Raw genomic sequence first — 72,089 nt, forward strand, 5'->3', positions numbered from 1 at the left:
TGACCATCAGTACTAGTGAAAGAAAACAACACCAGTCAATAGTAGATATGCATTGCCAGAGCATACTACCTCAACCAACCTCTGAATCTTCATATTCTCACTCCTTGAAAGAACTGCCACTTCTGAGCATGGTGTTTGAATAACAAGATTCATGGTCCCAATCCTCTTAAATGAAATAGCAATTAGGTTACCCCATTATTGACTTCTAACATCCAGGGGACTTGTCTTCCCACATAACATAGTACTTCAGGGAATAACTATCCAACCCTGATCAATCTACAGGAATAAGACAACCAGTAGGAAATTTCACAATGTCACATCTCAACCAGCTCCCCTTCTAGAGATCAGACTTCTAAAAGTGACCTTCTTGAGCACACACACAGTTGACCCTACCCTTGTCAACTTAGCACACACAGATGTCTCCTCTTCCAGGTCAGGAGTAGGTTCCAAACAAAAGTATCCCTTTGTTTGACACCTAAACACATCTGCTCTTCAACCAGTAGCTGCATACTTGTTGAACAACATGTTCTAACATTACATAGAACATTAGTTCCACCTCCTTGGAACAAACCCTCCTTCAAAATCTTCAAGGTCTTCATATACACTACCCAAGAGAGTAAAAGAATCAGTGATCAGGTGATTCTTACCATCCTGAAGTGAGAACGTCATGATGAGTGGACTTGAGGAGACTCAAGTATCTTTGACATCTTCAGTAGATTATGATGAAATCTTGAATACAACAGCCTTTCATCCACATGAGGGGAACCTTCATCAGAGTTTAAGTTTACCCAGGTATTATGCAACGGAAATCATAATACAACTCAACCTATGACCACGCACTTCACCAGATCAGCCTCCAAGAACATACCAAGTTTGAATATGTTTCAATACTAGCACAGCTGTTCCACATAAAGGCCAATTGCCAACCTCCAGAGACAGGCACACACAGTTCCTGTCATGAATAGTCCATCCACCTACTTCAAGGGACCATTCAGGGAAATCACAGAACCTTCCACAGGTTCCAACATCAGTACTGGCATAACTCCTTGCAAGGTGCCAGAAAGTATCACCCATGGATCTCATCCAGAAACAGAACAGGATGCCTGCTCTGATACCAATTGAAATTCTGGTATAGTCAGAGTTCAGATGTTCTACACGAAGTCATGACATCTGATCCAACATTGTTACTTATACATCAAGACAGTTAGAAAAATTAAAACCCAGTACTCATATACACACAGTCCCAGATGTCACGACATCTGCTACTCTACCACCATGGACAGAAGAATATCCAGTTTTGTCCATCTAGAACAAAGACATAGTAGAGATCAAACATGGCCCTTATGTTTATTAATCCTGCCCAGTTATCAGCATGATGTCTCAACATTGATTTGAACATCACCTGTTCCAACATTACAGAAGGATGAACTGTAACAAACCAACTAGTTTATCAGTAACAACAGTCAATAATGAATGTCATAACATTCTGTTTTGCAATTAGACTGCAGGCTATGTGTCAAGTCTGTTATTCTCTTCATAAACAGACTAGAAACAGACTGAGTTATAACAGACAAAATAAAGTGTGCAGAAGGTAAAAACACCAGTAATTGTTAACCCAGTTCGGTACAACATTACCTACTCTGGGGGCATACCAAGCCAGGAAGAAGATCCACTATTAGCAGTATTAATTCAAAGTTAAACTCCCCCGTTTACAACTCCTCACTTAATCCCTACCCAATGCAATCTATACCTAGGCACTCCTAGATAGAAACCTCCAGTTTCCATTCCTATCACTACAATAACAATGTAATGTTTAAACAACTTGAACATGCTTCACAGCTTCATTCAAGAACATAACAACTCTTGCCTACAGGCTTTGAGTTACAAATAATCTCATGCTTTCAAGCACTGAGAAACACCTGGTAACCTTCCCACAGGTTGGGAGGTTTACCTCACACACACCTCTAATTTTTACATTGTTTGAGGCTTACAAAACCTAGGTTACAAACTGCTATTTATAACCTAACTACCCAACTGGATTTGGGCCTTCAGAAATCGCAGCAAATCTTTCCTTTGCTGTTACAGAGCTAGCAGAATTCTTCTGCTACAATCAAGGTCTTCAATCTTTTATTTCTTAAAAGATCTCCATATTTGGGAACTGTATATTCACCAAATATATTCACCAAATCTTCTGATTGAATCTTCAAGATCTCCACACAGGAGTTAGGATATTCACCAGATCTCCTAATTAATCACAAACCAAACCAGAATTGACTGATTCAATTTTATACACATGTGAGATGTCACAGTCCCGATGTCGTGACATCTTACATGACATGTTGGTCCAGATGTTGAACTTCTTCAACCCAACATATTAAAACAACAGAGGTGATTACATTATTTGTTTTACAAAATTAATGCCAATCTTAAGGTACTAACAATAGTGATTGCTGTCAGGTCCACGAAACTAGGCATACTAGGGAACAGAATAACTCCATAAATCATGACAGCCAACTGAGCGTTGAAAGCTACCCAATTTCCTTTCTTTGCTTCTTCCTTAGCCATCTTTACCAAGAACTTCAAGGATAAGCCCACAACATCACCGCTTGGTTTCCAATTATCGCTCACTTCCTTGATGCTCAAGTAAAGAGCCTTAGCGATAACTTTGAAATCCACCTCCTTTGGCACATCCAGGAAAGGTACTCGATTTTTGATTCAGACATTCATAAGGATGGAATACTCTTTAAGAGTGGGCGCTAACTGGTAGTCCTGAAAAGTAAAGCAACGAAGCTCCAGATCATAGAACTGTAAGAGAGTCTGCAGAGGTACCAGATCAACCACCGTCTTCAACAATGCCAAGATATCCCTATACTGATCATCAAAAAATTTCTGATTACGGTCGGTCACGAGATTACCCAATTCTTCCAAAGATGTCAACGGCTCACGGTAAAAGCTGTAGGTGCAAGTCTTCCTCTTCAACTCTGGAATGGCAGCCATCTCTCGGTGTGAACAGACTCCTGATTAAACCGGAAAAATGATATGCATATGCGGGTTAACTTTTTTTTTTATGCATTATTTTTTTTTGAAAATGAACATGCTATGATGCAAAATGATGAAACAATGGATGGTTGGCTGTGTATCACAAGGCACAGGATTGGAACTTCAGCATGAATTCGGAACCGGGAACCATAGAACGCAGTCATCAACTTAGAACCCATATTTCAGAACCAACAGTCACCAACAAGAACCAAACAAAAGTCACCAACAAGACACGGTCACCAACAAAACAAGTCACCATCAGAACAAGTCACCATCAGTACCTGTAAATGATTCATTCCCTCCCCACTCACGGGTGTAATCTAGGCCAGGGTAAGGTCAAGAGAAACGTAGGATAAACAATCCTTTCAAGAATATCATCATATGCACACCAGGTGTATGCAACGATAATACCCCATCAGAATCTGAACTGCTCGTGATACCATGTTCCGCTAAGTGGCACCATACCACCCGCTTCCCATGAATCACCCTATTCCTAGGTGTCCTAAAGTTCACTCATAGCCTGTGTATTGGGCCTTTTACCTCTTGTGACTCCCACCCAAAAGCGAAACAGATACACAGCCAGCACAGTATGCATGAAACAGTAAAGCGCACATAGGATGCAATGTAAGCAGATAAGTATGCAAAGCAATAAATAAATAACACACAATAGACAATAAACAAACAAACGCTAGGAAAGGCCCACTAGGGAAAATAAGTCCCCAACAGAGTCTCCAGCTGTCGCTCCCCAGATTTCCCGAATCCAAGTACAAACGCAAAAAAGAGTGGCGAGGAAAAAGAGTAGAGTCGCCAGCTATGTACTTTTATCCCAAGAGGAGGGAAAGGTAGTACTGCATAACCAATAGGGAATGGATAAAACAAAGTCTCGAACCAAAGAAAATTGAGTAAGGGGGCCGGTTACGTGAAGGGAAGGTTATCGCACCCCTTCACGTCTGTGGTACTCCACAGGATCCACGCTTGTTATTTATGTCTAAAGTGTGTGTATAAAAAGTCCTATATGTGATGCGAAAGAGAGAAAATCAAAGTAGGTAAAGGAAAGAGTTATTGCTCGCACAGGCCCTACCCTGCTGCATACGTATCTCAAGAAGGATTGAGAATCAGAGCACCATAGCTCGACTAACCTATTTTTGTTTGTTTTGTGTTTTTTAGATAAACGACGTTACTATGCAATCTACCGGATGCTCGACCTTTGGATACTTACTCACCTGTAGTAGAAGGAGTTAACGTGTCCTTAAGAAAAGAAAATCAAAGAGTTTGTTTGTGTTTTAGGAATGCTCATGCAAAAAGGAAGTCCTAGACGAAGGAACCGTGCTACCTTAATTGACATGCAAACGAGAGAGACTATACGAAGCCTAGCAGTCTTATGGAGAGAGGATCACACCACAAAAAAAAACATATAGCATAAAGTAAACGCACCAACAAGGGGGGCTCAAACATACATGGGTAGGGCTTTAGTCAAGAGGGGTCATATCAACCTCGACAAACAAGCCATGCAAAGGTAATCAAATGGGCTCTTAACCACTGACATTGAACGTCAGGGTGAGAAGATCAAAAGGGTAATGAGGATAAGATCTCATAGCTCTTAACCCTGGACAGGGTGAGCTCATGACAAAGCGTGGGGGTTCAGAAAGATGGAACCCTCTCCACTGACTGACCGGACAAAAGATCTTGGGCTTTTGTTCTGAAGCATCGACACGTAGTGCGAGCATAAAGAACGACTCACTGAATAACGGGGGATTGACTACTAATCCCTTTTATTCGTCAATTGCCTCTTCATGGAGGTCTTTAGCACTGGTGCCTCCTCTTAGAGGTCTTTGGGCACAAAAGTAAACACACAAAAACATTGCCTCCTATCGAGGTCTTCCAGCTAAGAAAGCGGTAAAATGCTGGAAAGATGTAAAAGGGATCAAGAGATCTACCACACGGATAAAGATCTGAAGTAACAACAACTAAAGAAACAAGAAACCCAGAGATCTCTCAAGCTAGCACCGTAAAAGAAAACAAGTCAGCAAAGCAATCAGAATAAATCTCCAAATGGTATCCCACAAATAAAGTGGAATACCAAGTAAGCTATCTCTTCAAGAGTCATGTGAGCCCTCACAAAAACTCAACAAACAAGTTAGAATAACAAGATGGGGTGCAATCAAGAGTTGCACCAAACAAGAGAATCATAACAACAACAATGTCAGGTAAACAGTGCACGGATGCGATAGATAGCATGTCATAACAAAGCATGAATGATGAAAGGAGGATACAATAGCACCAAGTCATAAGTGACATCAATTCAATAAGTGTCTCAAGAACTCAACTCAACAAGATCAAAACAAAAGCACTAAACATCCAAAGATGCATCAAAGTCAAACAAGTCAACATACAAGTTCAAAGTGCTTCAACTTCAACAATGAGTCTTAAAAGGTAAAGGCATGAGGCAAGGGTCAAGGATTAGACAATCAAGCATACAAACAGAACCAAATGACTCCTAAAATATCAATCAAAGGTCATTTAAATCCAACTTAGCAAAGTGAAAGTCAATCATGTCCAAAGCAACTCAAAGTGCAACAAAAGCATTATAGACAAGTTCATGCAATTATGTGTCAAGATGAAATGAACATGGCAGCAAGGTATGCACATCATAAGCATGTCAAATGAGCTATGTAATCAATATGCAAACCTCCAAGTTCATATCATAGGCATAGAATCACTTTTGGATCAAAATCAAACAAAGTGTATCATGAAACCCCAATGCGTCTTTCATGCTTAAATGAATGCAAAAAGGAGCTCATTATGAACAAATGCACCAAGACTTGATAGAAGCATCATAGAATAGGGGACAACACATGTGCAAAGGCACCAAACCAGAAGCAAAGTGTAACCACATGCATCATGCTATTAAAGTTCGCGAAAGTTCACAAAAACAACCAAGGATAGGAGGCCTAAACCTCTTGTCAAACAAATGCATCAAAAGGGTATCAAAACTCAAAGTCAGGGGGCAAGGCTCCACACATCAAGATATGACATACATACTAAAACATGTGCAAAAGGATTGGTTTCAACACTCAAAGGAAGTGGCACAAGTGCCTCATGCTAAGCAAGCATCAAAATAGGGACTAAAATGCAAACATCAACTTCAAAAATCCAAATCAAACTGAAAATGCATCCTAAATTCATAGGAATTTAACACAAGGTTCCACTAAGCATATATAAACATCATGCAAAAAATCAGGAGCATCCAAATTCATTTGATATGAAAACAAAAATCGAGAACTTGAGAATACAAAAACACGTCCAAAAACGCAACATTTAAATTCATGTGTCAAACCTTAGCAAAATGACATAGAAAATAATCAAACCAGTTACCACATCTTAGTATCATGTATGAGGATGGTGTGTGCAGAAGCTTGGGTCAGAATAATTAAAATATGGGATTTCATGAAGGTTTGAATGCAAATGATCAAAAATGCACATAAATGAATCAGAAATTCATATTAAATTCCACATGTCATGAAATAATTGGGCAATGGTACCAAAAAATCAAGGACTCATCAGAGATCTCTCACAAAAAGTTTCAGATTTTTTAAAGTATTTTTTTCTATTTTTAAAAAATAAAATAAAACGGGGTGAAATATGTAGATTGCATGTGACACATATGCAACAATGTCAATTGGTCACACAAGTCACTTAAGTGACTAATAAAAAATAAATAAAAACAAAAATCAGAAAAAGTGTGAGCCTTTGGATCAAAAGACCAAGTCAAAGCAATCTAACGGTCATGGGATCGTCTTCTTCCTCAAGACAATCTGACCATGAACAGTAACGCCGGTAGGATTCCGGCCACCTCCGGCGGCGGCCTCCTCCACGCGCGGCCCAGAACTTCACGAGAATTTGGCTACCCCCCCCCCCTAAACCATATGCTAGGAACTCAAATATCACATTAGTTTTTCATGAATCCTCACCAATCTCTCAAATCACAACCAACAAGTTTGAACATCAAAACTTTAAATCAAGATTTCTCACTCAATATTGCATCATTTTAAAAAGTAAACACATCTACATCATCACCATAGCATGTAGTTTCATTTAGGCATAAGAAATGAGCGAAATAAGAGAGTCGAAATTTGAGTTACCGGAAATGGCGCCTTCCGAAACTTCAGTATGGTGATGAGATAAGCTCCAGAATACCTCCCTTGAACTTCTATGAATGTTTGCTACCTTTGATTGTGCTTGAAACGGTCCAGATCTTGAGATTCATGAAGCAACCTCCATTAAAGCTCTGTTTAGAAACTTCTTGGAATGACTCAAATGAAGGGTGGTTTGTGATCCTTAGAGTGTGTAGATCAAGAATTTTCTACTGGTTTTCATTTTCCATGGATGTATGGAGAGATTTGATGAGAATAAAGTATGAGATTATTTTTGGAAAGTCAGATTTTCAGTGTGTATGGAGGTTGCACGAATTAGGGTTTTGCTTAATGATATTTTCAGAGTTTATCCCCTGATTTTTGTGGCTTGGTGGGCTCAAATGAAAGAGTTTTAAGTCCATGATCATTTTTGGCTATTTTGGAAACACCCCCCTTATTTGCACATGGACAACCTTGTTTAATGCATTAATCTTCTCTTGAGACTTGATTAATCATGATTATATGAAAGAAATAACACAAAATGATGTTTAATGTCAATTTTGCAAAGGTGTAATTTTTGTGCATGCATGACTTTTCCACACATGTGGGAATGCATGGGCTCAAATTCCAAGGTGGATTTGGCCCAAAAAACAATGCTGAATAAATTCCCAATGATTGGCATGTGAGAATATTCCATGATATGATCTTGTGTCCTTTTGACTTTTCATGAAAGGAAGCTTGAAAAATGACTTGCACCATTGATGAATCATGCAAAATTATAGGTCATTTTGCATGCCATTTTGAAGTATTTCTCAAAACAAAACCATAGCAAAAAGAGTCACACCAATTGGACTTGTCAACCTCAAGTTATGCCTTTTTAAAGCCTTCATGCACACTTCATCATTCAAGAACCATAACTCTTCAACAATTCATCATATGGCCTTGAAATAGGACTTTTTGGAAAGGGGAGACAAAGATCTACAACTGTCATGTCTGAAAAAAATTCATTTGAAGCTTCCTTGGTGATGAAAAATGTTAAATGATCTTGGTACATCAGCAAGCTCGCTAGGCGAGTGAGGTAGCGAAGGGCTCGCTAGGCGAGCACTCAACGAGGTTCCAGCGAACACTCCCAGACTTGGATAAAATTATAGCTAGCAATTATTCGCTAGGCGAGCATCCAGCGAGCAGGTTAGCGAGCAATTCCAGTAGCAACATCATCAAGGCTCGCTGGAGCGAAGGAGGAAGCGTGGGATTCGCCTAGCGAAGGATTGCTCGCCTAGCGAGCATGACAGCTCAGGAAGTTCTTCTGGGCGCAGGTGATTCTGGTGGCTTATTTTAGGGCTCGCTAGGCGAACCATTCTGCTCGCCTAGCGAGCATGACAGCTCAGGTCATCTTTCCAAATTTGGTAACCTGTGCACTGGACCTTTATTCCTTCAAGATTAATGTTTTGAATGATGAATAGACCCCATTTGAACATGTTGGAAGTATCTCAAGTCATTACCTAGCCATTTGACCCTCAGTTGACCAACAGTTGACTTTTGACTTCAAAGTTGAATTTTGAACTGTACTGAGCCCATTAAGCTTGATCCTTTAAAGAAAACCTCTGAAAATGAAACCCTAGCTCCCAAGAGCTATTCACAACATCCATAAGACCTTCAAACCAAGATTGCATCTCAATCCTTGAGGAACCTTACTTTGACCTTGATACCCAGATGAATACAAACTTCCTTGAGTGTTGAGAAAAACCCTAGTTGATGCACAATTTCCCTTGTGTTGACTGATCATTCAGATAGAACCCACAAAGTGATTTGGACGATATCCAAGCTTCTTGGAAGACAAACTCTTGGAGCTAATTCTGATTGACATGATGAAATGCAATATGAAATGTTAAATGACCTCAAATGAATGCATGAATGAGGAGGGCAAATTTGAGGTGCTACACTTACCTAGATAGATCTTTTGGTCCTTCGAGAGTTTATTACCCAGTAACTGGTAATATCCTTATTGATGTTGAGTACTTTACCTGTTCTAATTTACCTAGTAACCAGTAAAAGCTAATTTACTTCTTTGACTTCTCCAGCGGATTCGCTTTCGTTTCCCCAGCGAGTTTATCCTTGATATGTTTACCTTAACCGGTAACAGATATTCTCCATGTTTGGTCTTCTACCCAGTATCCGATAGTTGTAAATTCTATTTATTTTTTTGGTAGTCTATCCTTGATATGTTTACCTTAATCGGTAATGGATATTCTTCCTTTGGTCTTCTACCCAATATCTAGTAGTTGTAAATCCTATTTCTTGTTTTTGGTAGTCTATCATTTATATGTTTACCTTAACCGGTAACAAATATTCTTCCTTTGGTCTTGTCATACCCCAAAATTCACCCTACCCCGATATAACTTTCATCTGATCCATGGCCCTACTGCACATGCATGCATTCATTATTTCATCATCACAATTTCATTGAACTTTCATAACCAAATACATATTACATGGACTCAAGGCATGGTGTTTACACATGGGAAAAACTGGGGTTATCCGGTTAAAGTTCTGGATTAAAAAACCAACAAAATAAGGGAAAATCAATTTTTGTACTGTGTAATCGATTACCCTAATCATGGTAATCGATTACACAGACAAAAAATTGATTTCCAGGCCATTTTAGATGGTGTAATCGATTACCCCAATCATGGTAATCGATTACACCTGCGAATACAACAGTAGTAACTCTGTTTTTTCACCACAAAGTGATTTTCTTTCACCCACTTCAACCCCTTTGCTTCCTCTATAAATAGAGCACTATCCCCCCTCATTTTCAAGCTTGAAAGCCACTAAACCTATGCCAAAATCACATTCAAGCTCCCTCTTTTCAACCTAAACCCTAACTCACCCAAACACTCTTTTCTTCTTTGAACCACCCAACCACCATGTAAAAATCCACCATCTCCACACAACAAAAACAGTAGCAAACTTGTAACCTTCACTTACATAATCATTCACCACCACCATATAAACATACAACTTCCTTCTCTTCCATTTTTCTACCACAACAACCATAGCCACCCTCTTACAAGCTTTTTGCTTCATTCTCAAACCCAAACACAACAACCACCTAGTTTTGACACCACAAACTTGGTAATATTTTGGACTTAAACTCCTTAACATTTTGGTTTTGTTTTGTGTTTGGAAATGGGGTTTTACTCTTGAGTTGTGTTTTGAGAGATATTTGAGTCAACTTTGAGACAAGTGGTTTTTTGTTGGTTTACACACTTTTCCTTGGGATTTTTGCTCTTACTACTTTTTATCCACCATTTTCAATCAAACTTTGTTTATTGTTAACATTTAATATTTATTGTTGACTTATTGTTATATTTGTTTGGTTGATGAAATCTATTAGGTCATGACCATGGTTGTTTAGATTTGATAAAACCTTCAATATTTCAAACATATTAATGATTGATCAATAGATCCTTCATGATACTTTGAGGCATTGATAGGTTGCCTATATTTCAACCATATTTGAGTCATTTGATGCATAGATGAAACCATGTTCTCTATATTAAATTGCTAATCCATTTGCTTATTGTTATTCTACTAACCACTAACCACTAACTACTAACTCCTAACATTTACATTATTGCACTTTACTTCCTTGCAATTTATTTTATTGTTCACTCTATTTCAAGTACTTTATGTTTATGTTTATGTTCATTGTTATCTAACCATATCATTTATATTATGCTAATTTATTTACTCTCTTACTATCTTGATAAATAAAAGAGGAGTAAAAACAAAAGAAAGAGAACAAAACATAATTCTTTAAAATATTGATAGATGGACTTAGGGTTGCATAACTTTATTTGTTACAAATCTATTGTTAGTTTATTTTTTAATCATCTTCAATACTTTGCATCAATGATAAGCTATCCCTTAATGTGTCGTATTTTGAGTCTTTTTGACCTATGAAAAATAGTCCTCAAGATGTTTATTTTGTACATATTACTAACCACTAATTATACTTCACTAACTTTGTTTATCATTAAACTTTGTTATTGTGATTTTGGTACTACTAACTTGTTATTTATTCTAATGTCATTTATATCCACTAACCATTATTATTGTGATATTGTCATTCTTTATCTTGTATTTTACTTTTACGTCATTACCTTGTAATTCACATTCAAGTACTCATCACCATCATCATTGTACAAACCCATCATGCATGTTTATTTACTTGTTATTTATTTTATTGTCATCATACATTAAAAATAAGAAAAACATGATAAAATGATAAGACCAAAAATGTTCACTCCACTCTTAATCAACTTGGACTTAGAGGATCTCATCTTAGGACCTTTGCTTGGAGGTATTCCTTTACTCTTTGTGGTACTCTATAAACATTTGGATTTTCATCCGTAACTTACATGCATGTTGTAAGAATGACATCATGGCACCATCTTAGGAGGACATGTTTGTAAGACCATTATCCTTTGCTTAGCTTAGGTCACTTTTGCACACGCAAGGCTTTGTCTTGGGCTACCTTACAATGAGACCCTTTAGTTTCTTGTTGGTTGCTTTGCATTCGTGTTGCATAAGCCAAATTTCATAATCAAATACACAAACCCTTAATTCAACGTCAAGTGGCATTTTCATAGTCAAATTCAAAACACTTAATAGTTATGATTGTTATTGTGCGCCACGAGCGTTAAGTGGTGGAGAATGAGTAAGAATGGAGCATTCCTACCTTTACTCTGATTGTTTTGGACGCAAGACGCTTGACTTGTTGTCTAGAATAATCACCTCCACTCATAGACTTTAGTATAATATAATCACAAACATTCTTTCATAAAACCCTTATTCGAGGTAAAAATAATACAACTCATCAAACTCATTTTTGTGCCTTAGGGCATCATCCCGAAAACCCTTTTCTCAAAGGTAAAATCAACCAACCCATGATTGTTTTCTACTTCGAACTACGGAGCTCTGATTCCTCATCCCCGAATGAGTGATACGTTGGCACAAGGTCCCTAATCCTTGGCGAGCACTATAATAACAAAAATACCCCTTTTTCACACATATTCTTTTGAAAATAAAACAATGATAGATAAATTACCATGTATGTAAAACAACCCAAATGGTTCCCATGGAGTACCATGGACGTAAGGGGTGCTAATACCTTCCTCTTGCGTAACCGACTTCCGAATCCAAATCTCGGTTGTGAGACCGATTTCTTATTCTCTTTTAGCGCTTCTCGTGCATATCTTTTTTTTGAGGGTTATATCGACTATTTCCCCTCTCCTCTCTGATAGAGGTAAACAAAATAAAATTCGGCGGCGACTCTTCTGATTTTGCCTCTCTTTGGCATCTCTTTAGTCCCGGTTTTGTTATCGTGAAATCCCGGTAGCGACAATTGGTGACTCTGCTGGGGAACACAGATTTCCCTAAGTAAGTCTAGCCTAGTTTGGGTTATTTTTATGTTACGCACGTGATGATTTATTTGTTATTTACTTTTTCTATATATATATTGCTTTTTAATGCTAACTTGTATATATTTTCTTTGTTTGTTTATTGGTCATAAACCTTGGCTCTCTGACGAAGAATTTTGGAAGCAATAATGATTGCAATGAAAAACCTTGTGTGAAAGACTCTCCACCCGAGTCTGAGAGATTGCTTGAGATAAGAGAGGTTGAGTAGTATTGGTTCACGAGGTGCCTTCCTCGTTAGGTTCGTACGAGAACCTCACTTAGTGGTAGGTTCTCTTAAGGGGATAGATGATCGTCGTGCTTTCGGCGTAAGCATATTTTCCTTTACTAGAGTCAATGACCCTAAGACCCCTTTTAGAACCTTTAAACTATGGCTAGCCTAGACCGATGGTCGCGTAGTATAGGCCATTGAGGTGCCTTCCTCATAAGGGTCAATACGAAGATCTCACTTAGAGTAGATGACTTTGATAGAGCAGTCGCCTGGCAAGTAAATTGACATAAGCGGCTGACAGTCAAGGAAATCCATGACTCTAGGGGCAATGTCTTACACCCAATTTTCCAAGAGCCCTAGATCACACAAAGCGAGAATCTTGGTTTACTAAGAAGTCATTATTAACTCCATGCTTTATCACGATGGTTCAAAACCATGAACCCATGCCTAAAAACCTGTGGAAATAATAACTAAATCATTCATTCATAAACAAACATCACATTCATGCATTTGCATATCATAAGAAAAACCTAATACCACCTTTTGTTTCTACCCCACTTGCTGATTTCCCGACGTACGCTCAAAACTAGAAGCATGTCTCAAGCAACTATGGAAGAACTCCAACAAGGCCAAGCTGCATTAAAGGAAGAGATCAGCCAACTGAAGACTCAGATGAGCTTGGTTATGGAAATCTTGCAAACGCTATTGAAAAAGGAAGGAAATCCCACACCAACCTCCATGATGGAAATGGTCTCCCTTGTGCCTCTATCCGGCTCCACCTCACGTCATGAGTTGCCTCAGGGATACTGCCCCCAACCCGAACTTCTGAGGTTTCTTAATCAACAACCATTGTTTATTCCTCAACTAATTCCGAGGAACCAAACGCGGAATCGGAATTGGTGCTCAAACCATAGGAAAAACTCTTATGCTGAGGCCAGAAAAAATCAAAGAGGCAAGAGAAACAGTTTGACCCATTTCCCATGTCATACAGTCGAATTCTACCTTTTTTGCTCACAGATCATTGGTGCATTTAAGGGTACTAGGACTTCCTCCAACACCTCTTCCCTTGAACTACGACATGAATGCTAGGTGTGAGTTTGTTTACTATGGAAATTGGTAAAGAATCGTTGGTCCTCCCTAGGGCTTGAAACTTAAGGGTTACTTGCAGGATCAACCAGTTGATCCTAAGACGTGCTAGTACAAGTGTGGCTTGTTCAATTCGACGGGGCAACTTTGTAAGGAACGGCTCCTGACAAAGTATTGAACAAGTGCAGGTTTTTTCCACACGAAGGGTTTAAACGACGCTATAGCCTATGGGTGACTCGTGACCGACAACACTATAGCATTCAAAAGACGTACACGGCGAATACGCTTTTGGTGAACTCTATTATCGTGACAGAATCACTGTCGACAGCGTAGACGACAACGTAAAGTGATAACTCAAAAGTAAATGAAATTAAAATAAAATGTTCAATGGGAACAATTGAAAAGTAAGGAAGTTGCATTGAAATAAATGTGGTGATTCACGTACATAGCACTCTTAAAAACTCTTGCTTCCTCGCGCTGGGAATGAGAAGTTTCTTACAAGTGATTTTTAGTACAAGGTGAACACCTCGAGCCCCTCGTGGGATATCCTATTTATACTAAACTAAAGAAACTGCCTACAGGCAAAAACTCCTAGAAACTAGCAGACATTGTGCTACACGATCTGCAAACTGCTCTATCCATGTTCTGCAAACTGCTCCATATTCTGGCGCTTTATTCTTCTTGTAATTGCTAGTCATTTTCCAATTTCAAATTTCTCCCGCCCAGGTGTTTAGGGCGACGCTGACTCCTATGTGTTTGGCACGATCCAAAATTCCTGAAGTCCCAAGCTTCATTTCAGTCGACGGAATAGCCTTTCGACCAAAGTGCTTCTTCTGTCGGCTTCATCCCTTGATAACTTACATTTTTCTCAACTTTTGCTTATCTCAGGCACATCTCCACCCTTTGATGGGGTATAAACCCTAAGTTCACAAGACCTTTTCATTAATTACGCCTTTAACATGCCTTAGAGATTTCTCGTGGTAACAAAATGCCCCCCAAAGATGCCATTTTCGAATGTCGACGTTTGTGAGATGATGGCATCTTTGAGATGTCGACTAACTCCTTAATGCTTCCACTTCTACTTAGTGGGACACCTATTTGCCCCACGTTGATGACGTCATATAATCATGACGAACGTTTCCTTTTTTCCTCGAGACGCACAAAATCACGTCTCCATCACTTCACGTCTTTATGACTGAAACGTGCTTACCGTCATAACTGCCCTCTCTCCTCCACGTGTCTGCAGACGTGGGAACATGGGTATACGTGTCGAAAATAGAAGATCAAATGTTCACTCTTCTTCTTTTCTCAGGGTTTAACCCCTATAAAACCCTTGTTCTTTCTTCTTTTTTTTTTGCCCTCTTGCTTTAGCAAACGATAATCTCCTGCATTCTGTTTTAGTAAAAAAAAAACCTTCTTCTCCAAAAAACTTCCACTTCTTCCATGGCTAGCTCAAGCAAAAGTAAAGCATTTCGCTCTGCTGCTAAACTCACACATCCTCTCACCATTGAGGGTAAGGAGTATGTTCCTGAGCCTCCATTTGCAGAAGAGAAGGCAAAAATCTGGCATTCTCAGGTATTAATCCCTTTCTCCTTGGCTGATGAACCTTTAGCGTTTTTAGGTCCTCTCCCAGAAAATCGTCGCCCTGAGATAACGAGAACAAATTCCCTTTTCCCCACCGATCATCTCTCTGAACCATTGGTTCCTGCCCAAAAGCCTTTTTCCCTTCGTTATGTCGACAGGAATTTTAGGACTGCTCCTCCCAAGAACTGTCCTAAGTTTTGCGCCTGGATGGATCGATTAGAAACAGAGAAAATCGACCATTGGAAAAGGACAGGCGTCTACACCCTTCTACAGATTGCCCGTTATGGCCCTCCCCAATCTTGTGGCATGCTACTGGCTGCCCTCCAATTTTGGGATAGTTCGACCAATTCTTTCCATACCAAGTGTGGCATGATTTCGTCGACACTCTTGGATATTGCTGCCATCATTGGCTTAAAACCGACTGGCGAAGTCTTCGACTGTGAAGCCGTAGCACCAATCTCTCTGCGGTTTGACATTGGTGACTCTCGCAAGCCGACGTACAACAATTTCATTGATCACCATGCCACCTCTTCAGGCCCTGTGATCGATGAAGAACATGTGGCTTTCCAGACTCTTTGGCTATCTCGCTTTGTTTTCTGCTCCAGATTTATGCAGATAGCCAAACATTTTGCTCTCCTAGCAACCCAGCTGCACCAAGAACGCGACATCACCCTGGGCCAATTAATTTTAGCTTCTCTTTATGAATCTCTGTCTGAAGTCGTCTGTCAAATCAAACTCTTTGACCCTGAGAATTCAAAGAAGAAAAATGTGTTGGTCCATGGACCTTTTTGGTTCTTACAGCTGTAGCTCAATGCCACTTTCTCTAAAGATATAACCCCCTATGGGATGAGGAGGGTTACGTGTCCCCTAGAAGAACGAAACCTCATTTGGAAGCGATTGATCCCTCTGACGCCCATTGACAAAACCTTCCCTGACCTCAAGGTGTTTCACCTCTTGTTCAACATCCTACTGACCCGTGCTGACTTTCATCCTTTCATGGCCCCTTTGAGCTGTCGAACCGAAGGTCCCGAATGGCTCACCAGGGTTTTTCCTCCAACCGAAGATGAACATAAAAATGAAACCCTCCTTATCTGGAGACGTCTTCTGGTTCCTCGATATCTGTCGGTTGTAACCTCCGACAGCAACCCTGGCTTAGTTGCTTACCAACCAAACCTGGTAGCCAGACAATTTGGCCTTTGTCAGCTTATCCCCAAATCTTTGTATTCTTCTCCTGACTTACTCACCAACATCCTTTGTGATCAGCCCTGGAGTGTGATTCAAGAAGATCTTGAAATTCTTTGGGAAAACCGACCAAAGCTTCATTCCACTCCCTTTCGACCAGCCTTCTTCTGCACTAGAGAGTTTGATGATTGGTGGCAGTCGTATCTAGCCGTTTATATTGGCTCTCATGAGGCCAAATTATCTGAACTAACTCAGGCTTTTGTTTATTTGCAGGAAAAATAGACCAAGTGTAAGGCTCTCCATGTCAAACAAATTTGCGCTTTTCAGAACTATTTCCAAGTTGTGTATCGACCTGATAATCTTCGTCAAACCATCTTTGAGGTCGCGGCCGAATTAAAGGATAAGGTAATCGACAGGCTCCCAAAACTTAAAATCCCTGGTTATGCGAAAGACAAATATCTTTACGCCCTTCATTTTGGAAACATCAAGTTCCCTCCTTTGCCATCTAGCCCATTGGCTTTGGCCTTTGGCAATTTGGTTCCAGAGTGGTTTTATTATCCCGTTTCACACGTACAAAATGCTTATAAGAAAAAGTCCGACAAAGTGGTACCGACGAAGCATTATCTGCCTCACTACTCAGGGCCACTTCATATTGATCCTCAATATGTTAGCGAGTTCAAATCCACACAACTTGGTAACACTTCTCTGGAAAGTTAACACCTCCTTTCAATTGGATTTCGCCGCTCACTTGTGTTTTTTATGTTTCTTTACAGCGATCCCTCTAGACCATGTGGATCACACTCTGGCCAAGGAACCCACCCTTTTGACACAAGAGGCTCAGGTTCGACTCTGGCTGAATTACCGTTTTCTTTTGCCTCGGTTTTTATTCTTAACCGTCATTTCCCCTTTTGCAGGCTGCTCCTGAGAAATCCTTTGATGATGATGAGCGCCCTATTGCTCAAGTCTTTAAAAAACCCAGTTCTTCGGTATGCACCTACATGAAGCAGTCTCACTCATCCTTGTGATTTTTCTAAGGGAAACACTACGTGGTCTCTAACTTCTTACTTATGTGCAGGGTCAACCATGTTCGACAGACCCCACTGTCTCTTCTCACTCCAAGAAATCCAAAAAAACACAAACGCTCCGCCGCCACAGGATCCGAGGTATTGCTTGTCGACTTGTCTGATCTTCTGGCTAGAATATCGGCTTATAACCTCTCTTCATGTCTTCAGCCGACTTCCCAGCTGACCCAACCATCTTCTCAGCACTCTCACAAATCCAAAGGCCATCAGGGTCACAAAAGGAAGAAGCACGATTCTCCCTCTAGGAGTGGTGAGACCAAGAAAAAGAGACACCATAAAGTGCTCACTCCAGAGGCTCCTGCTTTAGATACCGACACTATAGTGGTCGACACTTCCATTCTTAACAAAGCCCCTGATCCAACTGTGGGGGCTTCGCAGTCGACTAGCACCCCCGCTGCTGCTGCCTTGGGAGAAGAAAATCCAGATGCCATTTCCCCTACGTCGACACAGGTAATCACTTGTTTTACTGTCTTTTCCCTTGGGTTACTGGATTTCTCTTACAAACATCTTTTTCCTTACAACAGGCTGATGCTTCTGCTGAGCCGTCTCACCCTGTCGCCGACTATACTCCTTCGTCGCTGGCTTCTTCTCCAGCTCATCCACTACAATATGTCGACACCGCTGGTGAGTTCATTGGCTTCCCTATCCAGACTAGTGATAGTGACTCTGACTCCGTCACTAGTCCTGCAACGTACACGGATTCCAGTTCGACTAGTTCTGACTCTAGTCTTTCTTCAGCTTCCTTGCCTTTGCAGGATTCAAGGGGACCAGTGAATGTCGACACCACTAAAAACCCACCTTCTCAAACTACTCCTCTGTCAGCTGTTTCTCCTCCATCTTCCCATGGGATGGTGATAAAGCCTTCTGCCTTAGAAGCAATTGCTAGGCTTCGCAACCTAGTGAGATCGTGTGATGCTTCTTCTGACTCTGAGCATCTTCATCACTCTGGGAAAATGGGTTCTAAGGCGACGAAGACCAAGGCTTTAATGGACAAAGTTCGCTTTCACGCCTTGAATCCGGACCTCTCTTTTGTGCTCATGCATGAACCTGCTGTCGGCCCAGAGATCTTGCACGTGCTTGCCCAACTTAAAGATCTTCAGCTCTCAGAATATGCTAAGCGTGCAACGGCCGCTTTAGAACAACTTCTGGTTCCCATGCTGCGCTATCTCGACAGTGTTAGGGAAAATGAACGCCAGATTGTATCTACTAAGGCCTTTGTAAAGGAAAAGTGGGAGTTGGTGAGGAATGCCGACGCAGAGGTCACCAAACTGCTAGGGACTATTGAGGAGAAGAAAAAAGAGTTGACCTCCAAACAAACAAGGGCCGTTGAGATACGCCAACAAATTGATGTCCTTCGGCGTCAAATTGCTACTTTGGACAGTGAGTTGGAGTCAATTACTAAGGAGGAGTCGTGCTTTATCGACGAAGTTATAAAACCTGTCCAAGCCATTGTGGAGCAGACCACCGGTGATGCCTTAGCGGTAGCTGAAGAGCTTTCGACTGTTGAGAAGAACTTTGAACAGCTTAAAGTCCAGGCCGACACCTTGGAACCCACGTCTCTCCATTACAACTTTGAGCTTAAATCTTTTCAATCCAAATTTGGCCAACTTTGACCGCTTTTATTTTTGTGTAATATTTGAACAATGGCTTTTTTGCCAATTTAATGTCATCTTCTATTTCAGCATTGTGTATATTTATTTTCCTTGCCTTTTGTAGCTGGTTTCAAACATAAATTTCTCCAACCTAGTTTACTCGACAGTCATTTAGTCTGTCAAAATTTTGACCTCTTGAAGGAGAGGCCTATACTTTTTCAAGTACTTTCCATTTACCCTCAAGATCCGCCTATCTGGTGCCAACTCTTCGACCTCGTAGGCGTTATTTGAGAAAACATGCAAAACCTTAAACGGTCCCTCCCAATTAGGGGACCATTACCCAAAACTCTATCATTTCTATCCATAGGCAAGATCACTCTCCAAACTAGATCGTCGACAACAAACATTTTTCCTTTCACCTTTTTATTGTAGGCTCTGGTGACTTTTTCTTTCTGCCTCTGTAGTGAGTCCAAGGCTAACATTCTCTCCTCATCTAAATTGACCAGTTCGTCTGTCATCATGCTCCAATAATCTTCAGAAGGTATTTCATATTGCCTTTGGGTTCTGACTACCTGAACCTGAATCTCTACTGGTAACACTACAGCGTGTCCATATACCAGTTGAAATGGAGTTGTTCCAGTTGCTTCTTTTGGTGACGTTCGACGTGCCCACAAAGCTTGATCTAACGTCTTATGCCAATTTCTTGGCTTATTGTCTACATGTTTCTTTATTAGGTTGATGATCACCTTATTGGCTGCTTCGACTTGGCCATTCGCCTGTGCGTAATAGGGGGTAGAAGTCAGTAATTTGATTCCCATTTCTTTTGCAAAATCTTGCACTTTTCGACTAGTAAAAACTGACCCCTGGTCGGTTGTGATTGTTTTTGGGATGCCAAATCTGCAGATGATATGACTTTGGACAAAATCTATCACAGCCTCTTGGTCTACATTTGTTACTGCTATGGCTTCGACCGATTTTGTGAAATAGTCGATACCGACTGTAGCGGGGTATTCGTTACCATTAGAGATATTGACTAAATCCAAGGTAAATCATACAAGTTGAGTCGCCACCGCACTTCTATTTATCCAAAGGAATGGTTAGAAAGCGAACAAAAACCTAAAAGTTTTATCGAATCAAAAACTAGTAAAAAAGAAACAGAGATCTGGGTAAGGGGGTTGGTTATGTAATGGGAAGGTGTTAGGCACCCAAAACATCCTAGGTACTCCTAGGGAGCCCTTTTCATACTTGTGAAGGTTGTTGTCTTGTAAAAATTTGTTTGTGCAAACATGATTGAAGAGGTGAGAAAAGAATATACAAGTTTATTTACATTTTGTGTTTGAATGGATGAACCCATTGCCTACGTACCATCTTATAAAAAGATTAGGATCAAAACCTCGTAGTTCGGGGTAAAAATCTCAAAAAAACAAGTTGGTGAATTGATTGGTCCCAAAAGCCTTAAGGTCTTTTGTTATCAAAGGGAGAAAACTCAACCAAACCACAAATCCACCATGTGAGGATAGCTTCAACATGCTAGTGAGGGGTTAACCCTATAATAAGCATGGAAGACTTATTGTCCATCACTAAGGATATAGGTGAGTATTACATCTACCACAAGGATAACTCAAACCTAATAGCTAAAGGTGATGAAAGATTTTGATTAAGAAAGTGGCCATTGGAACCACAAAAGACATTTGAATGGGTTATATTTACCAATTGGAAGTATGTACAGAAATGGTCAAAGTTGACTTAAAAGTTCAATTCAAAATAAGTGTTATGAAAAGAAAGTTTGAAAATCAAAAGCATAAGGCTTAGGTTTCTAATGTTGAAAACAAATGTTGAATGTTTGCACAAAAGTTTTGGCTTGGGTTAGAGTGGAGAGAAGAAGAAGAAGGGCTAAGTCCTAAGTAAAACAAAAAGAGAAGGGATTAAGAATCAAAACCACACAAGGAGTTCCTCTCTTGAGATCATATTGATGATCCAAGTAGCTCCCATCCTTTGGAATAAGCAACCACAAAGCATAAGCAATCAAACAAGTCTCACAAGAGATCCTCAACGTATCTTGTATCTTCCACTTGGATGAACATGGCAATGGTCCTCCAATTAAGCTCAAATGGAAACTTCTAGCACAAAAGCACACACATCAAAAGTTCCATGAAGTAAAACAAGAATGGACAAGAGTGAGTTTAGAGATTTGGGTCTTCTAATCCATCTTCACCATTAAGATCCTTTTACTCCAATTTTGCATAAGGAAGGTCCTAGAATCTAAGTCCAATTCTCCATTTTTGCATAGGGGGAGTCCTAGAAACTAAGTCCATTTCTTTGCATTTGGTCCACAACCATCAAAACAAAAACACAAGCACAATAATATATACACAATTATGTGCTCAAGTGAGCAAAAGGCAAATGGCATTAACATAAACATGTGCTCAAGTGAGCAAAGAGAAAAGCAAATGGATAATATGTGCAATAATAATAAATTGCATAAAAGGTAAATTGCATAAAGTAAATGTTAATTGTTAATAGTTAGTGTTAGTAGTTAGTGTGCCATAAGGCAAATTTGTAGCGCTATGTTAAGCAATCGTAATTGGACTTATGTAGAAGTCACAACTATCTGAGGTCGGTCAATAATAATGTAGGCAACAAACACAAGTTAGGAGTCTTGATTAGTGAACCAAGTCCCAACAACTTGCCATGCCAAAAAGGAGAAGAGAAATGATCTTGTATTGGTTTAAGCCTTTTGCATGATTTAGGAGACAACCTATCCTTAATGCAAAGCCATTCACTTGATCAATTGATCAAGATGAATTAGATTTGAATCAAGGAAGATTAAATCTCCCTAATCAATGCTAACTTATAAACCTTCAACTCATTGATCAAAAAGAAAAAAAAGTAGAAGAAGAAGAATGAGAAAATGGATAAGAGAAATGGAAATGGCAAAATAAAAAGGCATTAAATGGAATACAATGTACCAATCCTCATATGTTGACCAATAACATTGAAAGTCAAGGTCAAACAATCAAAACAGGAAGTGAGATGAAGATTGGAGGTCAAGAAATGAATAAACTATTTTTGGCATTTTTTAATATTAAAAATAAACTTGAATTAAAGTATTAAAGAAAGGTCAGACTTCAAAATCACTTCAAATCAACCTTGAAAGATCCAAGTGATTTATCCTAAGTTCAACAAGGTCAAACAAAGTTTGACAAAAAATTTCAGCATTTTTAAAAGTCATAAACTATTTTTAATCAATTAAAAATGAATAAAAATAACCTAATTGAACTAAAATCTCAAATAAATCTCAAATCAATTTGAAAATTGATGAGAATACTTTTCATAGATCCACCATCATTCAAATAGGTTAGGAAAATATTTTGTATTTTTTGAATATCAAAAACTATTTAAAATGAATTAAAAATAACCAGAAAAGAGAAAATTCACAAAAAATATCAAATGACAAAATAAAAATCAGAAATAGAAACTAGAATTTATTTGGGAAATAATGCAATTGGTCCCATAATTTTTGGATAAAAAATGAGAGAGATATGATTTTTTTGAAATAAAAGGAATTTAAGAAAATAAAAACAGAAATTATAAAATGCAAAAAAAGGAGGAGTGTTGGATCTGAGCTCATTAATTGAGCTAGCAGATCAAACACTCCTAAGCCGCGCGCCTATGGTGATTCACGGTCAATGCGTGCACATGTGAAACAATAGAAAGTCATAACAAGCAATGGCTAAGATTCAATCTGGGAAATAGATCCAATGGCCAGGATTTAAATTGGAGATGATGAAGCCACCGGAGCCACCGTCTTCTCCGATGAGCTTCAGGATTCCGGCCAAATTGCAGAAACTCAAACCTCCATCAAAACGTGTGATCTATACATCATTAGAAAGCTGGGATGATGTACATCATCCCTATACCATCCACTTTCCTTCTAGATCTCTATAGTGTGAGAAATCAGAGATGGAAAAATCTGGTGTTCATCATGAACTCAATGAATTTCAAAAATTAAAAGCATAAACATGATGCCTCCATTAAGAGGACTTCAGCCAACACAAAATCTAAGCCAATAGGTCAATGGATTAAGAGAATCGAAGAAAATACCAGTTGGAGTGTAAGCTTGAGTTCTGGTAATTTCAACACGATGCCTTGCTTGCTTTATCAAAACAGAAGTTCAATGAAGTGTATAATGAAGGTCTAGAAGCATTAGATCTAAGAATACAACCAGATGAAGCTGAATTCGAGATCTGAAAATTTTTGAGAAAAATGTAATTGCTTATTTAGTGATGGTTATGGAGAGAATTCTGCAGCATTTCAGGTTGAATTGGGTGTCTGAAATGGAGGGAATGGAGTCTCTATTTATAGAGGAAATGGCAAGGAGAGTGTGAAAGGATCCGTGTGCATGGCATGTGAAGCTTCATTGCATGGGCTTGCATGATCATGCACAAGGCCCAAAAACAATGCCAAATGAGTTCTTCACACTAGCCAGATGGAATTGGACGTGTGAAATGCAAAGGCAATTGCTCATGTAGCAAGATTTCAAGTGAATTCTCCATTTGTACCTAAACAATCATCTCTTTGAAAGTACCATTTAGAAAATCCAAGAATAGGCATATGGGTAATGGTTGGAAAGGTATTTGTATGAGGAACAAATGTTATGTTGGACAAAAACTCATTTGGAGTGTGGAAATTTATTAAATTTGAGTTTAAAGTGTGATATGCAAAACATGTCAAGGCAAGGTTTCTAAAATTGGCCAACATTCAAGCCCTTCTGTTTTGGTGATACAAGCTTCAAATAAAAAAACCTCCAACATAAAAGTTGTATATCTTTTCAAGAAACTCAAAATGGACTTAAATTATGCATCATTTGGATTTTTGATGAAGACGTTATGGGCACTTGAAGTTGGACTTTTTTGACTTTTAATGCCTTTGACCCAAACGGACCTATAATGTCTTGCATTATCACATGTATTTCCTTTGAGATTTTGAAATTTTGTTCAACATAAAATTTGAAGTAGACATCCTAAGATTTCAAATTAATTTGATCCCACCTCAAAATCATAAAAGATGAATGAGTTATGTTCTTGGGAAGTTGACCCAAAATTAGGGTTTTGGTCAAAATGACCTATAATGTATTGGAACGGAAGATGGTTTTCCAAGCTTCAAATAAAATTTTGATGGACATGAAAGTTGTTCATATTGTCCTTAAGAACATTTTTTATTTTGGAACCATCTCCATTTGACCAACACATAAAAAGTTAGGTCTCAGTGTATTTCAAAATAGTCAGATGAATTGACTGATCAACTTCTCAAGTCCATGCCTCATATCTTGATGAATTGATGATTGATGATATTCAAATAAGTTCAAATATGCATTAAATGATGAATTAAAGAACTTCCCTTGATTTTATTTGACCATGGGCTGAGGTTGCTTCATGAGCAAGGCATTGTGGTGCACAGATGAATTAGGGTTTCTCTGAAGAACAAGACCTCAAACCCTTTGACTTGCTTTGATCAAAAATGATGAATTGAGATACTAGGTAGGCAAATTTGACGGATGAGAGCTTTGGGGACCATTACCATGCTTGCTTTCATCTCTTCTTGACCATGTCTTTGTACCAGTGATCTCCTAGAAGCTTTGGACTTTGTGATTGCTCAAGCTACAAACAAAAGATGTTAGTGACATATTTTTGTGCTTTTGGTTAGTAAACAAAATGAGAAAAGCAATGATATACAAGCATGTTGGGTGGTCTCAAACCACTCACAAGAAATCCAACTCAAAGGCAAAGGGAACCAAGATGCTAATGATCCTTGAGGCTATGCAAATGAAATGTTACGATGCCATGAGGGATCTTAGGGACAAAATTGGGGTCTTACACCGACCAAAACATACCTTTGTTGTTTAGACGAGGCTGGTTTTATTTCTCTGATAACATCCAGTGCCCAACCTCGAAAAGGCCAGGGCTTCACAATTGTATGCAACTCGCTCGCAGGTACATGTTGTATGCCCCCATGTATTTGGCATTCCTGACAGCTTTTAGCAAATTCAATGCAATCTTTCAACATTGAAGGCCAATAAACTCCTGAGCGCATCAGGATCCATGTCATCTTCAAACCCGCTTGATGCGCCCCACACGCTCCACTATGTACACTAGACACAGCCACATATGCCTCGCTTTCTCCTAGGCATTTTTGTAAAACTCCTTCAACTGTCTTTTTGAATAGTTCATCATTCACCAAGACGTAGCTAAGGGCCCTATATTTTACCTTTCGATCTGTCGGCCCTATAGGATTACGTAAATAATCGACTAGCGGTTTACGCCAATCACTTTCTCCCTCGTCATCGACGATCAGAATTTCAAAATGATATTTATCTATAGCTCCCAACTTTATAATCGACAAATCTGATGGTGATAACAATGTCGCTCGTACTTTCTCTCTCACTTGGACCTCTTCATCCTGGTCTTTCGACGCTTTGTACCCTGAAGCCTCGTGTGCCAAATCATTTGCTCTCTGGTTCTATTTCCGTGGTATATGCTGGAGGTTGACTTGCTCAAACCTCTTGAGTAATCTGATGGTAACCACAAAATACATGATTAAATTTTCTTTAACACGCTTGTATTCTTTTGATACCTGCTTAATTACTAACTCAAAGTCTCCCATAATTTCGACATTCCTTGCCCCCAATTCTAGCAGTAGTTCAAGCCCTATAATCAATGACTCATATTCTGCTTCATTATTTGTGCATACCTCTTCAATTCTGTATTTGAACTCTGCTGGAATTCCATTTGGAGAAATTATGACTCCTCCTATCCTAGATCCATGTTTATGCCTTGAACCGTCGAAGTATAATCTCCATGGCACTATGTCTACGTAATTTTGCGTCATTTCAACCATTGAATGGTTGACAAGGAAATCTGTCACTACTTGCCCTTTCATTGCTTTCAAGGGCACGTATGTCAGAGAGTACTCAGTTAACGCTAAAGCCCATTTACCAATTCGACTATGCAAAATTGGTTTAGATAACATGTGCTTAATAATATCAAAGTGAGAAGATACGTACACATCAACAGGCTTAATATATTGCTTTAGTTTCATACAAGAGAAATATAGGCATAGACATAGTTTTTCTATATCACTATACCTAGTTTCAGGATCCTTAAGTATTCAACTAAGGTAATACACAGGTCTTTCGACACATTTTTCATCCTCTTGGACTAACATACTTCCTATAGTCGATTCTGAGGCTGCAATATACAACCTCATTGGCCTATTCCTAACATGAGGGGCCAATACTGGAGGCTTAGTCATATACTCTTTGATTTTGTCGAAAGCCTCTTGGTGCTCTTCTTGCCACTTAAAATCCTCATTCTTCAATCGAAGTAGTGATGAAAAGGCCTTTGTTTTGCCACTTAAATTTGATATAAATCTTCTAAGAAAATTTATTTTGCCCAACAAAGATTGTAGTTCCTTTTTGGTCGACGGAGGCTTGACGTCCATAATGGCTTTTGTTTTGCTTTGGTTTACTTCAATACCATTTTTATGCACCACAAAGCCAATACTGGCCTGCACACAAAAAGCACACTTTAATGGATTCATTTTCAATCCATATTTTCTCATCCTTAAAAAGGCCTTTCGGAGATGTTCGACGTGAGTAGGTCGACCATTTGATTTTATCACAATATCATCAATGTATACTTGCATGAAATCTTCAATAAAATCATGGAACATTGAGTTCATTACCCTCTGATATGTTACTCCGTCGTTTTTCAAGCCGAATGGCATGACAACCCACTCATATGTTCTCAAGGCTCCTGGGCATCGAAACACCATCTTCGGCACGTCTTCTTCTGCAATAAAAATTTGGTTATATCCAGCATAACCATCTAACATACTTAAATATTCAAAACCAGCGGCCGAATCGACCAGCATTTCCGCTACGAGCATGGCATATTCATCTTTGGGGGTAGCAGCATTTAGATCTCTAAAGTCGATACATACTCTCAAAGACCCATTTTTCTTAATTAGTGGCACAATATTGGCCAGCCATTCGACATACCTTGCAGTTTGTATAAACTTGCTTTTTAGGAGTCTTTCTACTTCTGCTTTTATCTTTGTCATGATCTCTAGTGCGAAACGCCTAGGCGTCTGCTTTACTGGCTTTCTTCCAGTTTTTATTGGCAGCTTTAGTTCGACCAAATCCCTACTTAAACCAGGCATTTCGTTATAATCCCAAGCAAAACAATCTCTAAATTCTTTAAGTAAGGATATTACCTCAGATTTTAGTTCTTTGTCGATGTTAGCGCTGACGTATGTTAACCTTCTTTCGCCATTTTCGCCAAGGTAGACTTCCTCCAAGGGGTCTTTTGGTTGCATTTTCTCTTGTGCCTTTGGGTCTTTTTCAAACCCTAAAGGCTCATCATCATAGATACAGTCCAAACGCTGCATGTCGATGTTTCCTTTAGCCAATACTGGCTTATCTGGAGGCTCTGGCTCAATAGCCACATTACCCTCTTTCTTTAACGCATAGGCTTCGACAACCATGTTTTCTTCAGCCTCTAGAGCCTATTTTATTTTGTTCTCGGCAACGTATGCCGAAATCCTTTTTAGAGCTTCTAGCTCAGTCATCATTAGTGACATCTCCCCAGCCTGTCGGTCGGATACCTGTATAGGGTGGATCATTTCAAACGTTCTACATCCTAAATGAAGCCATGAGTCTCGTGTAGAGTTAGATAATCAAAAGCTTCACTCAGATTTGCATACACATCCTCAGCTGGAAAACAAGGAGAAATGTTGTCCATCTTTCTCTCGAATTCCTTCTTGCCGACATTATTCACGTCAGCCATGAAGTATCCTTGGTCGGCTTCGATATTTTCGACCACTCCATCTTCTCTCCAAATCACCAATCTTTGATGTGTTGAAGATGGTACGGCTCTGACACCATGGAGCCATTCTCTACCAAATAACAAGTTGTAACTTGGCTTGGCATCTATCACCATAAACAGTGTCGGTCTAGTTATTGAACCCACGGTGATATTCACCATAATCACACCCATGGTGCTTTTCGTTTTTCCCCCGTAGTCAGACAAGACCACGTTGTTGGATCTGATGTCAGTATCATACTTGCCAATCTTCCTCAGAATATGGTGTGGCATGATGTTGACAGTGACGCCACAATCGACCAAGACTTTGTTGATAGTTACGCCTTCCACTTTGGCCCTAATCAATAACGGTTTCAAATGATTTTTCATAGTCATCGTGGGCCTTTCGAAAACTGCTTCTTGGCTTTCAGCAGAACCATCGTTTAACACAAAATAGCATCTTGGATGGTGTAATGCCATTTCTTCAGCGTCAGCATCGTCTACCGACTCCTCCACTTCAGTCACACAATTATATTCTTGTGGTAGAATTGACACCACATTGACCAAGATGTCCAGGCTTGCTTCAGATTCTGAATTGAAGTCATCAGTAACTTCATCAGAACATTTCTCAGTTGGTCGACGGACATACTCTCTGATCCGTTCTTTTGTCGTTGTGTCGACCTTCACAACAACCTTCTTTCCGGCATTCGCACCACTGGCCATGCCTCTTCCAGCTATTCCTCTAGCAGCTTCTCTCTCGGCCTTCTTACGCCTCTGGAAGTGTCTCCATTGAGTCCTCGACATGGGATTCTTCCCCAAATAATTTTCAGAGACATGAGTCCTTTTTTCAGACTTGAACTCACGCCTGTAATTAATTGCTAAACCTCCTCTAGCAGCAGCAGCCCCTTGTGGGGTTTCTTATTTCTCCTGAGGCTTGACCCAAGTGCCTCTAGGGACACTTTTCGATGATACGAAGCTCCTAGGCCTTGCCTGAGCATTTTCCACAACCTTTTTTGAGCCTCTTTCATTCTGGCGCTCTCTGTTCGGCCCATTTCTTTTGCTTTTGCCCAATTGTAGCTTCTGGAAATTTTTCGCGGCTATTTTGTCGGTGACAGCACCACACCTAGGGCACAGGCAAACTTATGAACCCTTATTCTTGCAGCGATACAGGAAATCTACCAAGTCTTCATCAGCCCTTGGGTAAACTTCAGCTATGTCGATATCTGGGCTTTCACCAGTTTGCTCCAGCATGTCGGCCTCATCGTATTCGGTGATCTCGACCATGTTGATCTCGACTGGCTCCATGAATAGAGCTTCCTCCTGGTGGAGAGGATCAGCGTTGATCTTCATTCTGTGGCCAACGAATTTCAGCCTGCCTTCTCGAATTGCTTTTTGAACCAGATCCCTGAAAAGGTAACAATTAGAGGTATTATGACCAAGATAGTTATGATACTTACAAAATCCTCTTTTCTGTCTTTGTTCTAATGGTGGTATTTTAGTACCAGGTGGCACCACCATTTGACCATCTTTGACTAAGAGATCAAAGATTTTCTCACACTTTGTCACATCAAAAGTATAAGTTTTCGAAGGGAATTTTGGATTGTTTTCGACAGGATTTTTTCCTTGTGCAGGAAGTAATGATCGACACTTATAGGCAGATCCTTGTTTTAACTCAGCCACGTCAATTTCTAATTCGATCGATGAGGCATAATCAGCCTTATATATTGGATATGTCGCGTCGTAGTCGACAAACGCTACTTTTTCTTTCTTAGCCTTATTGTGTCTATTTTTTTCTAACCTTAGCCATTCGAGATGTCGAACTCTATCAGCCAATTGTGATATACTCTTCACAAAAGTTGGGTCTATTTTCTTCCTAATGGAATAATCTCACCCCCTCTGTAGCCATCTAAACAAGTTCATGTTCTGGTACTTGCGTAAAGCACCTGGCCTTTAATGATCTAAATCGATTCAGATAATCGTCGATGCTCTCGGAAAACCTTCTCTTGACACTAGACAATTCTGCCAAACTAATTTTGGAGTGTCCTTCGTAAAACTGTTCATGGAACTTCTTTTCTAATTTGGCCCACGAATCGATTGAACTTGGGGCCAAAGAAGTGAACCATGTGAAGGCAACCTTAGTCAGAGAGGAGGGAAAGTTTTTTACTCTCAAACACTCATTATGAGCTAAATCTCCTGACTCTGTTAGGTATCTGGCAACATGCTCTATTGTAGATTCACCAGATTCTCCCCCAAACTTAATGTACTTAGGCACTTTCATTCCCCTAGGTGCCTCGGCTTGGAGAATAAATTCAGCCAACGGGGAGGCGTACAGTGGCCTTTGCAATGTGGCACCCATACCATTTCTAGCCATAATCCTTTCGACAATAGTTGTCAAATTATTTTCTACTGCTAAGTCTTCTTGTCGATGTTGATCGACAATTTGACCAGCATCTTGGTATCGGTTAACCAATACCATCTGGTTACGTCCTGCGACTCCTGATTCAACGCCTTGATTTTGTTAGGGTCCAAGGATTTGTCCCTCGTGGACTGTCTCATCTTCTGCTGCCCCTATCTCCATCTGAACAGGAACGGTTGGCCTAACCACTTGTGCCATCTGTCGAGTCGGTGCCCCCAGAAAATTACATAAGCGCGTCAGTTGATTCGCTACCTGCCTATTTGTCTCAGCAGATTCCTGTATAACTGGATTAAAAGCTGTACCCATTTGATTGGTTAAAATATTAACCAACTCGTGGTTACTATCATCCATTTGCTGCCTCAACACCGCTATTGAAGTGTTCGACAGCGGCATGGTTCTGTTCTGAGTATTATTCCTAATGTTGCCCCCTTGCATTGATCCTTGCAAGGAGGGATTCGTGTTTGGAGCGTTGTTTGAAAATAGTGTTGCACTTGATGCCGACTGATACCCTAGCATTAAGGAATACGGCATTCCATAAAGAGGATCTGTGGTGCCAAAGCGAGGCACATAAGGTCTGAACGTCGTTATCGTTGATCCTGAACCCCCTGGTAGAGATAGAGGAATTGATGTTCCAAACGCACCCGTAGTCGACATCGTTGGGGTTGCACTTGTCATCGACGGCAAAGTGGCAACCTGTGAAATTACTGTTTCCGTAGTGGATAAAGTCCCTTGTGGCACTTCATCTGTATTGGAATTTGACATTTTCAAAGTTTCTCGTGGCTTACTATATAGTTTGCCACTTCTAAGTTTCATGCAATTTCGCAACTGCACTAGCACTGTCCCACTGGGCGTGCCATTTTGTTTACTGTGGAAATTGGTAAACAACCGCTGGTCCTCCCTAGGACTTGAAACTTAAGGGTTACTTGCAGGATCGACCAGTTGAGCCTAAGACGTGCTAGTACAAGTGTGGTTTGTTCAATTCGACGAGACAACTTTGGGAGGAACGGCTCCTGACAAACTATTGAACAAGCGCAGGGTTTTTCCACACGAAGGGTTTAAATGACGCTATAGCCTATGGGTGACTCGTGACCGACAGCACTATAGCATTCAAAAGACGTACACGACGAATACGCTTTTGGTGAACTCTATTATCGTGACAAAATCAGTGTCGACGGCGTAGACGACAACGTAAAGTGATAACTCAAAAGTAAATGAAATTAAAATAAAATGTTCAACGGGAACAATTGAAAAGTAAGGAAGTTGAATTGAAATAAATGTGGTGATTCACGTACATAGCACTCTTAAAAACTCTTGCTTCCTCGCGCTGGGAATGAGAAGTTTCTTACAAGTGATTTTTAGTACAAGGTGAACACCTCGAGCCCCTCGTGGGATATCTTATTTATACTAAACTAAAGAAACTGCCTATAGGCAAAAACTCCTAGAAACTAGCAGACGTCGTGCTACACGATCTGCAAACTGCTCTATCCACGTTCTGCAAACTGCTCCATATTCTGGCACTTTATTCTTCTTGTAACTGCTAGTCATTTTCCAATTTCAAATTTCTCCCGCCCAGGTGTTTAGGGCGATGCTGTGTTTGGCACGATCCAAAATTCCTTAAGTTCCAAGCTTCATTTCAGTCGACGGAATGGCCTTTCGACCAAACGTGCTTCTTCTGTCGGCTTCATCCCTTGATAACTTACGTTTTTCTCAACTCTTGCTTATCTCAGGCACATCTCCACCCTTTGATGGGGTATAAACCCTAAGTTCACAAGACCCTTTCATTAATTACGCCTTTAACATGCCTTAGAGATTTCTCGTGGTAACAGAGTTCCACTCAGGAGCACCCGGACACTCGATCGAGAGTTGTAAGGGCTTCAAATATAAAGTTCAAGAACTGATTAATTCAAAGGCTATCGCATTCACACCAAACAGCCTGAATATACTGAGCGACCTAATGCTTCCACATGTAGGCACTTCTGCAATGACATAACCACTGTCAATGGATGAGAAATAAGAAGCTGAATAAGAGCCTCCTTGGGGACTATCATACATAAGTTCCTGCAAGCATGATGAAACCGGTCTACGTTTGAAACAAGGCTAATCCCGCCAACAATTATGTTATCATTCATTTGTTTTCATGTGTAACTTTCTTGCTTGTCATTGTAAGATTCACTCTTAAAAACTTGGTTTTGCAACAATGAAATGAATATGCATGTTTTAAGTCAATCCAATCGTGTTCACTCTTATTTTACTTTTGTTAAAAAATTAAACTTAGAGGGAGAATGATGGAAATAAGGTACACCAGCTCACTACATGTATGCTTTTAATAAAAACCTTGCTGATGATGTAAGGCATTGCTTAAAATCCCCAAACACTGAAGGTATAAGGATGGTAATCCCTAGTTAACCCCTTTGAGCCTAGAAGTAGGAGTTTTCTTCAAAGCAGAAAAACCTCACATCGTAAACCCGGGGCAGGGTAGTCTTCAGCTAATTTGACCATGCGTTCAATGCTTAAAAGGAAAGAGTAGGGAGTGTCCCATTTGAGGATCAACCACATCCTGGGGAGTGTCTTTCCTAAAGGACAACCGCATCATTTCCCTCAAGAGAGGTCGAAATCATAAACCCAATGGTTGTCCCTCGCCAAAAAAAATGTGAGACAGTCACAAATCCTTTCAAACCAAATAAACAAATGTCACACGATTTGTTCCACAAAAAAAAATAACTTTAAAAAAAAGCACGCTAAGTCGAAACTTGAAAACAAGTGGCTTAGGCAAAAATTAGGGTATCCCGATGGACTGTAAGCAAAAAATCAGTCCATCAAAAATTAGGGAAGTTAAAAAACAAAAAAAAAGCAGAAGAGGAATCGAAAACAAAAATCTTCAGCAAGAACAAAGTCGTGTGACTGCAAACACAAAAACAGGAAGGCAAGTGATTGTCACTCCCGAAACCTTGTGGGTTCTTTTACTACCACTCCCATTGTTCTAAGAGAAGAACGTATGTGTCAAACTAGTTGAATGTAGGACTGAAGGGTATCAAGGAAAATGGGCGAGCTAAATAAATTTTTGAGCCATAAGTCATTTTTTTCTCAAACCGTGAACCAGCCCACGTTAGAACCCTCAAAAGACCTAATTGAAGAAAGGTCTATTTTGAAAGCATGTTGCATTAGAGCTTGTGTCAAAACTGACTCCTATTTGTTTTGCTAAGTATCAGTATGACTTTTGTAACTATTGACCCATTCACTATATGTCATCTTTTCAATGAACAGACTTGGATTTCTAAAACTACCATAAACATAACATTAGCATAAACAGTTTTACTTGTGAACGAGCATTGACATCAATAAAGTTTTCACAATGAACATGACTTGAGAAGTTTTGGTCACCCAAAATAGGCAAATTTCCCGAGGACTCCGATGAGTAAAGGCCACCCTCTTATATTGATCTCACCAGATGGCAAGGGATCTGAGAACTTCGTTGAGCAAGACACTTCAAGATCCAGTCAGTCTGGGACAACCATGTCGAGATTAGGCAAATCTTACCAAAGGCAGTTGGCTAGGGAAATTCCCTCAAAGATAAACCAGTCAGGGGAAAATCCCTTCAAGGTTAGTACTAAAGCAGGCAACCTCAAAAGCACGAGAAAGTTAAAGCACTCCAAGAGATGGATAAACAGGGGAAGCCAAACCCAAGACAATGAGGCAGAACAAATCAAGATCAGTCTACCCAAGGTTTGCTTCATAGCTTGTGACTGGGGCAGTCCATGTAGATACCTAACAGATTGGGGAAAGACTGGCCATAGAGAGAAAGCATTTCCTTATATTTTGGATTTTCTTGCTCAGATCAAGCATGGGGCATCAGAATATCCAGACCAAGCTCACTACGTCAGCCAAGTTCAAAGCAAATGTCAGGAAGTCATGCTAAACACATCATCCCATAACTTGTCAACAATGAGCCTTAAAGCCAAGCAAAAATATTCCCAATTTCTAAATTCTTGACCTACCTCTGGGACATTTGTTGAATTATCCAAAACCATTGCATCAGTCACTATGCACCAACCATGTCGCTTCACTCATATATATCATGCATCATGCATAACATGAAGCCCTTCCCCGACAAGAATAATGAAGCCAACCCTCACTTAATACCTTACAAAGTTAAAGCCTACTTGGTAAACCCAAAAATCTAATCACCATCGGATTCAACCCGATCCCGTCCAAACTAAAATCCAAAATCCTAATTGTTATTGGTACCTCCAAAAACATCTCTATCATTAACCATAAAGCCCAACCATATTTGGAACAATCCATATATGACACTTCTTTCCATTAACCATTTGATGATGATGTTCTAAACCCTTTTTCCCTCAACCCTTTGATGACGACAACCCTTTGATGATGACACCCTTTTCCATCAACCCTTTGATGAGGGCATCCTTTTCCATCAACCCTTTAATGATGACACCCTTTGATGACGATACCCTTTTCCATCAACCCTTTGATGACGATGTTCTAAACCATTTTCCATCAACCCTTTGATGATGATATTCACTAACAATCTCTCATTAGAAACAAAAATAAATCCCTACAAAAATCCAAATACCCAGTCGCAATCCCACATGCATTGCACGCATCACCTTATGCATAATTTTCCCTCTGAAACGGGAAGTTCCTAAGCCCAACCATAGTTGGCACAATCCATATACAGCATTCTGCATACATCGGCATTCCGCATACATCGGCATTCTGCATACATAATATTGCATCATAGTATACTCTTCATAATGGGGAAAGTATGTTTGGCATAAGCTGGATTCAAGCCTTTCTCAAAAGCGCAAGGATCCCCGTGAAGAACCCCAACATGATTCCTCAAAGTATCTCTTTTTATTTTCCTTTTGAAAATATTGTTGGCCCTTTGTCAGTACCTTGCCTTTCACAGGTCCCATCTGCTCTTTGCATGGGAAAACCCCATTTTGCCTTTTTCAAGTCTCCTCATCACCTTTTGCACGAGAGAGTTTACCTTTATCAAAACTTTGCATGTTAAGCAAAAATGAGAGATTGGATGGTTGACCTATTCTCTTATCGTTTGTCTTAAAACACCTGACGTAGGTTTGGCAAGTCCCGAGTGGTAGCCATTTTTCGAAAACTTCATCCCTGCCATTGTGCCTGAAGGATATAATGAGGTTTTCGTACCTACTGCAAAGTTCCCTCTACCCTTGGTAGGAGGATCCTCAAGTCATCTTCACACATGCCTTTTGCAAGTACCAAGTGTGCCTTTTGCACACCATCAAAATTCGAACCTCCCAAGTCGTTGCTAGGGATTAACACTTTCAAAATTCAAACCTTCTCAGTCGTTTCTAGGGATTGACACGTTCAAATTCAAGCCTTCTTAGTTGTTGCTAGGGATTGAAACTTTCAAAATTCAAACATTCTCAGTCGTTGCTCGGGATTGACCTTTTCAAAATCAAACCTTCCCAGCCATTGCTAGGGATTGACACTTTAAAAATTCAAACCTTCCCAGCCGTTGCTAGGAGTTGAATTTTCAAATTTAAAACCTCCCCAGTCGTTGCTAGGGATTTACATCTTAAGATTTCAGGTATTCCAAGTTGTTGCTAGGAAGCGTCACTGAACTAAACCCTCCCCAGCCATTGCTAGGGATCTACATCTTTAGATTTCAGATTTCAAGTATTCCCAGCTTCTGCTAGGAAGCGTCACTGAACTAAAATCTCCTCATTCGTTGTTAAGGAATAACATCTTTAGATTTTAGGTATTCCAGCTGTTGCTAGGAAGCGTCACTGAACTAGAACCTCCCCAGTCGTTGCTAGAGATTTACATCTTTAGATTCAGGTATTCCAGCTGTTTCTAGGAAGTGTCACTGAACTAAAACCTCCCCATCCGTTTCTAGGGATCTACATCTTTAGATTTCAGGTATTCCTGCCATTGCTAGGAAGCGTCACTGAACTAAAACCTCCTCAGCCATTGCTAGGAAACGTCATTGAACTAAAACCTCTTCAACCGTTGCTAGGGATTTACATCTTTAGATTTAAGGTATTCCCAACTATTTCTAGGAAGCGTCACTAAACTAAAACCTCCCCAGCCGTTGCTAAGGATCTACATCTTTAGATTTCAGGTATTTCAGCCGTTGATAGGAAGTGTCACTAAACTAAAACCTTTCCAGTCGTTGCTAGAGGTTGACATTTTCAAATTTAAAACCTCCACAGTCATTGATAGGGATTTACATCTTTAGATTTCAGGTATTCCCAGCTATTGCTAGGAAGCGTCACTGAACTAAAACATCCCAGTCGTTGCTAGGGATTTACATCTTTAGATTTCAGGTATTCCCAATTGTTGCTAAGTAGCGTCACTGAACTAAAACCTTCTCAGTCGTTGCTAGGAATCATCACTGAACTAAAATCTTCCCAGCCGTTGCTAGGGATTTTCACCATCTTTTACATAAGAAACTTATCCCCAACGAAGTCATATTCCCTCTCATCTTTCTTCTTGACCTTTTGTCATGAAGCTTTTCTCTTTGTTTTCCATTTGAAGAGATATTTATGTTACACACCATAACATGCATTACATATCATACACATCATGACATAACCATCATACAGTTGACCCATGTTTTCCCCACATAATACCATAAACAATCCTCAACAGATGATTTCATATCAAATTTATTTTCCATCCCATGAACAACCTTCACAAATACCCATCACTTCATATCACATTCATTCATTCCTAGTAGGGCAAATGTTTGGATAATTTTCGTATTTAATCCTCTCTTACCTTGGATGTATGGAAGCCATTGATATCTAAACATTCAGGTTCGAGAAGATTAAATAGGGGCAGTTGTCATACCCCAAAATTCACCCTACCCCGATACAACTTTCATTTGATCCATGGCCCTACTGCACATGCATGCATTCATTATTTCATCATCACAATTTCATTGAACTTTCATAACCAAATACATATTACATGGACTTAAGGAATGGTGTTTACACCTTGGAAAAACTAGGGTTATCCGATTAAAGTTCTGGAGGAAAAAACAATTTTTGGACTGTGTAATCGACTACCCTAATCATGGTAATCGATTACACAGACAAAAAATTGATTTCCATACCATTTTGGATGGTGTAATCGATTACCCCAATCATGGTAATTGATTACACATGCACAGACAGCAACAGTTACTCTGTTTTTTCACCACAAAGTGATTTTCTTTCACCCACTTCAACCCCTTTGCTTCCTCTATAAATATAGCATTATCCCCCCTCGTTTTTCAATCTTTAAAGCCACTAAACCTATTCCAAAATCACATTCAAGCTCCCTCTTTTCAACCTAAACCCTAACTCACCCAAACCCTTTTTTCTTCTTTGAACCATCCAACCACCATGTAAAAGTCAACCATCTCCACACAACAAAAACAGTAGCGAACTTGTAACCTTCACTTACATAATCATTCACCACCACCATATAAACATACAACTTCCTTCTCTTCCATTTTTCTACCACAACAACCATAGCCACCCTCTTCCAAGCTTTTTGCTTCATTCTCAAACCCAAACACAAGAACAACCTAGTTTTGACACCACAAACTTGATAATATTTTGGACTCAAACTCCTTGACATTTTGGTTTTGTTTTGTGTTTGGAAATGGGTTTTTACTCTTGCGTTATGTTTTGAGAGAGATTTAAGTCAACTTTGAGACAAGTGGTTTTTTGTTGGTTTACACACTTTTTCTTGGAATTTTTGCTCTTACTACTTTTTATCCATCATTTTCAATCAAACTTTGTTTATTGTTATCATTTAATATTTATTGTTGACTTACTATTATATTTGTTTGTTTGATTAAATTTATTAGGTCATGATCATGGTTGTTTAGAGTTGATAAAACCTTCAATGTTTCAAATCTATTAATGATTGATCAATAGATCCTTCATGATACTTTGAGGCATTGATAGGTTGCCTCCATTTCAACCATATTTGAGTCATTTGATGCATTGATAAAACCATGTTCTCTACATTAACTTGCTAATCCATTTGCTTATTGTTATTCTACTAACCACTAACCACTAACTACTAACTCCTAACATTTACATTATTGCACTTTACTTTCTTGCAATTTATTTTATTGTTTACTTTATTTCAAGTACTTTATGTTTATGTTTATGTTCATTTTTATCTAACCATATCATTTACATTATGCTAATTTATTTACTCTCTTACTATCTTGCTAAATAAAAGAGGAGTAAAAACATAAGAAAGAGAATAAATCATAATTCTTTAAAATATTGATAGATGGACTTAGGGTTGCATAACTTTCTTTGTTACAAATCTATTGTTAGTTGATTTTTTAATCATCTTCAATACTTTGCATCAATGATAAGTTATCCCTTAATGTATCATATTTTGAGTCTTTTTGACCTATGAAAAATAGTCCTCAAGATGTTCATTTTGTACATATTACTAACCACTAATTATACTTCACTAACTTTGTTTATCATTAAAGTTTGTTATTTTTATTTTGGTAATACTAACTTGTTATTTATTCTAATGTCATTTATATCCACTAACCATTATTATTGTGATATTGTCATTCTTTATCTTGTATTTTACTTTTACGTCATTACCTTGTAATTTACATTCAAGTACTCATTACCATCATCATTGTACAAACCCATCATGCATGTTTATTTACTTGTTAATTATTTTATTGTCATCATACATTAAAAATAACAAAAACATGATAAAATGATAAGACCAAAAATATTCACTCCACTCTTGATCAACTTGGACTTAGAGGATCTCATCTTAGTACCTTTGCTTGGAGGCATTCCTTTACTCTTTTTGATACTTTGTAAACATTTGGATTTTCATCCGTAACTTACATGCATGTTGTAAGAATGGCATCATGGCACCACCTTAGGAGGACATGATTGTAAGACCATTATCCTTTGTTTAGCTTAGGTCACTTTTGCATACGCAGGGTTTTCTCTTGGGCTACCTTACAATGAGACCCTTTAGTTTCTTATTGATTACTTTGCATTCATGTTGCATAAGCCAAATTTCATAATCAAATAAACAAACCCTTAATTCAATGTCAAGTGGCATTTTCATAGTCAAATTCAAAACACTTAATAATTACGATTGTTATTGTGCACCACGAACCTTAAATGGTGGAGAATGAGTAAGAATGGAGCATTCCTACCCTTACTCTGATTGTTTTGGACGCAAGATGCTTGGCTTGTTGTCTAGAATAATCACCTCCCCCCATAGACTTTAGTACAATATAATCACAAATATTCTTTCATAAAACCCTCATTCAAGGTAAAAATAATACAACTCATCAAACTCATTTTTGTGCCTTAGGGCATCATCCCAAAAACCCTTTTCTCAAAGGTAAAATTAACCAACTCACAAATATTTTCTACTCCGAATTACGGAGCTCTGATTCCTCATCCCCGAATGAGTGATACGTAGGCACAAGGGCCCCAATCCTTGGCGAGCACTATAATAACAAAAACACCCCCTTTTCACACAGATTCTTTTGAAAATAAAACAATGATAGGTAAATTCCCATGTATGTAAAACAACCCAAATGGTTCCCATGGAGTACCATGGACGTAAGGGGTGATAATACATTCCCCTTGTGTAACCGACTTCCGAACCCAAATCTTGGTTGCGAGACTGATTCCTTATTCTCTTTTAGCGCTTCTCATGCGCATCTTTTTTCCAAGGGTTATATCGACCATTTCCCATCTCCTCTCCGATAGAGGTAAACTAAATAAAATTCGGTAGCGACTCTTCTGATTTTGCCTCTCTTTGGCATCTTTTTAGTCCCGATTTCGTTATCGTGAATGATCGAAAAAATAGCAAGTGTACTATTTTTACCGATGTAGTAATAAGGAGTTTTATTTCCAAGTATTGATCTCAGGGATTGCGTAGGAAATACTTATTTAACTTTGATTCTATCAGAACAAAAATATAATGGTTTGGTTGTTTTAGGAATTTCAGCAATAAATACAAAAGTAAAATATAATTGATAAATATAAAATATGCTAGGGGAAGTGGTTGATTTAACCAGTTACGAATTCAGTCAAGATTTCCTTAATACCTATGAAACATTCAATTACCTAACCTCAGAATGTTCTTCCTTAAGTCTTTAAGGAAGAAACTATTAAACTACCAATTCTTACTCAAATGTCCATTCAATCAATCATTGGTTTTAATCATAAACAATATCAAGGTTTTCGGTGGTTTACAAAAGTGACTAGTCCTAGATGATGCAATCATAAACCTAATTGTGTGAAAACCCTAACAATCACAATCCTATTATTAATAGTCGTAGATCAATTTGTATTTGTCCGATACAAAATCATAATAACATCACACAATTGAATTGAAATAAGTAACTTAGTAATAAGGAAATCATTCGTTCAAATTCATAACTTACGATCAAATCAGGACCACCCCCCTAACATAGGGGGTTTAGCCTCTCATAGTAGTAAACGAAATCATAGTATGAAAATTAGACATTACAAAGAACTAGGAGATTTGGATCTTCAATGGTCGGAACCCTTGAATCTCGCCGTCTTCAAATCCTCCGTTTTTGCTATCTTCTCAATGCCGTGTTTTCTTTTGTACGTCAAAAAGTGTTTTCTCCTTTCTCTTCCAAGCCTTCTTATAGCTTCAGATGAATCTCTTCCAAGCAAAAGGTCCAAACTACCCTTAATGAGCATAATAGGTTCACAAAGCAAAAGTTGGGGTTTCCAAGCCGCGCCCACAACACGGGCCGTGTGTGTACACACGGGTGCCCGTGTTGCTCTCCATGATAATTATCTTCAAAACAAGCTACAGAGGCAACAACACGGGCCGTGTTCCTCCACACGGATGCTCGTGTTAATGCACTGTTTTAAACAACACGGCCGTGTGTCACCACACGGGTGCCCGTGTTGATCTCTGTTTTTCTTCTCCCATTTTGCTTTGCCTGATCAACAACACGGGCAATGTTGTAGCACACGGGTGCCCGTGTTGACCTGCTGTCTCTTCATATTTTTGCCTTTCTGAGTATCCATAACTTCACCATTAATGCTTTTAAACCTGTGCAATGGCCTGTAACAATGACACTACCAAACGAAGCGTAAAAGAGATCTTTTTGACATAAACTTGTAATCGAATGCAATGCGATACCAAACCAACAAAACATGATAAATGACTCTGAAGCAACTATAAACAAACATAAATCTTACCAAAGTGATGAAAATATGTCGGATTAACGGTGGGAATTCAATGGAAATGGTGACCGATCACAACCCCAAACTTGTCTCATTGCTTGTCCTCAAGTGATGTATTGAGTCCAAACAAAGGTCACCCCCGAATTCATTTTCCACAATGCAACCTAGTCTTTCACAATTTGTGTTCTTCCTTTCCAATCGAGTTTCAGATCTCTCCGATTCAGGCAGTTTACCACATTTCCACATCAGAAACCTCGTCACCTGCAAGCTTTTCACACACTCACAACATCTCTCAGGATTAGGTGTGTACACTCACAGCACAGTATGCAATACCAAACTCTTAAATTTGAATACATTCTAATGTCACTACAACAGCAGATTCCACACACTTTTCGAGGTCTTTTTGGGTTGTAACGGGGCTTGGGTACGGTGGGATAAACAAAAAAAATGGATAACAAAGGGTTTTGAACTCGGCAGTCATGTTGTGTGATTTTTCTTTCTCTTTTTCTCGTGCATCACGTATACTCTGGGGATTAATTTCACTCTTTTGACTCTTTTTCTACTCAAATTTTTCGAGCATTTTATAGGTGTTAGAGTCTTAAGTCTCGGCAAGTGCATTTTTTCTCTTTTTTTTTCTCTTTTTTTTTCTTTTTTTTTCTTTTAAGGACCATACATACTATTTTTCTTTTTGTATGATCTCTTATTATGCACTTGCCCTCTCTTTCAAGATTTCCACCCCAAACTTAGTTTTATTGCACATCTTGCAATTCACACAATCATACCGAGTAATGGAAAAAAATTGAATGATTAAAAGTTAATAGGGGGTTTATGATGAATAAATGCTTAATAGTTAACAGGGGGTTTATGATGAATAAAATGGCTAAGGCTCAACGGGGTTCACAAAGGGAAACATACAGATAGGGATGGCTAGAAAGGCCCTGGCTAAACAAACAACTTGCCTCAATGTGTGTTGTCATGCTGTGAAGTGTCAAAAGGACATACGCAAAATCAGAGTGGTAGAGTCATACCTGGCTGAACTCTCATGTTGATGTTTAGTGTCTGGCTTTATGTAATCTCACCATGTTGGTTAGCCTTGCAAGCTCTGAAGCCTCCTCGTGTTATGTGGTTTCTTTTCTGACTCGGTTCTACCATACCGCTCTCTTGGTCCGGTGTCACCAAATTGTGTCCGACTTTACTTTCTCATGGTTGCATCAACTTCCGGGGTGCCTTATCAGAATAAGTATGAGGGGTGTCTTTCATCCACTACCATTGATCCCGGATTCGTCCAACCATTTCTCATCACTCTGTACACACAGGTAAACAGTAAAAACACAATACTACGACAACAGAAGCAAAAACGATGAAGGAAAACATGAACAAAATGAAAACAAAATAAAACATGAAAAAAACATGAAGGGAAAACCCCCCCCACACCTGAACTAAACATTGACCTCAATGTTTAAATCCAGATACAAAGGGGACTCACAGCGGCTACTGTTGTTTTATTGCACTTGTGTGGTTTCCTTCCATTTTGAGGTGTTTGTGACTTTGCCCTTCTAATTCTCCTCTTCCCCTACAACAAAATTTTAGCACACACAAAGAAAAAGAAAAACGAAATAAATTAGAAATCAAACACGTGGGTTGCCTCCCACGAAGCGCTTCGTTTAACGTCGCATGGCTCGACGGTTCATTTCCCTTATCATGGGGGGTATTTCAGGTTCAAAACCTTGTTGCACCTCTTGTCTACAACTCGGACGTTGTCTCTTTTGTCAGTGTGGACTCCTTTGTGCCACAATTCCTTTTTAACTTTCCTTTCGGTGTTAGGAATCTTTCCGTTTAGGGTGGCTAATGGCAGTGGTGAGACTTTGATAGTATTCAATGTCCTGATTAAGCCTACTTGATACTGAGATTCTGTATCTTCCTCCATATCCTGGTCTTCAATAGCATTCAATTTTATTTCCTTGTTGTGAACTTTCAAGGTTAACGTGCAGTCATCCATGTCGAGCTTGCATCGACTCGTCTTCATGAAAGGTCGACCCAGAATGATGGGTGCCTCATTGTCTTCAGGTATGTCTAGGATTACAAAATCGACTGGGAAAGTCAAGTCCGTTATTGTTACCAGCACATCTTCAGCTATACCATATGCATCTTTTCTTGAGTGATCTGCAAACTTCAGATTGGTCTTTATATCACTGATATTTTTAATACCTAGCCTGTGATAGACCGATAATGGCATCATATTCACACTAGCTCCCGAATCTATTAGTACCTTTTTGAAGGTTCTTTCTTTGATTGTACATGGTACTGTGACGGTTCCTGGATCCTTTTGTTTGTTAGGAATGTTCTGCTCCAGGGAGTTTGCATTATATTGTTCCTTACCGGATACATGTTCTTCAGTGGTTGGTTTCTTTTCAGTCATTACCTCTTCCACGAATTTCTTGTACATGGGCATCCTTTCAAGTGCTTCAAACAAAGCCATATGACCCTCAATCCTTTTAAACATTGTCATGAATTTCTCCAAGTCTGACTCACTAGGTTCCTTCTTTGTCATTCTCTGAGGATAGGGCAACTTAATCACCGGTTTAGTTCCTTTTGTAGTTTCTTCTTTAGTCGGCTCGCTCGGTGATATCATTTTTTTCTTTTTAACAACCTTTTTCTCTGTCGTCGTGATAGTATTAACATTCTCCTGACCTCTCGGATTTTGAATTGTTTCACTTGGTAGGGAACCTGGTGTTCGAGAACTTGCCAGTTGTTGTGCTATCTGTCCTAGCTGAACTTCGAGATTCCTTAGGGAGGCGGTGGTATTTTTCTGATTGTTTCTAGTCTCTTCTTCAAATTGCATATTTTGAGCTGCCATCTTTTCAATTGCAATCTCCCAATCTGCCTTCTTTGAGACTTGTTGTTGCTGTTGCTGATATTGGTTTTGATATTGGCCTTGTACCTGCTGTTGCACATTCCCCTTCTGATCTTTCCAAGCAAAGTTGGGGTGATTCTTCCACCCCGGATTATAGATGTTGGAGTAGGGATTGTTTTGCTTTAAAAACTTGATATCTTCTATCTACTGTGGTGTTGCAAAACAATGAACAGTATTGTGTGGTCCATTACACATCGTTTGGTGTCTGTTGCACTTGAGCCACTTTCTGAGCACCTATGTTTAGTGCCTTCAACCTTTTCTCCACCTCTGCAGCAACTGCTTCTTCAATTTTTACCTGTTTGTTTGTTTCAAGCTTCAAATCAATTACTGCAGATTTGCTTGACACCCTATCATACAACTCCAGATGCTCATTTGAGGCAATTGCTTCAATTATCTTCTTCATACCGGTGGTTGTTGCAAAGTTAGCTGAGCCACCCGCTGCTCAATCAAGGATTTGTCTCATTTGAATTCGAAGACCATTAACAAACATTTGCATTTGCTCAGTTTCATCCATGTTGTGAGTAGGACAAGCCACTAGGATTCTCTTGAATCTTTTATAGGCATCTCCTAGTGACTCACCCTCCTTCTGCTTGAAGTTTAGGATCTTGTATCTTTTTCTCAATGACACAGATGCGGGAAAATATTCCTGCAAGAATGTTGTTTCCATCTGCTCCCATGTAGTGATACTGCCAGCAGGTAAGGAATAGAACCACTCTTCGGCTTCATCTGCTAAAGTGAATGGGAACATACGAAGCCTTATTGCTTCTTCGTTATGTCCAGGCATTTTCAGCGTGGTGCTCATAGCCAAAAACCTTTGGAGATGCTTGTTGGCATCTTCATTCACTCTTCCCGAAAAGGAACGCCTTTCGAGTTGATTAATTGTGCTGGGATGTAGCTGAAATTGGTCGACATTAACCAGTTGGTTTACAATTGTCATACGACCACCCGGAGTGTTGGTTCCACCATAGTCACCGAGAAGTCTCTCTGGTGGTGGTGGTGGTGGTGGTGGGTTTGCAGCCATGATTTCAGGAACTGTTTCCGCGTCTGAATCTGAATTCTCTGAGTGCACTTAAACAACTTCCTCCTCTGCTTTCTCTGCTAATTCTAGTTTTTCTCGCTTAGCTTGTCTCAGTCTAGCGCGAAGAGTTCTTTCTGGATCTGCGTCAAAAGAAAAATTCGCTGAGGACTTACCTCGCATAAACAAGTTAGACAAAGATTAGAATTGAATAACACGGCCGTCACAGATAAAATTTTGGTTGACGGGCAACAAAATTTCAATCGAATAAAAAGTAAAATAGGTATTTTGGCAATCCCCAACAACGGTGCGAAAAACTTGATCGAAAAAATAGCAAGTGTACTATTTTTACCGATGTAGTAATAAGGAGTTTTATTTCCAAGTATCGATCTCAGGGATTGCGTAGGAAATACTTATTTAACTTTGATTCTATCAGAACAAAAATATAATGGTTTGGTTGTTTTAGGAATTTCAGCAATAAACACAAAAGTAAAATATAATTGATTAATATAAAATATGCTAGGGGAAGTGGTTGATTTAACCAGTTACGAATTCAGTCAAGATTTCCTTAATACCTATGAAACATTCAATTACCTAACCTCAGAATGTTCTTCCTTAAGTCTTTAAGGAAGAAACTATTAAACTACCAATTCTTACTCAAATGTCCATTCAATCAATCATTGGTTTTAATCATAAACAATATCAAGGTTTTCGGTGGTTTACAAAAGTGACTAGTCCTAGATGATGCAATCATAAACCTAATTGTGTGAAAACCCTAACAATCACAATCCTGTTATTAATAGTCGTAGATCAATTTGTATTTGTCCGATACAAAAGCATAATAACATCACACAATTGAATTGAAATAAGTAACTTAGTAAAAAGGAAATCGTTCGTTCAAATTCATAACTTACGATCAAATCAGGACCACCCCCCTAACATAGGGAGTTTAGCCTCTCATAGTAGTAAACGAAATCATAGTATGAAAATTAGACATTACAAAGAACTAGGAGATTTGGATCTTCAATGGTCGGAACCCTTGAATCTCGCCGTCTTCAAATCCTCCGTTTTTGCTATCTTCTCAATGTCGTGTTTTCTTTTGTACGTCAAAAAGTGTTTTCTCCTTTCTCTTCCAAGCCTTCTTATAGCTTCAGATGAATCTCTTCCAAGCAAAAGGTCCAAACTACCCTTAATGAGTAGAATAGGTTCACAAAGCAAAAGTTGGGGTTTCCAAGCCGCGCCCAACAACACGGGCCGTGTGTGTACACACGGGTGCCCGTGTTGCTCTCCATGATAATTATCTTCAAAACAAGCTACAGAGGCAACAACACGGGCCGTGTTCCTCCACACGGGTGCCCGTGTTAATGCACTGTTTTAAACAACACGGTCGTGTGTCACCACACGGGTGCCCGTGTTGATCTCTGTTTTTCTTCTCCCATTTTGCTCTGCCTGATCAACAACACGGGCAGTGTTGTAGCACACGGGTACCCGTGTTGACCTGCTGTCTCTTCATATTTTTTCCTTTCTGAGTATCCATAACTTCACCATTAATGCTTTTAAACCTGTGCAATGGCCTGTAACAATGACACTACCAAACGAAGCGTAAAAGAGATCTTTTTGACATAAACTTGTAATCGAATGCAATGCGATACCAAACCAACAAAACATGATAAATGACTCTGAAGCAACTATAAACAAACATAAATCTTACCAAAGTGATGAAAATATGTCGGATTAACGGTGGGAATTCAATGGAAATGGTGACCGATCAGTGAAATCCCGGTAGCGACAGGTTTTCTACCCAGTAACAGGTAGTTGTAAATTCTTATTTTCCAGCAAGTTTATCCTTGATATGTTTACTTTAACCGATAACAGATATTCTTTACGGTGAGTCTATCCTTGATATGTTTACCTTAACTGGTAATGGGTATTCTTTCCTTTGGTCTTCTACCCAGTGATCGATAGTTGTAATTCCTATTTCTTTTTTGTGGTTTATCCTTGATATGTTTACCTTAACCGGTAATAGATATTCTTCCTTCGATCTTCTACCCAGTAACCGGTAGATGTAAATCCTATTTCTTTACGAGTTTATCCCTGATATGTTTACCTTAATCGGTAACGAATATTCTTTGTGACAAGTTTATCCTTGATATGTTTACCCTAACTGGTAACGAATACTCTTTCCTTTGGTCTTTTACCCAGTATCTGGTAGATGTAAATCCTATGTTTTTGTGGTCGATCACCTTTGTTAAGTTGCTTAGTAACTGGTAGTTTACGTTTTTTTCCTCCTTTTCTCGTAGTCTATCCTTGATATGTTTACCGTAACTGGTAACAAATATTCTTTCCTTTGTTAAGCTACCCAGTAACTGGTAGTTGGTGATTCTCCCTGTCGCGGCGGGATTTTTCACGAGATTAAGTATTGATTGAACTTAACCCGTTTGAAAAATATTTTAAATGCAAGAGTCGCCACCGTCTTTTATTTTATCCAAAAAGAGGAAGGGAAAAATAACGATAAATCCCTTTAGAGTTACGGGTTTGGGGGTTGGTTATGCAAAGGGAATGTATTAGCACCCTCTACATCTGCGGTACTCCACAGGAACCTTTTTGCTTATGTTTATGTGAATGCTTTGCTTTTTTCGCTTTGATCGTTTGATTGGGGAGATGAGAAAAGAACTTGATTTTATTGCTTTTTGGACTCGATAAAGTCGTAGACTTCATGCCTACGTATCTCCAAGGCGCAATGGAGAAATCAGAATCCACGTAGTTCTCCCAAAAGAACTAGGGGAAAGTCTGTTTTGTTGATTTTAGATTGGCGTGTCTTGCCATCTCTTGCTCGACCTAGGCGGGAGGCTTCGAGACTGACACGTCCTTTTGAAAATGTTTTTAAACTGAAAAGCCAAAGCTGGCAAAAGATTTGAATGAGCCTAAACCCTGAAACAATAAATAAATGGGCTCATTATAAGGAAGCCCAAGAGTAAGCTTGTGAGTGTGTGAAAAGGGTTTCTTAAACGGCGACCGTTGGAATCGCATCGGGTTTCTCTTTTTTGGATTTTTCGATTTTTTAACATAAAACGTGAACAATACGATTAAACACACAATACAGAACATAAAAAAATGCGAGAAATTAAATTATTACAACACAGTTAGCTATGAATAGTTAGTATTACGAATAGTTAGTGGAGTTAATCGAGCTGAAACTTGTGTGAAGAGGATGAACTTCTGATCATCCAAATGATCGACCGAAAGCTGGAAACCGTCACCGACGCAGTGCTGGCTGCCTTCGTGAGTACCTGACTTCAACGTCGCTTTTGATCGGTGAAACGACGTCGGAATGAAATGAACCTTGGATATTTGTGACCTGGACTCAACGAACTTCAAAGATATGAAATCGGTTTTGTGTTTCGGTGAATAATCGGGACGATTTTGGGTTACCGAAAATGAAGAACAAGTGAAATACGGTAATGCTTTTGGAAAAATATTTTTTTTCAATTCTCTGTTTCTCTCACCACACGTTTTTTCCTTACTGATCCACCTCCCTTCTTTCTTTCTTTTCTTACTAACAACATTTATATATATATATATATATTTAGATTACTTAAACAATAAGAAACCTAAAAAATATCTAACATAAATTAATAATATATATTTAGATTACTTAAACAATAAGAAACCTAAAAAATATCTAACATAATTAATAATATATATTTAGATTACTTAAACAATAAGAAACCTAAAAATATCTAACATAATTAATAATATATATTTAGATTACTTAAACAATAAGAAACCTAAAAAATATTTAACATAAATTAATATATATATTTAGATTACTTAAACAATAAGAAACCTAAAAAATATCTAACATAAATTAATAATATAATTTATATATTATATAATAATAATAATATAATAATAAACTAATATAATATTAATCCTAATTAAATAAACTAATTAACAACTAAACACAATTAATATTAAGCACAAATAATATTAAACGGCACACGATTAAAATACGATAAAATCGAGCGACACGAACGCGATAAAAACGATGACAATTTGCACAGCAAAACAGACAAATTGATAAAACCAATAAACCAGTAAACCGGTAAACCAGTAAAATCAACAACACGACTCAAACAGACTCGATTAAATCACACGGCACAACACGTAATTAAATAAACAACCCTATGCAATAATAAAATCAACACGACATCACGAAAACGCTGACAAACACAATCACAAATAATCGGACAATACGAAAACTCTAATATATTCGAAATACAGTCAAAATACCGACAAACAAACAATTAAATAGATAAAAACGCACAAAACCTAATCGAAGCGATGCCACGCACAAAAGAGATAAGCGAGATAAATACGAGGCAACGATATCGGCCAGGTTTTGCTAAAACAACGAAATACAACACGGTAAGCAACGAAAACACACAAAACCTAATCAAACCAGTTGTCACGCGAAGTTTAAGAAATTGAGATGAATACGAGACAACGAGATTAATCAAGATGTGGTCAACAAAGCCAAAGTCAAATTTTGGGGTGCGACAGATGCCCCTATTTAATTAACTTAGGCCAGATAGCCGGAGGCTATCGAATGGCGTAAGGTAATTAAATATGACAAACGCCACAAAATTTGACCGCAAATGCATGTATGCATGATGCAAAAGACAGACAGACACAGAGACACAGGAGTGCAAACTCTACTGGGGAAGGACATACACCGACTCAATGCATGAAGGTAAACACTGAGAATACTCAGCTGGGGAAGATTCACTACCTATTCATAGATGGAAAATAGGAGGAAAAGAGATATCGACTCAATGTTGACGATACATCACTATCTCATAGATGAAAGTGGGAAAAGATCAATATAACAAGAGTACTGATGTGACAGTACATTACCAACTCAAAAATGGAGGTAACAGAAAAGATGAATACCAACTCAAGGATGAAGGTATAACAAGGGCATAATAAGAATCGAACTGCGTTAACTCATGGTTGACAGCTCACTACCCACTCATTGATGAGGTAAACAGGACATGCCAACTTAAAGTTGAAGGCAAGCTTCAAAAGATTGATAATAACACTGCTAGGGAAATCAAATTCCAACTCATTGATGATGGTGTAGATGAAGAATCAGATCTAAGGATCATTATGCAGACTTACAGTTGAATGCGCACTACCAACTCATTGATGAGGTAGACAGAGAAATGCCGACTCAAAGTTGAAGGCAACCACCGATTCATTGACAAAGGTGTTTAAAAGAATTTAGAACATATTCTCCTGGAGATGTTTATCATTACCGACTCAAAGATGACGGTGGAAGGACAAAATGTACCTAACTCATAGATGAAGGTACTCCATCCACTCAAAGACGAAGATGGAATCAGAAGTTATCTGTGCAGACTCAAAGATGAAAGCACACTATCAGTTCAACAAGGATCAAACATACCCTACTCATAGATGAAGGTACTCCATCAACTCAAAGACGAAGATGGAATCACAGGAAAATGTGCGAACTCAAAGATGAATGCATATTACCAGCTCAAAGTTGCAGGTACTTCACCAACTCAAAGACGAAGGTGGAATCAAAAGGAATCTGTGCTAAACTCAAAGACGAAAGCACGCTACCAGCTCAAAGTTGCAGGTAGAACCATGAAACTTTCTGTGAGGATGTTATCAACTCATAGATGGAGATAGTAATTAATTTATCCGAGGGATAACAAAGGTTACCACTCATGGATGTAGGTAACTCAAGTTTGTAACGGGTACCAACTCAAAGATGAAGGTATAAAGGACTTGGACACAATATCTGTCATGTCTGTTTTACTGAATGAGAGTCACAAAGACTATATTGTTGCCTTCTTTTACTGGCAATTTCTGAGCTTTATCTGGAGACACGAGGTTCAAACTAGGATAGAACTAGAATGAAACGGTCAAACAAGACTTCAACTGAAGAGGAATGAACTCATCAGGATTTACAACTGAAACAACCATCTTCCACGAGGCATAGATCTCTGTGGGGAACATGACCAATAAAAGGTATTTTGCTGCTTATGAGGATACTCTATATGGAGAGATTGACTCAACCCACAATATAAACAAGGAAACAAGGTGCATATGAATGCAAGCATGATATGTCATAGATATGCATGAATATTTAGTAATGAATGCATGATGGACAGACAAAACTAGGAATAACTAAAAATGTTAACAGCTGCATAAGGACTTGCTGGAGATTTGCACTGAGACTCGCTAGGGAGTAGTACAAAGACTTGCTGGGGAATTGGTACAAGAGCACCATATCCAGGTTTCTTTAAAAGTCTGTGCTCTGCTGAGGATTCCGTAGAAGAATGAGATGCCTTCTACTTCAAAAATGCAGGAGATTCCCTGTGGTTCTTGAATTTGTGAGGTATATGAGGATTGGACCTTTCTGAGGACTCCGCTGGGGATACAAGGTGTTATCCTCTGGAAATAAGATGATATTGTAAGAGAAGTCCTGCAATTCTTGAATTTGCTGATAATGCAGAAGGGATTATTCTTCTGGAAGACTCCGCTGGGGATAAAGTCCGCTGGGGATAGGTGGTATCTTTCCAGGGAATAAGAATATAGGGGAAATCTATCCTTGATTTTTTTGCTTTAATTATCATGGAGACTTTCTGTATCTGAAGACTCTGCAGGGGATTATGGTGTCTGATATCTGGTTACGAGATCTTTCCTCTAGGAGACTCTGTCGGGGAACAGTGATGTCTGACCTTTGAATATAAATGAGAACTTAGGAGAAATCCTGCAATTCTTGAATTTGCTTAAAATGCATAACACACTCTTCTTTTACTACAAAACATTACTGAGGAGGAGACATATCCTTCTATTGAATGGACAGAGAACAACAGGAGATTCCCTATAGTTTCTGAATATCAACTTTCTTCACTCGCTGAGGGATGGAGACCTCTGTATTACTCCTGCTCAGGGAAATCAAATCTTCCTTCTCATCCTCTGCTGGGGACATTGCTGATCCCGCTTTAATAAATTACTGGGGAATACCTGTAGTAATCCCATAGGCTAAATCTGTAACTTAAAACCTGGATCAAAGTCTTCATGATCAATTAACCGGGGATCTTCATGATCAATTAAACTGGGAGTCTTCATGATCAATTAAACTGGGGAGTCTTCATGATCAATTAACTGGGGAGTCTTCATGCCCCAAGTGAAGGAATAAACTTCTTGAAATATTTCTTGCATGATCTCTTGAGGAAAACTAGGAAGCATAGTTGGGGATATCCAGAATCACAACCTCTGCTGGAGAAATATTACTGCCAAGACACCTGTGGAGATTTTTTCATCATATACATATAAGGATAGTAATATGAACATGTCTAGTTGGAATCACATGATTTCAGAATTACTGGGACCACATGTCTCAATCCTTTTATTGATGTCCACAAATCAAAATAAATAATCTTTATATTTTTCAAAAACTGTTTTAATTCAAAACTTTTGTTTCAAAACATATCTGTCAAAGTAAAAGAACTTTCGTAAATTGAAATGAAAATTAAGAGTGCCAAGAAATATAGAAAGGCTCAAATTGATTTGATAGGATGGTAATCAGCCAACAGCGTGATTCCATAGATCTTTACAAATTGGAAAATGGTAATTTCATGGAAAAAGGGTACGTTGAACCACAATGACATCATTCTCTCTTCCACTTTTGACCTGTATTGCAGCCTTGAGAAAGTTGGAGAACCGTTGAAAATATTCTGATACTTCAATGATCTTATCTCTGTTATGCAGTTACTTGCCTGAAATCCCTAACTTTTGCCTAGATTGCCCTTTCGGGTTTTCAATCTACCGGGATAATATTCTCTTTGTTTTTTTTTATGTCTCTAATTTTTGCTTGGACCGCCCTTTCAGGTTTTCAGTCCACCGAGACGCTCATTTTTGCCTAAGCCGCCCTTTCGGGTTTTCAACTTAGCGAGCTGTTCTTTTCATTTTTTAGGCGAAGTATTTCTTGACTGCATCTGTATTCACGGGACGTGGAAGCTCTTCACCATCCATGTTTGTAAGAATTAAAGCACCGCCTGAGAAGGCTTTCTTGACAACATAGGGTCCTTCATAGTTAGGAGTCCACTTGCCCCTAGAATCATTGTGAAATAGTATCATCTTCTTGAGCACAAGGTCACCCTCTTTGAATTCTCTCGGCTTAACCTTCCTATCAAATGCCTGCTTCATTCTCTTTTGATATAACTGTCCATGGCACAAGGCAGTCATTCTTTTTTCTTCAATCAAATTCAACTGATCGTATCTGCTTTGACACCATTCAGCCTCTGACAACTAGTTTCCATTAGTATCCTCATTGATGGAATTTCAACCTCTATCGGTAACACAGCTTCCATACCGTATACAAGTGAAAATGGGGTTGCCCCAGTTGAAGTACGGACTGATGTTCTATATCCGTGTAGTGCAAAAGGCAGCATTTCATGCCAATCTTTGTAGGTAACAACCATCTTTTGAATGATCTTCTTGATATTCTTATTTGCAGCTTCAACTGCCCCATTCATCTTGGGACGGTAAGGAGAAGAGTTGTGATGCTCGATCCTGAAACTTTCACATAATTCATCCATCATTTTGTTGTTCAGATTGGAGCCATTGTCAGTGATGATCTTGTTTGGAATGCCATATCGGCAAATGAGATTATTTTTGATGAATCTGACCACCACTTGCTTTGTCACCTTTGCATACGAAGCTGCTTCCACCCATTTGGTGAAGTAATCAATTGCCACGAGAATGAAACGGTGTCCGTTGGAAGCTTTGGGTTCAATCATACCGATCATGTCAATGCCCCACATTGAGAATGGCCAAGGAGCAGAAATCACATTCAAAAAGGTTGGTGGTACATGAACCTTATCAGCGTAGATCTGACATTTGTGACACTTCTTTACAAATTTGTAGCAATCTGATTCCATGGTCAACCAGTAGTAACCAGCTCTCAACATCTTTCTTGACATAGAGTGGCCGTTTGCATGAGTACCAAAGGACCCTTCGTGAACTTCTTTCATCAACATTTCTGCTTCCTTTTTGTCAACACATCTGAGTAAGACCATGTCATAATTCCTCTTATAGAGCACATTCTGATTAAGGAAGAAACTGCCTGACAATCTTCTCAAAGTCTTTTTATCTTTTTCTGTTGCTCCAAGAGGATACTCCTGAGTCTGAAGGAAATGCTTGATATCGTGGTACCATGGTTTATCATCAAAACTGGCCTCAGCTGTAAACACATGTGTGGTCTATCAAGTCGCTTGATCACAATTCTGGGTACTTCGTTTGGAAAACCCACTTGATACATTGAAGACAACGTAGCTAGAGCATCCGCCATATGATTCTCATCCCGAGGAATGTGATGCAATTCAACCTTGGTGAAGAAAGTCAACAATCTTCTTGCATAGTCTTTGTATGGGATCAAGCCAGGGTGGCGTGTTTCCCATTCTCCTTTGATCTGATTGATAACTAACGCTGAGTCACCATAAACAGTAAGATTTTTGATGCGGAGGTCAATGGCTTCTTCAAGACCCATGATACAGGCTTCATATTCAGCAATGTTGTTTGTACATTCAAAGCAAATTCTTGCCGTGAAAGGAATATGAGAACCTTCTGGAGTGATAATGACTGCACCTACTCCATGTCCATAAACGTTGGAAGCTCCATCAAATACTAAACCCCATTGAGAATCTGGTTCAGGTCCTTCTTCAGGAAGTGGCTCTTTACAATCTCTGGATTTTAGGAACATGACATCTTCATCAGGAAACTCATCCTCATTATCATCGTGATCTTCAACGGTTGGTGAGCAAGGTACTCAGCCAACACACTGCTCTTGATAGCTTTCTGGGTATGATACTCAATGTCGTATTCTGATAACAGCATCTGCCATCTTGCAATCTTACCAGTGAGTGCAGGCTTCTCAAAAATGTACTTGATTGGATCCATTTTGGATATCAACCAAGTGGTGTGACTTAACATATACTGCCTCAATCTCTTAGCAGCCCAAGCCAATGCACAACATGTCTTCTCGAGTAAGGAGTATCGTGATTCACAGTCAGTAAATTTCTTGCTTAAGTAGTAAATGGCATGCTCTTTCTTTCCAGTTTTGTCTTGTTGACCCAGAATACAGCCCATAGAATTCTCAAGCACTGTCAAATACATAACCAACGGTCTTCCAGCAACAGGTGGTAACAAGATAGGAGGCTCCATGAGGTACTCTTTGATACTGTCAAATGCTTTCTGACAATCCTCTGTCCAAACACAATTCTGACTCTTTCTCAGCAATTTGAAGATAGGTTCACAAGTGGCAGTCATGTGAGAAATAAACCGGGATATGTAATTCAATCGTCCTAGAAAACCTCTCACTTGCCTTTCTGTTTTGGTGCGGGCATCTCTTGGATAGCTTTTACTTTATCTGGATCAACTTCAATGCCTTTTTGGCTGACAATGAAGCCCAAGAGTTTACCTGACCTGACGCCAAATGTGCATTTGTTCGGATTGAGGCGAAGACGGAACTTCCTCAATCGTTGAAACAGCTTCAATAGATCTACTAAGTGACCTTCTTCTGAACGAGACTTCGCGATCATGTCATCCACATAAACCTCAATCTCTTTGTGCATCATGTCGTGAAAGAGCGTTGTCATGGCTCGCTGGTAAGTAGCACCTGCGTTCTTCAACCCAAATGGCATCACTTGATAACAGAATGTTCCCCATGGTGTTATGAATGTAGTTTTTTCCATGTCTTCGGGAGCCATTTTGATCTGGTTATACCCGGAGAATCCGTCCATGAAGGAGAATATGTCAAACTTTGTTGTATTGTCTACCAACATGTCAATGTGAGGCAGGGGGAAATTATCCTTTGGGCTTGCTCTATTTAAGTCACGATAGTCGACACACATTCGTACCTTCCCGTCCTTCTTAGGAATTGGCACAATATTTGCTATCCACTCTGGATACACTGAAGTGGCAAGAAAACCAGCATCTATTTGCTTCAGAACTTCTTCTTTAATTTTGACGGCCATATCTGGATGTGTTCTTCTTAATTTCTGTTTGACCGGTGGACATTCTGGCTTCAAAGGTAGCTTGTGCTCTACGATGTCAGTGTCGAGACCAGGCATATCTTGATAAGACCAAGCAAACACATCTACATACTCTTTCAACAGGCTGATCAATTGCTCCTTGACCTGTGGGGATAACAATGCTCCAATTTTGACTTCTTTCACATTTTCTTCCGAACCCAAGTTGACTGTTTCCAAAGGCTCCTTGTATGGCTGAATAGTGTCTTCTTCATTTTCAAGCTGGCGGGCGACCTCTTCTGGAATCTCATCCCACTCTTCCTCTTCAGCTTCGAATACAGAATGTTCAAAGTTGGGAGAGGGCATGATGTCATTGTGTTCAACGGGTTTAAGTAACCTGTACAAACAATTGTTTTTAGAGGACTGACCATGACATGCAAAAATGTGTTCTTTTTAAGGTTTGTTTTTTTTGTGTTACCATTTTCCGAAAAAGCTGAAAAGATAAAAGGACACAAGTGTATAGGAACACAAAAGATCTTTTTCATGGATAGTACGTTTTTGACAAAAGTGCCCATTTTACAAAATTAATGCTTCGCGCTTTGGGCTAAAGCGGAAGATTTTTGAAAACTGAAAAGCTTAATTACTTTGATATGTGGACACAATATGGGATGTCAACTGCGGTCCAGTTCTTCATAACTACTCCTGGTGTCACAAATCTGGGGCCTTCGTCTTCTGTCTTTCCCTCAAAAGTATCCTCCTCAACTGCTACCATGTTGATAAACCCACCGCTGTGAAAGATATCTTTGAAAGGTCGCACCACTGAAGTCTGCACTTGTTTTCCATCAACAAAGCCTAATCATGCATGGTTAATGTTTTCTGGCAACTCTATCACCTTGCCCCACATTTCTGTAGGACCTGTCTTGACAATCTGCTGGGCGTCTTTGAATGACGCGATTGAACCTTCACTTTTCTTGTAATCATCGATGGTCAGGGCCTGAAATGGAGTTTGAACAGCCGTTTCGTCTGCTTCTATCACACTAAACGATGAAAGGTGGCTAATCAGCATAGCCTGCTCCCCATTAACCGTCACTATTTGCCCATTCTTGAAAATTTTAACTTCTGGTGTAACGTGGATGTAATGGCACCCGCCTCATGAATCCATGGGCGTCCGAGCATATAGCTATAAGCTGGCACTATATCCATAACCTGGAAAGTGATCTGGAATACATGTGGTCCAATACCAATAGGCAAATCAACTTCTCCAATGACTGATTTTCTTGATCCATCGAACGCTTTCACAATAATTCCACTGTGCCGCATTTGCCCCCCTTTGTACTTTAGCTTCACCAAGGTAGACTTGGGCATGACATTCAGAGATGAACCGGTGTCAATTAGGATATTAGACAAAGAATCCCCTTGACAATTGGCTGAGATATGGAGAGCGAAGTTGTGATTCTTTCCTTCTTCTGGCAGTTCTTCATCACAAAAGCCTAAGCCATTGCACGAAGTGATGCTGCCTACAACATTGTTGAACTGCTTTGCTGTTATATCCTGTTCTACAAGGGCTTGATCAAGCACCTTCAGTAGTGCTTCTCTGTGGACAGCTGAATTCAATAATAAGGACAGGATCGAGATTTTTGACGGTGTCTGTAGCAACTGATCTACCACTTTGTAGTCACTGAGCTTGATAATTCTAAGTAGTTCATCTGTTTCTTTATCAAGGGTTGAATTGCTTGTTTGCCCTTCTGCTTCTCTTGTCACTGGTACCACGACTACTGGATCTTTCTCAACATTTCTACTTGGGATAACCGGCGGAGCGAACACGCGGCCACTGCGCGTCATTCGGCTATTTGCTGCGATATTGGTAATTGAGGCTAAGGTTTTAATCTCAACCTCTTTACCGTTCTCAATAATAGTTGCTGCATAGCGGTAGGAGACCGCTTTATCTGAAGTGTAAGGCATTGGGCCCGGAGGGCAAATCACCACTGGCTCCCTCGGATGATAAGCTATCTCTACTTTCTCTGGAATGTTGAAGCAAGGAATGATGACATTCACCTCTTGTTCTTGTGATTCTGGAGAACTCACTTGTCTAGAAATCTGAATCAAACCCTGATCAAGGACGCCTTGCAAATCATCTTGAATCTTTCTACAACCTCTTGAATTGACTGAACATGTACCACAGATCTGGTGGTCATGTTGGAATAGACCATGAGCACATAAAACAGAATGAATTTCAACCAAAGACCGCCGAATCTCCTCTATCTTCGTAACACGTTGTTCATTGAGACAAACTTCTATATTGTTCACTGATGAAGGACCATGACTTGGCATTGGATTGTCCTTCACATTGGGACCCATGTTCTTGAAGGTCAGGATACCTGCTCTTGTCAACTTCTGTACTTCCAACTTTAAAGCAAAACAGTTGTCTAAGTCATGACCTGGAGCATTCTGATGAAAGGGACAAGATACCTCTGGCTTGTACCACCAAGGTAGCACTTCTGGTACAAGAGGCCGTGGTCGTGGTTGCACAAGGTTTTTAGTGATCAAAGCTGGATACAATTCTGCATATGACATTGGAATTGGATCAAAATTGGTTCTTCTTTGCTGCTGTGGTGGACGTTGTTGTAACTGATGTTGATGTTGTTGAGGTTGATGTTGTTGCTGATACTGAGTATTCTGTTGGAAGCGGTTGGTACGCTGCTGAGGGTATTGGACTTGAACTGGAGCGGAAGTGATTACTGGAGTCACGGCTGCTATATGTTGGTGTTGGGAATGGTAAGGATAATTGATCCTTCTTGGATGATTATAGGACACAGCATTAGTTTCTTGTTCCTTCTTTTTCATAAAACCGCCGTACCTCTTTGCCCCGCTTGAAGATGAACTTCCTTCTCTGACTAGACGCCCTTCTCGAACTGCTTCCTCTAAACGGACTCCCATGTTTACCATGTCAGTAAAGTCTGTAGGAGCGCTTGCAATCATCCTCTCGTAATAAAAAGTATCAAGAGTCTTTAAGAACACTTTCGTCATCTCCTTTTCTTCCATAGGTGGAACAACCTGTGCTGCAATTTCGCGCCACCTTTGCGCGTATTCACGGAATGTCTCCTTTTCTCTTTGTTGCATGGACCTCAACTGATCTCGGTCTGGCACATTATCAAGGTTGTATTTGTAATGTTTGATAAAGGCCTCGCCTAAATCGTTGAAAGTCTTGATCTGAGAACTGTCTAATCCCATATGCCAGCGTAAAGCTGCACCGGTAAGGCTGTCTTGAAAACAATGAATGAGCATCCTTTGGTCGTTGGTGTACATTGACATCTTTCGCACGTACATAACCAAATGGGTCTGTGGACAAGAACTTCCTTTGTACTTTTCAAATTCTGGTAGTTTAAATTTTGCTGGCATCCTTACGTCTGGAACCAAACACATATCATTTACATCTCTGCCAAACAGTTCTTTCCCACGAAGAGCTTTTATCTCTTTTTGTAATTCCGCAAACTGATCCTGGAATTCATCCATTCTATCATTGAGACCAGGATCCTCACTTGGGGTAGGGTCGTGATAGACAGGTTCTCCTAGGTGAGGAGTATAGTGAACAACGGGAGGCACATTAGTGAAGACAGGAGCATTTGGTGGAACGAACTCTTGTTGATATCTATCTTGATTAAGATCCCTGGGTATTTCCCAAGGACGGGATGCTGTGATGGTAACAGAAGTGACTGGGACATCGTGGATTTCTGAAGCGATGACTGTAGTGACGGGTGTTGCTGTTGTCTGATTCTGAATTTGAGGTTGATTCTGTGCCGAAGTCTGTCCTGAATTATGAACTTGAGCCCTAGCTTGGGCTTCCTCTACTTGTAGACGGGCGGTTAACATTTGGTTGCGCATCTCTGCTGCCTGTGCTTGCGCCTGGATCTGTGCATCTTGTGCTTCGGCAACCTGAGCTTGTGCTGTTTGAAGTTGAGCAGCTTGGGTTGCTTGGTTTGCTATCAATGTCTCGACCATAGCAGAAAGGCGGTCAACCTGAGCTTTCAATTCTCGGTTCTCGTTATCTGTTATCTCCATTCTTCTTTTGTAGTTGGCTCTTGTGTTGTAATTATGCGTCAGCTTGAAATGGATCTGCTGGCGGGAAGCAACTGTTAGAAGACTGGACCAAGACAGACAACCTGTATGCACGTGATGCATGGATATGCAAAATGAATGATTTTCCAAGGAACTCTAAGTGAAGGAAAAGATAGAATTGCAAACATTTTTTATAACAAAACAAAAAATTTCATTTTAAGCATTTTTATCAAAATATACAAAATTATCAACCCAAAATACAACCAAGAAAACCATTTAAGGACATGTGTCATCAGGACGAGCATAAACAAGTAGGAGTTGTCCTTCAAGTCTCTCAATTCTTTCTTCATAGGCCTTCTGCATAAAAGCTTTCTCCTTCACCAAACTGTCTACAAGACCTTTCCATGCACCTGAGGACTGTGGAATCTGGGAGTAATCTGTTGTGCCTGAGGAAAATAAATCCTCTTGCACCCTTGGACGTTTACCTGCACGATCTTCTCCACTCTGCTCCTTTAACTGTCTCTGAAGTTCTTCATTTTCCATTTCGAGCACCTGGGCCTTATCCTTCCAAGCGTCTCTCTCTTTCTTGACCCTCTCCAAGGTGGCTTGGAGTTCTTCTTTGTCATCTAGCGGAAGGTAGGGGGTCTTCAACGGAGCGGGTTTGATAGGATCATGATGTGGGTATGGCATTTTCAACTGTATAGCTCTGGCTCTGATCCACTGGAGGTACGGCTCATAGGAGGTACAATATTTCTTACCCAATTCAAGTCTCCCTTTGCGACAAACACGATGCCAAGCTCTTACTACTCTCTCTTTCATGGTAGGGTCCTCCTCGTTATCCCTCAAGAAAATACCTTCTAAAAGAATGTTAGGAGGCTTGTCCTTCATAGGGTAACCGAGTTGTCTCCTAGCAAGTACTGGATTATAAGAAATGATTCCCTTTGTGCCCATGAGGGGCACATTGGGGAACTCCCCGCAACTATCAATGATCTTCACATCGTCTAAAACTCTACTATACCATGCAATATCTGACTGGGTAAGAGACATAATCCTCTGTGACCACTGAAGTCCTGACTTGCGATCCCAAAAAGTAGCTGACTTAGGAAGATGAGAGACAAACCATTTGTAGAGTAACGGTATACAGCAGACTATGGTTCCTCCTCCTTTCAAAGTACGGTAATGGATGGAATGATAGGTGTCTCCGAGCAAAGTTGGAACAGGATTACCACTTAGGAAGATGCGTATAGCATATGAATCCACAAAACCTTCAATATTAGGAAATAGTAACAAACCGTAGATCAACAAGGCGAACAGATGCTCCACAATAATATCACAACCTTGACTGGCAAAATAAGAAACCTTCCCCATTAAGAACTTGGCAGTGAAACCTGGAAGTCCTCCTTTGGTGGTGAAGTTATTCTTGAATTCTGACTTCTTCATGTACAACACTTTTGCAAGAGAACTGTGCTCGGGTAACTTTTCTGAACCAGAGAAAGGTATTGTATCAGCAACTGGGATGTGAAGCAACTGGGCATACTCTTCCAATGTAGGCATGAGTTGATAGTCTGGGAATGTGAAACAGTGATAGACTGGATCATAGAACTGTACTAATGTCTGCAATAACCCTTCTTCCATCCTAAGTGTCAATAAAGATATAAGTTCCCCATATCTGTCTCTGAAACCAATAGGATCTGCGATCGAAGAAACCAGTTTCTTTAGTTCATCTATCTTTGGATTGATGAGATTGTACTTTTTCACACTTCTCCGTCCAAAATCCATGTTTCCTGCAATATTTGCAATCCTCACTTTAAGTTCCTTGGAAAAAGGTTGAAATGATGGGAATGAATGCATGTCATGCATGAATGCAACAAACACAAACATGGTCAAACAATACAAGGCTCAAAGTTCATCACCAGCATGGAGTTTAGGACAAAGCCCCAAGATAAGCTCTAAGGTTCACCTGCCAAACGGGTTCTAAAAGTTCCCAAGGTTATGGATCCTTCTTCGGATAATACCGGGTTAAGCAACTGCTGGCTTTCCAATATTATTCTCAAAAGAATCTCGCTTGAGTGTGATATCGCGTATCAACCAAACCAGACTTTTGGTCCGAAGTGGTCACCGCATCACATCCTAAGTAAGGCCAAGATGGGGTAAAGGTAAACTAAGGTCCTTGGCTTCACGGGCCCGTCGAAAGCAACAATGCCTCACAAATGACTTGTTTAGCACTATCACCCTCAAAGAGGCCTCCACCAAGCGGACAAAGGCTCAAGTCAACTCGGTAAGGATTGTCTCCTATCAAGTCAACCTGAATTATCATCCATCCTATCTCAAATGTGCCCCAAATCCGGGTATAGGATTTATCACAAGTATCCCCCAAAACCCAAAATAACAAACATTACAAACAATACAATTTAGCAAATATTCACAAAGCAAACATATAAACAAGCAAAGATAGGCTAAACCCTCAAATAAGTTTAAGCAATATCTCCCCAGCAGAGTCGCCATTCTGTCGCGGCGGGATTTTTCACGAGATTAAGTATTGATTGAACTTAACCCGTTTGAAAAATATTTTAAATGCAAGAGTCGCCACCGTCTTTTATTTTATCCAAAAAGAGGAAGGGAAAAATAACGATAAATCCCTTTAGAGTTACGGGTTCGGGGGTTGGTTATGCAAAGGGAAGGTATTAGCACCCTCTACATCTGCGGTACTCCACAGGAACCTTTTTGCTTATGTTTATGTGAATGCTTTGCTTTTTTCGCTTTGATCGTTTGATTGGGGAGATGAGAAAAGAACTTGATTTTATTGCTTTTTGGACTCGATAAAGTCGTAGACTTCATGCCTACGTATCTCCAAGGCGCAATGGAGAAATCAGAATCCACGTAGTTCTCCCAAAAGAACTAGGGGAAAGTTTGTTTTGTTGATTTTAGATTGGCGTGTCTTGCCATCTCTTGCTCGACCTAGGCGGGAGGCTTCGAGACTGACACATCCTTTTGAAAATGTTTTTAAACTGAAAAGCCAAAGCTGGCAAAAGATTTGAATGAGCCTAAACCCTGAAACAATAAATAAATGGGCTCATTATAAGGAAGCCCAAGAGTAAGCTTGTGAGTGTGTGAAAAGGGTTTCTTAAACGGCGACCGTTGGAATCGCATCGGGTTTCTCTTTTTTGGATTTTTCGATTTTTTAACATAAAACGTGAACAATACGATTAAACACACAATACAGAACATAAAAAAATGTGAGAAAGTAAATTATTACAACACAGTTAGCTATGAATAGTTAGTATTACGAATAGTTAGTGGAGTTAATCGAGCTGAAACTTGTGTGAAGAGGATGAACTTCTGATCGTCCAAATGATCGACCAAAAGCTGGAAACCGTCACCGACGCAGTGCTGGCTGCCTTCGTGAGTACCTGACTTCAACGTCGCTTTTGATCGGTGAAACGACGCCGGAATGAAATGAACCTTGGATATTTGTGACCTGGACTCAACGAACTTCAAAGATATGAAATCGGTTTTGTGTTTCGGTGAATAATCGGGACGATTTTGGGTTACCGAAAATGAAGAACAAGTGAAATACGGTAATGCTTTTGGAAAAATATTTCTTTTCAATTCTCTGTTTCTCTCACCACACGTTTTTTCCTTACTGATCCACCTCCCTTCTTTCTTTCTTTTCTTACTAACAACATCTATATATATATATTTAGATTACTTAAACAATAAGAAACCTAAAAAATATCTAACATAAATTAATAATATATATTTAGATTACTTAAACAATAAGAAACCTAAAAAATATCTAACATAAATTAATAATATATTTAGATTACTTAAACAATAAGAAACCTAAAAAATATCTAACATAAATTAATATTATATTTAGATTACTTAAACAATAAGAAACCTAAAAAATATCTAACATAAATTAATAATATATATTTAGATTACTTAAACAATAAGAAACCTAAAAAAATATCTAACATAAATTAATAATATAATTTATATATTATATAATAATAATAATAATAAACTAATATAATATTAATCCTAATTAAATAAACTAATTAACAACTAAACACAATTAATATTAAGCACAAATATATTAAACGGCACACGATTAAAATACGATAAAATCGAGCGACACGAACGCGATAAAAACGATGACAATTTGCACAGCAAAACAGACAAATTGATAAAACCAATAAACCAGTAAAATCAACAACACGACTCAAACAGACTCGATTAAATCACACGGCACAACACGTAATTAAATAAACAACCCTAGGCAATAATAAAATCAACACGACATCACGAAAACACTGACAAACACAATCACAAATAATCGGACAATACGAAAACTCTAATATATTCGAAATACAGTAAAAATACCGACAAACAAACAATTAAATAGATAAAAACGCACAAAACCTAATCGAAGCGATGCCATGCACAAAAGAGATAAGCGAGATAAATACGAGGCAACGATATCGGCCAGGTTTTTCTAAAACAACGAAATACAACACGGTAAGCAACGAAAACACACAAAACCTAATCAAACCAGTTGTCACGCGAAGTTTAAGAAGTTGAGATGAATACGAGACAACGAGATTAATCAAGATGTGGTCAACAAAGCCAAAGTCAAATTTTGGGGTGCGACACTCCCCAGCAGTCTATCTTTGATATGTTTACCTTAATCGGTAACGGATATTCTTCCTTCGATCTTCTGCCCAGTGACTGGTAGTTGTAAATCCTATTTCTTCATTTTCCCCAGTAGGTTATTCTTACCCAGTAACCGGTATTGGATATTCCTTATTTTTCTCAGCGATTCATCCTTGATATGTTTACCTTAACCGGTAACAGATGTACCTCTGCCCGAGTGTATTATCTTCTTACCCAGTAACAGGTGGTAGATAATATATCTTTTTTACTCCTGTGTTGAAGTATTTCTTCCTCGGTTGAGTCTGGATTCGTATTTCTTTATGAAATCGAGTTTCCTTGTGATTGTGTGGGTATTTCATATTCATTCTAATTTACACTTTTCCAATGTTTCTTGATGTGTTAGTTTTATTCCAATACATGCAGATTCTTTTTCCCCCAGTCCGACTCTTTCCATTGATTTACTTTCATGAAAATCTCCTCGTGTCTCTAGCAGTTTTTAAGTCGTAGCTTCGCCTACGCTTAGATTTTTATCCCCCAGAGTCTCTGCCCCCTCAGTGAGTTTTCCTTATGGAATGCATTATGCTCCTGTGGACTTTCAGTCTCTCCCGAATTCTTTTCCTTTGTGGCAATATATTCCCCATAAAGATTATTTTTGCATTCATATCATATACATCATGAGGTCTCTTAGGGACCAAAATTTGTTTCTTGTCGTTGTTATTTAAGTCCACTCTATCGCATTGATGCGAAGATTTAACCTTCACATCCCCTGATAGAATAACCTTAAATAGGGGCAGTTGTAAGACCCCAATTTTGGCCCTAAGATCCCTCATGCCATCTCATAACTTGGTATTAGCATTGGGATCACATCTTGGTATCCTCCTCAACTTTTATTCATTGGGTTTTTATTGGGAGAGATCACCAAGCAAATTTGATTGTATCATAATTTATTTTCTTTGTTTACTAACCAAAATACCAAAAATATGTCTAGTGTAGTTTTGTTTCTTTTGTAGGTAGTGTGTGCATCCACCTATGCCTTATCAAGCTCACAACTAGGGTTTGAGACCCTTAATGCAACGGATCAAGAAAGCAAGGTCCGCATTGGTTCTAAGCATCATGTATGGATACCCATGTTCTTTATTTGTCATTTTGATCAAGAATTCATCAAAAGTTTAAAGCTTGTTTGTCAAGGAAGCCCTAATTCATCCGGGTATCTTGTGTGCCTTCCTCAACAAGTTTCTTCAACATTTGGTCAAAGATATCATGGTATACTTCTCAACAAGTTTCTTCAACATTTGGTCAAAGATATCATGGTATACTTCACTTAAAATAATCTTAAGCATATATTATCCTCCATTATCCCCAAATATCAAAGGAACTTCAAGTTTTCAAGTTGGTTCAAGGAGGTTGACCAAAAAAGTCAATTGATCAAATCTAGGGTTCCCTAGACCCTGTCTCCTACAAAGTTTTGTCATGTGAAAATGATTCCAAGAGAAACATTACTCTTTATGACATTCCAAACAACTTTCATGTTGGAATCAAGAGTTATTTTTGCTTGGAAAAACATTTTTTATGGTGAAAGATTATAAGTCATTTTGTTTGTGCCCTAGATAGAAGGTCAACTTCCAAGAACCATAACTTACTCAATTTTTATTATATGAAGATTATCCAAGTTTCATGATTAAACTCAAGATGTCTTCTTCAACTTTTCTTCTTTGATAAATGTCAAATTCCACTTGCAAGGTCATGTTACATGAGGAAACATTATAGGTCCATTTTGGTCCTCATCATTGAACGAGAAATTTTCCTTAACTTATAAAATCCATAACTCCATCATGCAAGTTCCAAATGGTGTAAAATTTGTGACCAAATTGAAGATAATTGAAATAGATACAACCTTGTAAAAGGAACTAAAGCCATTTTCAAGTATGTGTGATTCCTCCAACTTCAAGGTCAGAATTCATCATATTCCAAGCTTCAAATGGAAAAAGTCCCAACATCAAAGTTGTTCCCCATGATGGTAGCTTTCCAAAGAGTCCAAGATCATTTCATTTGGACGAGATTTGAGGGACTTGCGTATGGTTCCTTTGGATGGCTTGATTTGGCAACTTTTGATTCCAATTGTCACACAACTTTGCATGGTTCCATGTTATGATCTCAACATCATATGTGCACGAATTGAAGTGGATTGCAATGATCATTTGGGCCTGAACACATGCCCATGCACCCATGCACATGAATTACTATTTTTGGCTTAAATAAGAATTGGTGTAGAAATGAATTCCATAGCCTATAAATACATGTTCATTGCCTCTGAATGAGAGAACCATTGCCCAAGTTTTGCCCGGCAATCCCAGAACCTCGCATTAGAGAATACCTTGAGGATTTCATTGAAATCAAGATTCTAGTTCAACTTCTGAACTAGAACTCCAAGGATTCACATCCATTTTGATTCTAATCATCTCCTGCAAGAAAGAGGAAGCAAAACCAAGTGGAATTGCATCAAGATTGGGCTTTAAAACCACTACCCGAATGTGAATTTTCCAGAATTTCAACTCTTCGATCCTCTCTCATTTCTTAAGATCTTGGCTTGATTTTCGGTTGACTAAAGCCCTACCAATGGAGGCATTAATACTGAGTTTCTTTGAGGTTGAATTGAAGCAATTCAGTTTGCATACCTCAAATTTCAACTCCATATTTCTCATTATAGAGTGAGTTGGAAAATTTGGAGGTCATATTTGTAATCCTCATGATTTTCGCTTCAAACTTATGTATAATCCATTCATTTTGGTGACATTTTTTGTTGGACCAGTTCGGTGAGGTGGCCGGAGAAGATGACCGGAGCTAGGGCTCCGGTGGTGTGTTGGCGCAGTCCAGACCATCTGATCCATTGGTCATGTTCTAATATGGTCCCTTGATTCTAATTACCAAGCATGCACGCGCATTGACTAAGATGTATGGTGGATGATACACGCTTGGCCATCAGATCTGCCACCTCAATTAATGAGGGAGATCTAATGACCCATGTTTTTTTTACTTAGTTTATTTTCCAATTTAATTTTTTAAATAGCATTTTCTCATTTAATTCACTATAATTCCAATTTTAATCCAAAAAATATGGATCACCACCAAAATTTCACAAATAATTTTCTCTTCCAATTTTTGAATTAAAATTAATTTTTGGATTGAGTTTGATATTTTTAGTGAATTTTGTGGTTTTTGACTTGTTTTTAATTGATTTTAATTACTTCTGACTTTCAAAAAATGCCAAAAAAAATTATTCAATGGTCTTTTGACCTTGTTTGACCTATGATAAATCCCTTTGCCATTGATTTGGTGATTTGAAGGGATTTTGTGTTTTTGACCTTTTAAAATGTATTTTTCTTCATTTAAAAATTGGATTTAAATTATTGTAATTGCTTTAATATTTTATTCAGCTATTTTATTGACTTTGTGTTGACTCAACTTCTGTTTGGCCTTGGTCTTGGTTGAATTGGACCTTGACTTGGTCAATACCATTGGATTTAGGGAGTTGATAAAATTTGAATTTTATCCCTCAAGGTGAATGAGTGGTATTAATCAAGTGAGATTCATCCCTTAATAAATTTGGGGTTCTCTTTCACTTCATCTCTTCGTCTTCATCTCACTTCTTCCCTAATCCATTCATGGCCAATGATTTCTCATAGATCAAAATGCTAGTTGATTCATCAATGACCTTGTGTCAGATGAATCAACATGAGCTTGATTGAGATAGGTTTATCCCCTCTTATTTTTGTGTGTTGTATGCTTTAGGAGCTTGGTATTTATACCTTGTCTCTAGCATGCATTAACACCAATATTATTATTGTCTGACCTCAGATAGTTGTGACTTCTACATAAGTCTAATTACGATTGCTTAACATGGCACTAAATTTGTCTCAAAAGCAAAATAGCACTCTTATAAGTGAGATCGTAAGTCTCCTATTTCTCATGGTATTGTTGATTTATCCAAGTTGGAGCCCTTCTCATGAATGATGTCTAGGTTCATATCTTCATGCTTGTGAGTGGATGGTTGACTGTTCTCCAAAAAATGACTAAAACAATCTTTTCTTCTTCCACTAACATTCATTAACATCTCTTTATGTTGACTTTATTTTAATGCCATTTACTTTAATGCAAATCAAATTCTTGCACTTTATCATTCATTGTCATTTACATTCATGCAATTTATTTATGTTTCAGTCATTTTCACTTTGCTCACTTGAGCCATATTTTGTGCTTGTATTATTTTGTACTTGTGATTTTGTTTTGTTTATGGTATTAGGACCTTAAAATACTTAATAAAATCAAAAACCTTAAAAAATACATTGGTGGACTGTTGAACCTCTGTCTATGACTTGATTTGGACTCTTGGACTTAGAGTATGCAACATCCCTGAGCTATGGAGGAAACTTGGACAATGCCATTAATTTGAGACTGAGATATCTTGGCCAATGTCATTCATCTAATACAAGCTAGAGCAACTCCTTTGGTTTATCTAATGCACTTTTTCTCTGTTTTTAAGTTGTTATTTTGATCTTATTGTGATTATCTGATGCTTTCTCTTTGAGTATGTTTCAAGGGATATTTAATCTAATACATTTAAAGAACATTGAAGAATGCTTGCTTTGGAATGCTTGGTTGGGTTTTTGGTTATCTTTATTTGATACCTTTGGTCTTCTTAATAATTGCTTGGATGATTTTTCTTTGTTGCTTGCTTGACAATCCAAAGGAAATGGGTTTCTCTCTGACATTATTGTTTTCTAGATGCTTCCCATTGGTTAGATATTTTCGACTCTAAACTTTTAAATATTATCTAGGATAGTCCCTTCATCTCCTCCTCCTTCTTTAATTTCAAAAATCTCTCCCTCATTTTCAAAAACTTCTTTGCTTGTTGTTTTCAACGTAGACTTGTTTTAATGAGTAGAAACATTTGCCTTATGCCATTGATTTTCAAAATACTTTCTTAATCAAACTTGTAAATGAACTTAATCATATTTACTTTATTTTCAAAAGGACAAAAAGAACTAACAACCTCATCTAATCATTTTGGGCCACTTTGTGCCTTTTTCTTTTAACTTTTTCAAAAGAGGGCATTTAGATTTGAGTTATCTTTGGTTGAGATATAATTCTCCCATTCCATGATATATTTATTGTAAGTCTTTTCATTTATTAGGGGTTAGTGACATACTTGTTGATTGAATCCAAGTTGGAGCCCTCCCTCTTAAATATTGTAAAGCCCTCATTATCGGTGGATGTTTGGTTGAGTATTCCCCCATTGATAACAAAAGATCTTTAAGCTTTTGTTAGAAATCAATCCACCCAGCTTTGAAATTTTTACCATGAACTACGAGGTTTTGATCCCTCAATTTTAGGTTGGTACGTAGGCATAAGACCGGAGGTCTTTTCAAACACAAAATGTAAATAATGAATTCTTTTTCTCATCCCCTAATTCTATTTTTTTTAGCAAACATCTTTTTCAACTAAAACACTTGCACACAAAAAAGGCTCCATAGGAGTACCTAGGATACTTTGGGTGTTAATACCTTTCCTCTGTGTAACCAATCCCTTTACATGTAATCTCTGATATTTTATTAGTTTTGATTTGAAAACTTCTTATCTTTTGGTTTTGTTCGTACTTTTTCTCTTTTCCTTTGGAAACATTAAAAGTGCAGTGGCGACTCTGGTTTTATTGACTTTGAGCTAACCAATATCTCAGTGGTCATGAATTTACCGCCACATGGACCATGTGACTTGCAACCCTAGGCCCTTGATCATCATTTGACCTTATGTTTTGCCCAATGACTTTGACTGAAGCATGAAACCCTAACTAGGGAAGCTCAAACATTGTGACTTGCATCTTGATCTTATGATTGTATATGGAACCCTAATTCTTGAAATGAGGGCATTTGATCTTTTTGGTTTACATCTTGATCTTGGCTTAACTATGAAGAAACCTAATTTAAGGATTGGACTAGTTGGTCATTATGGTATGATTGTTAGACCTTTGTTTGATGGTCATTATGACCTAATGCTTTGTTTCATCCAAGTTTGTTCAGGTTTGCATTCATAGTCTTAGTCCATTGATTCTTTGTTTAGGGAATATTCATGGACTTAAGTTTGTAATGCCTTGATTCATCCATTGGATTCTTGGTCCATTGCATTCCTAGGTCTTGATTTCATCCATATTCATTAATGTGGTTCATATCCATCCATTCAAATTCATGATGCATATTTCAAACTAGAAATGTATATTTGAACTTTGGTGGGGAAGTATCTTGTGGGTATTTAAAGCTTTTGTTTCATTGAAATAAAAGGTCATTCTTTTACAAAGTTTCATTTTTATATACAAATATCATTTACAAGTGCATACAAAGAAAATTAACAAAAATATCATTTTGACCAAAAGGTTGACTTTGGTCAACTTTGACAAAAGTCGACACATGTTTTCTAAAGTCTTGAACTTC

General features: G+C 38.9%; 2 protein-coding genes across 2 annotated transcripts; both read right to left on the bottom strand.

The window, feature by feature from the left end:
* Positions 1–29,393: 29,393 nt before the first annotated feature.
* LOC127129580 (uncharacterized) lies at positions 29,394–30,624 on the bottom strand. The gene is made up of 3 exons (XM_051058735.1): positions 30,374–30,624; positions 29,812–30,126; positions 29,394–29,658 (listed from the first exon to the last, which is right to left on the bottom strand). The coding sequence occupies exons 1-3, from the start codon at positions 30,622–30,624 to the stop codon at positions 29,394–29,396; spliced, it is 831 nt and encodes a 276-aa protein (XP_050914692.1).
* A 27,360-nt stretch (positions 30,625–57,984) lies between these two features.
* On the bottom strand, positions 57,985–60,894 carry LOC127129581 (uncharacterized). Its single transcript, XM_051058736.1, has one exon. The coding sequence runs from the start codon at positions 60,892–60,894 to the stop codon at positions 57,985–57,987; it is 2,910 nt and encodes a 969-aa protein (XP_050914693.1).
* Positions 60,895–72,089: the final 11,195 nt, after the last annotated feature.

Source organism: Lathyrus oleraceus, chromosome 3, assembly GCF_024323335.1.
Source record: "Lathyrus oleraceus cultivar Zhongwan6 chromosome 3, CAAS_Psat_ZW6_1.0, whole genome shotgun sequence".
NCBI lineage: Eukaryota > Viridiplantae > Streptophyta > Magnoliopsida > Fabales > Fabaceae > Lathyrus > Lathyrus oleraceus.

Coding starts and splice junctions, on each gene's coding strand:
- LOC127129581 (XM_051058736.1), bottom strand. CDS start 60,894: ATGGTCGAGACATTGATAGCAAACCAAGCAACCCAAGCTGCTCAACTT.
- LOC127129580 (XM_051058735.1), bottom strand. CDS start 30,624: ATGGCTAGAAATGGTATGGGTGCCACATTGCAAAGGCCACTGTACGCC. Junction 30,127..30,373: donor ACTAAGGTTGCCTTCACATG/GTTCACTTCTTT, acceptor TTATTCCATTAG/GAAGAAAATAGACCCAACTT. Junction 29,659..29,811: donor TATACTTTTGATGTGACAAA/GTGTGAGAAAAT, acceptor TTACCTTTTCAG/GGATCTGGTTCAAAAAGCAA.